At 38.9% G+C, this 66,265-nt stretch overlaps 1 protein-coding gene across 1 annotated transcript; it reads left to right on the top strand.

Moving 5' to 3' along the window:
- Positions 1-11,194: 11,194 nt before the first annotated feature.
- Positions 11,195-49,568, top strand: Dct (dopachrome tautomerase). The gene is made up of 8 exons (XM_020188110.2): positions 11,195-12,000; positions 20,175-20,474; positions 23,004-23,104; positions 24,029-24,195; positions 26,592-26,771; positions 28,460-28,595; positions 41,124-41,325; positions 45,793-49,568. The coding sequence occupies exons 1-8, from the start codon at positions 11,706-11,708 to the stop codon at positions 45,963-45,965; spliced, it is 1,554 nt and encodes a 517-aa protein (XP_020043699.1). The 5' UTR covers positions 11,195-11,705; the 3' UTR covers positions 45,966-49,568.
- The last annotated feature ends 16,697 nt before the right edge of the window (positions 49,569-66,265 follow it).

Consider the following 66,265-nt stretch of genomic DNA (forward strand, 5'->3'; position numbering starts at 1 on the left):
AGATTGGAAGTATAAACATCAACCTGTATGTTGTGAATACCTCTGAGTGAAGGAGTGACAGATGAATAATTCTCTGGTCTTTTTAACACTCTAAAAACTTTCTATAATCAATCACTCCTTCTTAACAGAGCAGATGTTAGGTTAGTACTCAGGAAGGCCGTAGGAGGGCAGACAGCAAGGGGTTAAAGGAGATCCCACATGTTTATTCTCTAAGTTTGAGTGTACAGGTAGGTGTAGAGGAGGAATGAGACAGGACTAAGAGAAGGAAGGGGAGATGGGTGAATGATACCAGTGAGGCCCAATGCCCAGGATATCTCCAAAGATAGAGGAGAAAAATGTCAAGGAACTCCTGGTGAAGTGAGTGAGCCAGACTACACCTAAAAATCGCCATGAAGGGCCCATGGTGCAGCAAGGGTAGGGAGTGGGAAATAAGTGACAAAAGAATGAAGGAAAGCTTCTGAGTACACCGATTCCTGGGACCTAGGCAGGAGGCAGGACCCCGGGAGGCCAACCTCAGAAGGCAGGTGTTAGCTCTGTGAGACCTACAGGGGCCAGGTGGGCAGTGTATGACGTGGATTTGCTGCAGAGTTGCTGGAGCTTCTGGCCTTTGAGGAAAGACTGAACTTTGAACTTTTAAGTGGACTCTACCAATTTTATATCTGTTAGAAGTTTATGGTTTTTAAGTTAACAGAGCTTATTTATTAAAGCAGTTTTTGTTGTTTGTTTGTTTTCGATGTAGCTGGGCCACTGTACCGAGTTTTAAAGCAGTTGTAAGTTTACAGAAACACCGAGCAGGAAGTAGAAAGAGTTCCCATTTACCTATTCACCAGCCTTCACCTTAGTTTCCTCCATTTTTTCCTACTTTTTTTCTGATGCTAGGGATCGAACCCAGGGTCTCACACATGCTAGACAAGTGTTAGGTCCTCAGCCCAGTTTGCTCCCTTATGAACTCCTTGTATTAACATGATCCATTTATTGCAGTTGATGAGCTAATGTTGATACATTGTTAAATACATCATGACTATTTGTGCTCATTATTTGAACAGTCTGTGGGTTTTGACAAATGTATAATGACAAATCACCAGTGCTCCACCCAATCCTCTAGCAACCACTGATTTCTTTACTGTCCCCACAGTTTTGACTTTTTCCAGAATGTCATACAGTTGAAATCAAATGTAGCCTTTTCAAACTGACTTCTTTCTTAGCAATTATGTATTTTGAACCCTGCATGTAAATTCATGGCATGATAGCTCATTTCTTTTTTCCTTAAATAATTTTCCATTATAGGGATGTGTTTATTTACCTAGTGACAAATATCTTGGTTGCTTCTAGCTCTTTTTTATCTGCCATAATTGACATGCAATAAACTGTGTGTATTTCAAGCCTACAGCTTGATGAATTTTTGCATCAAGTTATAGGAAGGAAGCTGTCACCACAAATGAAATAATAAATGTAACTACCATATTCCTCATAGCTCTTGGTAATCCCTTCCTCAGAGTCCTACCTGCACTCCTGTCCTCAACAAACACTTGTGTGTCTTCTGTCACCTCAGATTAGTTTGCATTTTCTAGAATTTTAGGTCAATAGAATCAAACAGCATGTACACTCTTTGTGTGATATCTTTTTCTCACCGAAAGCAGAAGCAGACATGTTCCAGTCAACATCCTGATCTTAGACTTCTACCCTCCAGAACTGTGAGGTAGAGCAACTCATTTTGTGGCACTTTGTTACAGCACTACCAACAAATGATTACATCATTCTTGTGATATTGGGCAACTTAGGTTCTTAGGACTCAAATTCCTTCAGCAGAAATTGAAGACATTTGGGGACCCGACTGATTTATTTTAATGTAGGTATGGTGTTTTACTATTTAACTCGTTACTCTCCATGGTTCCCCGTCTCCAAGTGCACTGTGACTTTGCTTGTGCACTGACAGCTTTCTTTGCATTTCCTAGGTTCGTTAGAGAGAACTGTTCCCTCCATTATAGCTGCACACCTCTGCTGAATTCTGACCTGGCCCTTGAATCATCAGTGCTCAAGGTGAAATCCATTTCTATGACCTTAACAAATAATGAACGTTCATAAATTCAATAGATTTCATGATTATAAAAATATGACACCATTATAAGTTTCTATATAATTGAAGGTAAATCAAAACTGTTAAGAAATTATCTTGGTTTATGATACTTTTCAGTTTGTTTTTCTTCTTCTACTAAAATGCTTTTTTAAAAATGAAAATTTTATGACAACGAAGTTTGCATTTTCTAGGTGCTGTCTGCCATAATTTGTAAGAACATACTTCCTTTCTATAGCTTATAAAATTAATTGAAAGTTCAAGTTGTTTCTTTGGGTTGAGTGTGTATGTGCATTTGGTCTATTAAAAGTAACAGAATTAATGGAGATGATATGAAATAAGAAGGAGCTATTTTCAAAGAGACTGTCAGGCAGACACCATGGGTAGATACTTTTTGACAACAATTATAACATAATGAGCTTGGTGTAAAAGCATCAGATTCACATCAAGAATTTTTTGAAGAAGATTTTATTTCTTATTTTTAATTATTGAATTCATTTCACCAGCTCTTGAAATTAATGAGTGGTCCCATATCTAGTTTATCTATAATCTCTGTGGCTTATTAAAATTTTGTTCTCATATACATTTGCTATAATTAATCATGGCAATTTCTAGTTCTCAAGTTTAACATAATAGGGAACTTGTAAGTATTATTTGATAACTCAGTAGAATCTAAGGAAGAACAGTTATTTTTATTTCTGGATAGTAATATTATATTACATTATGGGTCCATGTGCTGGGTTAGAAATACTGAATTTATTTATAGAAGGAAAAACATTAGATCCTACATCTGAGAATCTAAAAAACTCATTCTTAGATTCTAGAATATGTATATATGTATGAGTGTGTATGTGTGTGTGTGTGTGTATGAATGAATTTATAAGTCTTAGAACCAAAATTTTCTCTGTGGGGAGAAAACTTTTTCAGTATTCTAGTGGACTTTCCCCCTTCCTCCTTGTCCATTGAAATAAAGGCAGTGTGGGCTATTGATCAGCAGGTAATGGTTTTCTAAACAGTTTAATAATAACATAATGGTCAGTGGTTTACCAGTGCAGAAATTTGAGTGCACAAGGTTGTCCACTCTCCCTAGTCTTATTCAACATAGTTTTGGAATTCCTAGCCAGAGCAATAAGACAGGAAGAAGAAATAAAAGGAATTCAAATAGGAAAAGAAGAAGTCATATTATTCCTATTTGCAGATTTTATTCATAAAAGACTAAAAATTCCACAAAAAACCCCTAGACAGCATAAGCACCTTCAGCAAAGTAGTAGGATTCAAAATCAATGTAGAAACAGCAGTAGCTTTTCAGTACACCAACAATGAACAGACTGAGAAAGAACTTAAAGAATGCCATTTACAATAGCCTGAAAAAAATAAAAATTTAACAAAGGGAGTGAAAGACCTCCACAATGAAAACTATAAAAAGAAAGAAATTGAAGAAAACTTCAGAAAATAGAATGATCTCCCATGCTCATGGATTAACAGGATTAATATTGTGAAAATGTCTACACTACCAAAAGCAATCTACATGTTCAATGCAATCCCCATCAAAACTCCAGTGACATTCCTCACAGAGATGGGAAAATCAACCCTAAAGTTCATATGGAAGCACAAAAGGCCACGAATAGCCAAGGCAATACTGAGCAAAAAGAGCAACACTGGAGGTATCACAGTACCTGACTTCAAACTATATTACAGAACCATAGCAATAAAAACAAACGGTACTGGCACAAAGCAGACATGAAGACAAATGGAACAGAACAAAAAACATAGACATAAATCCGTGACAAATAACCCAAAAATATATCATGGAGAAAAGACAGCCTCTTCAACAAATGTTGGGAAAACTATATTTGCATGTAGAAGACTGAAACTAGAGCCTGTCTTCACCCTGTACAAATATCAATCCAAAGTGGATCAAAGACCTTAAAATAAGGTATAAAACTTTGAAACTGCTGCAGGAAGGAATAGAGAATACATAGGAACCTACAGGCATAAATAAGTAATAACTTCCTAAATAAAACTCTAATAGCTCAGCAATTAAGAAAAAGGATTGACAAAGGGGACTACATGGACCTAAAAAAGCTCCTGTTCAGTGAAGGAAATGGTCACCAGACTGAAGAGGCAGCCCACAGAATGGGAAAAAATATCTTTTCCAGGTATACATCTGACAAGGCATTAATAACCAGAATTTATTGTGAGCTCAAGAAACTAAACTCCCAAAGAATCAATGACCCAATGAAGAAATGGGCAAATGGATTGGACAGAAATTTTTCAAAGGAAGAAGGACCATGGTCAAAAAACACACAAAGAAGTGCTCAACATGCTTGGTCATAAAGGAAATGTAAATCAAAACCACATTAAGATTTTACCTGTCTTCCGTTAGAATGGCTACCATCAAGAACACAAAAAACAACAAATGTTGGCAAGGATGTGGGAAAAAGGAAACCTTCATACGCAGTTGGTGGGAATGTGAATTAGTCTAACCACTATGGAAAGCAGTATGGAGGCTCCTCAAAAAACTAAAAATTGAATTACCATATGACTCAGCAATTCCACTTCTGGGCATATATCTAAAGGAATGTATGTCAGGATACAATAAAGATGTTTACATATCCACGTTCACTGCACCATTATTCCCAATTAGCCAACCTATGGAAACAGCCCAGATGCCCTACAACTGATAAATGGACTAGGAAGATGTGTATATATACATACAATGGAGTTTTATTCAGCCATAAAGAAGAATGGAATTTTGTCTTTCACAGTTAAATTAATGTAACTGCAGAACATCATGTTAAGTGAAGTAAGTCAGGTTCACAAAGACAAAAGTCTCATGTTTTTTCTCATATGTGAAAGAGGTACAAATACAAATACAGGCATTATCTGCTCTCTCTCTCTCTCTCTCTCTCCCTCTGACACACACACACACACACACACACACACACAAACATGTTTCAAAAAGATGGGACTGTTAGAGGAGAGTAGGGGATGAAGGAAAGAAGAAAAGGATGATAGAGTGAATAATACTGAAATACATCACATCTGTGTAGGAAGATGGCACTGTGAACTGTACTGAAAACTGTTGAGCAACACAGGGTAGTGGGAAAAGGGTAAGAAAGAACAATAGAGTGATTGAAGTCCAATATATTTACAGGTAAAGTACCAAGGCAAAACCCCACTGAATGATGCAATGAAGGACAAGAATGTAAAGCAAGTCAGGTTAGGGGAGGGGAGTGGTGTGGGGCGTAAATGAAGAGGGTAAAGGAGGAGAGCAGAGTTGAGGTATTTTCTACACGTGTATGAATATGGAGCATTGAAGCTTGTCAAAGTCATTTTAAGAAGGGAAAAGGGAAGAGGGAGAATAATGGAGGGGATGAACCAACCGGGGTTAGGGTACATTGTATGCATACGTGGAAAGGTCCCAACAAAACCTCCTGTACAGCTATCATATACTAACAAAAACACTTTTAAAAAAATTCACTAAGAAATACATTCAAGTAAAGTGATGGCTATCTGTGATGATTGCATTATATGAATAGGGGGATTTCAGGAAGTTACTTTGTGAATAGGGACAAACTGGTTCCAAAGTTTATGTGGTGAGATAAAGAACTTACTAGCTCTATGACCTTGGATGAATGGTGATTCTCTCTCAGCCTCAGTTTCCTTATCCTTGTGCTTATTTTATAAATTTACATACAGAAAGGCACATAGGCATTGGCAGAAAACACACAGACTCAGACATGCTCCCTGCCTCCATCTCTTCACAAGTAATGTCAGCACAAGCCTAGTGACCTCTTAGCTAGGTTGCCTTTCCCTCAACAATATGTTTTTGTGATTCTTCTAGACCCTAAATAGTCCTAATTGCACACTTACAAGCCCTGGTAGACCCATCTACCCTAAATGCGTAAGTGGTGTGCACTGGATTTGATCAGAAGTAGGCAGAAAGGGAAGGGATCCTCTTCATCCCAGTGTTCTGTATTCTGGAGGGGGAGTAGCTCTATTACTTAGCTGTCATTAAATTATAGGAGAACACTTAAGAAAAGTCCCAACTGAATACAATGTACCAGGTTAAATATTTAAAAAAAACAATAAAATGAATGTTAGTGTCCATAACAAAAGAATTGAGATAAATATAAACATGAGTGGTGCAAAATCTGGAATTAAAAAGTATGCTTGATGTATGAATACAGACTTAAGGAAAGACTATCAAAAAATGCAGGCAAAAGGAAAAAGTGCATGCAATTGACATAATAGAAGCCACACAGCCCATTCCTAACCCTTAATTCCTCTGAAGAACGATTCACACCACCAGGAAAAGAAAAGCTCTCAGATGTAGAAAGCAAAACCTTATCAGGACAGATGCCCAGCATTTAGGAAACAATTTGGACGGAGGGAAAAAAATAATCTCATTTCCCCATGATGTAGCAGCAGAGAATAGATCAAAAAGCATCAGACAGAGGAGTCCAGCAGGGGGCTAAAAAACGGGGAGGATTTTCACCTTCAGAGGCTTGGGAGAAAAGAGCCGGCAACGCTGACAGGCAGAAGAAAGATGCATAAGTTTTCTCTGTATTAATCTTAGCAATGGCTCTAAGACAATTACCATCCTCTTCAATGGCTCACCAGGCTTTGAGTCATTTCTTCCTCCTTTGAGTGTGGGGAAGGCATGGGCTATCAGCCTAGCTCCAAAGTTTTACATGCCCACCCTGCATTATCCATGTACAAATTCTCCAAAGTATCTAATTCAGCTCACTGCCATCCACATGGACTGAGCAGGCAGCAAAATACGAATGAAAAAAATCTGCAGAGCATTTTTCCTTATTCAGTCTTGCTTCACTGTAAAAAGAAAGGGTAAAATGAAGTTTTCCAAAGAAGGCACTTTGATATACAGCTGCCTCTTTTTAGTGGGTTTTAGAACATTCCTTAAAAACAGTCTTGGATTTTATGTCTTTTATGGCAACAAATAGTCTCAATAAACCCTGAGATACTCATCCTGGATTCAGTTGTTCAATTCCTAGCAGATTTTCCCTTTTGTAACTAAGGTAGTCACAACTACCATTTGAGATCTTTTGGGCTTATGTTCTTAGATTTTTAATTACTGACACCCACTTCTCAGGAAACTTTCTTGAATTCTCTAAGCCTTGTCTTGCTTCCAAACAATAACAACTTGACTGGGTGTTTATTACTGTTGAATTTACACACACAAATATATCTTTCTGTCTTATTTCTCAAAAAATATTTGAGACAGCTAGAGAAATAAATAAATTCCCAAAAAAAGATAAAATGAGAATCCCAGAACCCAGGAACCAAAGGAAAGGAAATATTGAAGTAGATACTGCACAAGTATGATTGAGGCTGATGTGAGGCTGTGGATTTTGCACTGGGCTTTATCAACGGCCAAAGCAAAGAAAGAAACCATGCTGAGATTCACAAGATCTGAAAGTTAGAGACACAATGGTTGTCATGAGGAAGTGCAGCTTTCCTGAAGACTGAGCCCTAAAAGAATGTATTAGATGACATTAAATATACCTTGTGATTATCACATGATTTTTTTCCAGAGCATCCCCTAATGTAGGCTGACAGCTCATTATCCAAAGCTAATTCAGTTAAAGCCTGCCTAGGAGGGACACAACCTATTCTCAACTGCAATCAATCTCCTCTTTCAGAATGAAGAGTTCTTAACTCTATTCTGACCTGCCTATGGCTTCTGTCTTGGGTAGCAGTATTAAAACAATTCATTTCAATTAGAAATTGCTAAATTACAAGGAGTTGTTCCTTGTTAACTTAAATGAGATGACCTAAGGTAGTACAATACCTGGCAAAAGTACAAGATAAAGAAGTGTGACTTTCCATCACTTCCTTATTTTAAGGGACTGTGGTGACTTCGCCAGAGGAGATGGTAAATGTGGCCATGTAGAATAGTGAGAAGATCACCACCTACCTTAGAGCCAGGAAAACAGGTCTGTTACAGGCTTTGTCACTGAGGTCTCATAGCCTTGCTTTCCTGTGCTGTGGAATCTAGATAATAATCAATGAATAAGTAAGTGGTGTAAAGAAAATAAACTAAGACAATATGGTAGAGAGTATGTGGCTGGTTGTAGACAGGTTAAAGCAAGTAGTAAGGGAGCAAACTTCTTTCAGGAGCTGGGACCTGAGGGACAAAGGAAATTCTGGGCCAGGCAGAATGGTGCATAATACCAGTTACATTGGGAGGATTGTGACAGGAAGCCAGCCCAAGCAAAAAGTTAGCAAGATCGTGTTTCAATCAATGAGCTAGGCAGTGGTGGTACCCATTTGTAATTCCAGTTATATGGAAGGCCAAAAGTAGGAGGATCACAGTTCAGGCAAGTCCCTGACAAAAATGTAAGACCCTATCTAAAAAGTAACTTTAAAAGCAAAAAGGGCTGGAGGGCTGGCTCAAGTGGCAGAGCTCAAGTACAAGGCGCTGAATTCAAACCTCAGTACTGCAAAAAAAAAAATAATAATTCTGAGTATTTCAGGTAGAAGGAAGAGCAGTAGGAAGACAAAGGTAGAAATGAACGTGGTGTGTTTGAACAGCAGCGACTGCAGCACTGCCACTGGAGAATTAGAGGGAGCCAGACAGGCAGGGGCAACTCATGCAGGCTCTCGCAGCCAGCTCTTCTCAAACTCTCCATGATAAGGAATTTTTAAAATAATTTTCCAGTCACAGACTAATATGTGATCTCAGTAAGTAGGGACAGTTCGCAGCTCATATCCCATGATCGTCACTGTGCAAAGTTGACAACCCCAACTGCACTATTTAATGAGACTACTGATCGTGTGCTTCAATGTGTGGCCTTGTCAATTGCTGTGGAAGTTTCTAAATGCTGACTTCCAGTTTCTGTCCTTATTTTATTTTTTGGACTCGCCATCCATGGATTTGCTGACAACACTTTGAGTAACGCATGGAAAGAACCTCTAAAGCCCACTGCAAAGTATTTACCGGGAAGGGAGAAAAAGGAGAACCAAAGACTCAAGGATAGCGATGGAGAAAACCAATGGAGGACAAATGAGAGGAGGCAACAGAAGTTCTGTGTTGAACACATTAAGCCAGAGACGTCCAGACCTCTGAGGGGAGAAGTCAAGTGGGAAATTAGATATAAGTCTGGGGTTCACAATTGAGGTCAAGCCTACTGTCATGACAGCCTTCATTTAAAGCCAAGGTGAGCTCAGTTACCTAGCATGTGTTGTAATGAAAGAGAAGAGATTCTAGGACCTAGACCTGGGGACATTCTGATGTGAGAGTTTTGACGCCATCAGTCTCAACATCCAGAAAGTTTGATTGTAGCACTCATGAAATGCCAAAGCTTCACAAAATACAGACTAAAATTCCAGTATCATGATGCTGTCACATGGTGGAAGTCAAGATGCACACGACTGAATGAATGAGGTCCCAAATGCCCTCCAACTCTGAGATTTTGTGATTCTGTTATTATTTAAAATTTTGTCCCTCTGTGATGTCATGGGTTGAACAATGCCTCTCCCAAAAGATAAGTCTATATCCCCAAACCTGTGAATACGGTCATACTTGGAAAAAGAGGCTTCTTTGCATATGTAATTGAGTTAAGCATCTTAAGCTGAGTTATCCAGTGGTCCCAAATCCCATGACAAGTTTCCTTATAAGGGACAGACACAGAGGAGAAACACAGACAGTAGAGGGATGCTCTCCATGGCAGAGATTAATATGTGGTAGATTCAAACCAAGGAAGCCAAGGATTTCCGGCAGCCACTGGAAGGGGCAAGGATTAGCATTATCAGGCTTGTCGGTGGACACCAGCCCTGCCAACACCTTGATTACAGACTTCAGGCCTCCAGGATTGTGAGAAACGAAATCTCTGCTGTTTTAAGCCACCCAGTTTGTGGAAATTTGTTACAGCAGCCTTAAGAAGCATTAGCATGGCATCATAGCTGATGTTACTGCAAAACTTCTGAAGCTCTGCTTTATTCTCATTTAGTCATTCACAACTCTGGCTACACAGTAAAATCAACTAGAATTTTATAAACATTCTGACATTTAGGGTCACATCTTCAGAAATTCTGATTCTATGGGGCTGGAGGACAGGTGACATTGGGGTCCACTCAGAGGTGAGAACTGCCACGGAATTAGTCACAACAACTTAATGTCATGTGTGTGTGTGTGTGTGTGTGTATGGGGGGGTGACCCAGAGGTACATGGGGTAGGAATACCTGTATCCCTTTGTTAACCTGAAGAATTTGCTTTGAAATTTAACATTAGGCATTTGTATGTCTATGTATTTTTAGAAACGGGATGAAGCAATTTCACATCAGCCATTTGTCAGATCCATGGCACCAAGACAGTCCTGTTTCCACCATGAAGGGACAAACAGATGTTCTGACAGGTAGCCCTCATTGCCTATGGACTCTACTTGCTGCACCCAGAAGCATCAGGGGCATATTGCTTTCTTGAATGAAGCTTGATAATGCTTAACTTTATTATAGTTCCATAGTAGAGGAAAAAATTATTTTGGTGGTATTGGGGTTTTGAACTCAGGGCTGCAAGCTTGCAGTGCCTACCTTTAATATAAATCAAAAGACTCAGTTGGGGGCCCTCGCAGCAAATTGTCACATGGTGTTCCTTACAATCAAGTAATGATAACTGTCTATTTCCAATGGCCTGATAACCCACGTCAATTTTTAAGACATCTGCTGCGTATATGTACTGAATAGAAGAGGGAGTTATTAAGAGGCGAGAAAAGAATTCCTCATTGTGGAACAAGGCAGTTCCTTGTACCCCAGCCCTAAATCAAGGTTTCTTTATTTTTGAAGTTGTTTGACCTCCTGTGGTGGTCGTCCTCGCACGTCAGTGAGCAGTCATGAGAGCAGAGTAGTAAGCAGTGTGTGCTCCTCTGTAAAGGGCCTTTGACGAAGCCCTCACTGCATCTATTGACTCCCCAGGAAGTCTGAGGTCACAAGCTTGGCTGGAGCACAGGAGCCCAATGAAGAGGATGGTTTTGCTCTCCTGAAACAAAGCCAGAAACTTTATCTGCCTCATTGTGCACTTTGGGTCATGTGCTAACGATGAGGATTTCTCTAGTTATAATCCCCCTAATGATGGCTTCTCCCAGCCCTTCCAACAAACCCCATCAGGCCCCGTGGCTTGGCAAGCCAGACAGAATAAAGGCAGCACGGTGTTTGGCTTTTGAACTGAGTTCAAGGCAATTAAAGTCAAGAGCTGGGGAGGGAAGAAGGAGGCTTAGAAATACCAGCATAATAAGTAGTATGACTGGAGCACTCTGTAAATTAACTCAATTAGACAAAGCCTGATTTAACGGGGGAAGACAGCGAGAAGTGCTACCCTCATTAAATCGGCTGTTAGAGGAGCTTCTAATGAAATTAAATTTGTGGTAGCTTTTTGAATCACATAAAACAGCATGTGCCTAAGCGCGTACACACGTGCACATGTGTAGGTTCTGTGATTTTTGTGGGTATTTTTTTTTTAAGAGGAGAGGAATAGAATGTAAAAAGTAATATCCCCAAAAAGAGGCTTGAATGACTGAGTGCTAAAGAACTCAAGAGTGGAACACGAGGAGAAAGGCCAGCCAGAAAGAAGCAAGGAGTGGAAAGGACAAGAGTTCTCTCATACACAGCCATGAGCCTTATGCAGTGGGGGCTTCTGTTCAGTTGCCTGGGCTGCAGGATCCTGCCTGGGGCCCAGGCCCAGTTCCCCCGGGTCTGCATGACCTTGGGAAGCCTGGTGAACAAGGAGTGCTGCCCGCCACTGGGTGTGGAGCCAGCCAATGTCTGTGGCTTTCAAGAGGGCCGGGGGCAGTGCACAGAGGTGCAAACAGACACCAGGCCCTGGAGTGGCCCCTATGTCCTGCGAAACCAGGATGACCGTGAGCAGTGGCCAAGAAAGTTCTTCAACCGGACGTGCAGATGCACAGGTGAGGCCCCTCAGGCAGATCTGGCTATACTCTGAACTTGGTGGAGAGGGCCCAGGGCCCTGGCTGGAAAGCAGCCCCTTCTAAGGGAGAGGTGAGACTGCTGACAGAGACTGCTAACTAGGCTTTGAAAGGCAAGCCAGTTGTGTTTTTGGTAGCAAGCGTGCTCAGTAAGGCTGATGTCTTGGTTCCATTCTTCCTAACCTCTAGTATACCCAGTTATGAAAACTAAATAAGTACTCTACAGGCCAAGTGTGGTTTTATGAATGCATGCCAACTTCCAACATAGCTTTGGCTTGTTTGTTGGAAGGGGAGACTAAAGGGCTGGAAAGTCAGCTTTAAAGCAGAACAAGTCCCTTCAAGACAGATGGGGTACACTCTCCTGAAATGGGTTTGCACTTGCTGAGGATGGGTGGGGTGCGGCTTGGCCTTGGGAGGCAGGAGTGGAAGGCAGATGCTCTGCAGTCCTGGCCTCAGCATTTCTTATGACTGGGCAGACTTCAAGCAGGGTCTATCTTCCTCCATAAAACTATGACTAGGCAGGGCTTTTGCCAAAGATGAGGAGAGGGGCAAGACAGCTTCCTCAGTGAGGGAAAAGGAGGGCTGTTTTTGGGTAACTCTGGTCTGAATCCAAAGAGGGCATTTCAAAATTTTTTAGGCATCCATCTTTTTAGCTCTTACTACTTTTTTTTTTTTTGTAAATCTCTGTGCATTCCTTATCCTCGGCTCTTCTGGGACCTCTCAAATCCTCTTCAGTCGAGCTTCCCTCTGGTTTTCAGCAGCCATGCACAGCAGTGATAAATGCTCAAAGGCTGGCAGGACATTTGAAACACAAAAGCCACAAACAGCAGCTTTAACAAAGCCCCTTGGACACTGCTTTTTGGTGGCTGGCTGCATAAGACTTTTTCCTTTCTAAATTATTTCTTACTTCTGTTCTCACATGATGCTGGAGCATAGGAGAATAGAGATAGCTGAGCTGTGTTAGGGTACCTAAGGGAAGGTACAAAGGCTGGTGATGTTGATGGAAGAATGACATTACTTTGGTCTCTTTTTAAAGTTAAAAGTTGTGGTTTTATAATCATTTTGTATATTTATATATACATATATAATAAGTAGTATTTATTTATTTATTGCAGTGCTGGGGATTGAACCCAGGGCCTTGCCCATGCTAGGTAAGCACTCTTCCATTGAGCTATATGCCCAGTCTTTGCAATTATAGTTTTAATTATATGAGTCAAAGGAATTTTTAGGTCCTAATATTGTCCTGGGTATTACTTGTAACAAAAATTTTAATAGCATAGTGAATATATCTTATCCACTTTTTCTAAGCTGTTAAAGCACCTGCCTCTATAAACATTGCCTCATAGTTTCTCCTGGTTTTTCAGTCTTATGAGGGCACCAGCTTTCACAATTCCTGTGTAATTGGAAACCACACTAACACAGCAACTTCTTTGTCCCAAACCTCCAAATATGTCTACTGCAACTTTTCCCATGTCAAATGACAAAATCCCATGACTTTCAAAAGTTGGGAATCTCCATTTCACAGAATTCTGGGGCAGGAGATTTTGAACAGATGCAATTGTTAATTTCTTATCTCCTTCCCCTTTTTATTTCTTGACGTGGAGAGCACATTTTTCACATTTTTATTGGTGCATAGTAATCGTACACCATGGGGCTTTCATCGTGGTGTTTTCATACATGGTATAACATACTTTGATCGTATTCACCCCCTCACGTTTATTTTTAAAAGGTGGGATGGAAAGAACAGAGAATATCAGAATAGAAGGGATAATTGCTATTTCTCTTTGCTGAGGGAATGTTTTAAAATATTCTTTCAGCAGTGGTAGGCGATCTACTTTCAGAACAAAAGGGGGGTCCCCTGCTTCAAAGGCAATGGACCAGGAAAAGGTCTTGTCCTGAGAGTCCTGCCTGGAAGACCATCTTATGTTCCCAGGCCAGTCCACAGAAGCCAGGCTCTCTCAGAGTGCATGGTCTCCATCTCAGCCACTGTCATGGCCGTGCTCCCGTGTCGCCGTCCTCAGTGTGTGGCTTACCTCTTCATCTGCGATTTGCTCTGGCCAGACTCACTCAGGACCATTGCTTATTCCAAGTTTGTGTGCATGTGTGGTGTTGTTTTTTAGGGTTACTTAAGATTTTCTGTACCCATAAATTTCATTTAATAGCCTTTTCCTTTCTTCTAGCTTTAACAAGGTATAATTGGTATACAAAATACCACACATAGTGTGTGCAATCTTGTGCATTTGGATACGTGTATGTCCTAGAGCTCCTGTCACCACAATCAAAGGAATAAATGTATCCATCACCTTTAAAAGTTCCCTGGGTTGTTTTGGTATCTCTTGGTTGTTTTGTTTTGTAAGAACATGTAACATGAGCTCTCCCTGTTCGCACGTTTTTAAGTGCTTACTACCTTATTGCTAACTACAGGCACTGTGTAGTAGAGCAGATATCTGGGATTCACTCACCTTGTGTCACTATAACTCCTTCTTCATTGAGCAGGAGCTCCCAATGTCCCCGCCCCAGCCCCGTCCCTGATGCTCAAGAATCTGTTGTCTACTTCTGTATATTGACAGAAAGTAGTATATGACTACTTTAGATGCCTCATTTAGGAGGAATCCTTTAGTATTCATCCTTTTGTGGCTGATTTCACTTACTACAGTATCTTCTAAATCCATTCTATGTATTGCAAATGGTAGAATTTTCTTGGTTTAAGGCTGAATAATATTCTATTGTGTTTCCATACCAACTTTTGGATGACTCCACTTATGTTGAACAGATGGTCTTTGTTTTTGAGTCTTGGTGGTGCTAAACTAAGTCCTCAGAGACTGAGATAGAAAGTTTCATTGTGTATATAGTAATCTCATTCTGGGATGTGTCAAGTGTCCCAAAGCAAGACAAATGCCCGTCTATGTTTTTTCTCCACCAAAGAGGGAGTTGCTTGCCTTAGTAGGGTATCCTTTTCAAAGTAGTATTTAGATTTTAATCCTGATCTTCAGTCTCCCAAAAGCCCTCCTCTCTGGTAGCCTCCTCATTCTTTTGCAAATAAAGTCCCTGAACTCTTCTGGGTCATCCAAAATTTCATAAGGCAGAGGAGCTATGGATTAGCTTCTGGCCATCAGACTATTATAATCTTGATATTTGTAATTTCATTGGGAAAATAAGTACCTATAGATTATGTGGCTGGTAAAAGAACTGGATCCTCATAAATAAGAGGCAAATACAAACTCTGATATTAAAAACTCTTAATTCTATGTTCAAATTCGCAGTAGAGAACTTCTCTGTTCTCTAAAGGGATAAATTGAAACAAATTTATTGAACTTAATTATCAGGAAGAGCTGGATCTCAGGAGACTTTGGCAATCACCATTCAACTTCTAAGGTTTACTTGCCAGTTGGCTTTTATGAGACTATGTCAGTTGCAGCTATGTCTTTGGGCTTTTGAAAAACTTGAGCACCAATAGTTTTTGAACAGTTGGCTGAGAATGTCTTGTTTGTACAAATGACTAAGTGCCTCCATTTTCCAATCTCTGAAATGGGGATAATGATGAAACCACACTTGTAAAATCTTTTTGAGCTCTGTAGATGAAAGGACCTATGTAAGTATAAAGTATTGTTATTAAAATAATAGAACCTCTAATTAAAAGGAATAGACTATTTAGAGTTCCTTGTAAATTCACTAATCGGTGGTCGTTAAGCTTATTTAGTCTAATAGCTTTCTGAGTTTGAGCTGATGCTGTGCATGTAGGAACGTGTGGTGTTTAGATCTTCTTTCTCTGTTTATCCCAGTCCTAAGTCAGTGGAGGACTCTGACTCTTCATATTTAATTTCTGCTCAAGGATATGCTCACTGGGAGATAGATTGCTATCATCTATTTTAAATCCCTCCCTCTCCATTTCCCAGTAAGAGAACACAATCTTTTTCTAAAATGTCCCACTTCTTATATTTCTTACTACTAGCAGATTAAAGGGAAAAAATAGTTCATGTTAAATTGAAGTAAGGTACTACCAGGAAATCTGAATTAAAGGAATTAACATTTTATGTGCCAACTTTTCACCGTCTTACACTTTTCATTTGTCCTTGGCATTTTCACAAGTTCTTTTTTCTCCTTCACTTTGTAAGTGTAGGGTTAACCCATACTTTCCTATGATGACCTGTTGCTTCCCCATGTAATATCTGCAACACTGAATTGCAGGGATTGTGGCGTGAGCTCAAATGTGAAAGGTTTGTGAAGCTTTGGTATATTTTCTCTGGGGCATGTTGAAGGAAGTTTTTAATTGAGCACATTTCTGGATCACAAGTAAGCTGAAACCCAGATTAAAAAAAAAGCTTTCTTATTAGTATATATACATTTTGTGTGTGTCGGGGGTGCGGCACTGGTTACATTAAGTTTCCTTGTTCCCTACAAGTGTAAAGCATCTCTGATCTTCTGACCAGCGTTGTCATCGTGTTTTCTGTCATCCAACAGAACTTGGTCTTTTCCTGTTTTCACTTTTCTCACAGTAGGACTTGTGTGGACATTTCATGGCTCACACACTCTTCATTTCCAGTAGGCTACAACACCATGCGTCTTTTCATTTGTATCTCCTAGCACCTAATACGTTCTATGCTTCTTTCAACACCCATCCAATCAACATTTATTTAGTACTAATTACGTGAACCCTTTGTGTATAGAGAGGGGAAAGGTTGACATGACTTCTAAGCAAGATAGATATGAAAACAAATAATTGCTGTACTATTTGATAAGTGCTATCTCATAATGTTAGTAATAATAACACTTGAGATAGAACTTACTGTAGCAGACGCCATTCTGTGTGCTCCATATTAATGTGCTCATTTTTCCTAAGAACTCTGAGAAATAGAATTCTTACCCTGATATGACAGGTGCTAAAAGGTTACGCTCAAAGTCACCAGGTGTGGCAACTTGTCTGAATGCACAAAAAAAGCAAGTTGGAGTTGCTGTTTTATTTGAGGAGAATATTTCAAAAGTACAGTTTAGGGTCACAACAAAATTGAGTCAAAGGTACAGAAACTTCCCATTTGCTCCGGACAACCCTGGACACCCAGTCTCCCCCAGGATCGAGGCATGTTTAGTTTTGCCTGCCCTTTAGGTTGTGGATATTCAACCAATTATTTATTGAACAAACAAATAAGTAAGATAATTAGTTATTGATAATTTTGTTTCATAAATCATGTTAAAAAGTATAGTCTTGAAATTAATGGCATAAACTATGAGTTACTCAATTTCAATGAGACTCCAAAATTCAAAAACAATTTTTATGCCGTTAAATGTAAGAATTTATTACTACAACATTGAGGTGTGGCATTTCTTAGCATTTAAAAAATGTTTTTAGAACTCTTTTAGATTCACAGCAAAATTGAGCAGAAAGTAATCTATCCTCTGCTTCATACATTACCCCTCCCATACCCATTTTCCACTGTCGGCACCTGCCCCACCCTGGAATGTGTTCCTTTCCCATGATAGAGAGGTGATTGTAGATTTACCTCTGATATCTGACCAGACTTTAGGAAAGCAGCTATAAGTTTGACTGAATTCTCATTTAGACAATTAATATTCTTCAGAGACAGATTTTGTTCAATTGCTTCTCAAAAAATGCTCTATTCCTATAAAAACTGTCAGAGGAATTTTTTTTGTTGTTTTTTGTTTTTGTTTCATCCTCTTCTTGCTCTTCCCTCCTCCTGAAAGAAAATAAATTGCTTCCAGGTTTCATGAAGTCTGAAGCATACCAAAGTGCATGCAATGTTATAGCTTCGTTCCACCAATCAATATAAATTTCAGTGGCAGACTATTCAAAAACATGATTTTCAGTCTGGAAGTAGTAGAACTTTTCATCTTAAGTATTTTTACCATCAAATATTTTTCCTTGTAAATATTTTTGCTTATGTTCTCATATGGTACTGAAGGAGAAAATATAGGTAATGGAGTTATGTAAGAGTAGGTAGAATATTTTATGTAACAAAGGAGCATAGAACACCAATAAACAATTATTATTCAATTTAATCCTTCTTACCTATTATAATTTTAATGAACACTTCTTTAGCCATCAAGAAAAATCCACCAAGTCCACACAAAGGGAAGCCTGTACATTTTCTTTATAGAGTACAAAGTCTGATCATTTTGTTTTCATATTGTTGGAAAATTCTTATTTTCTTTAGAGATCCAGATAACCCCCTCTCTCTCCTATGGTCATGGTACTTTTACTTACCTAGTTTTGGTACTTAGTTTATCCAAATTACTTATAGGGACTGATTTTCCTGCTAATCTCTCAGGGTAGGGAAGAAAATGTCTATGTATTATCTGCTCCTGCTTTATAGCTCCTTTGTTCATTCAACCAACATTCATTTTGTACAAGGTTAAGCACTCAGCTTGAGTTCCCTGCCCTTCTGCCACAGTCTAGAGACGTTTAGCAGTTGGTGTGACATACGTGAATGAAAGAGGGACTACAAGGCACTGTGAAAGCACAGCCCAGGCTCATCTGACGCCGATATATGGAATCAAGAACGACTGTGTAGGGGCTGGCTGTGTAGAGCAGTAGCAGAGCACTTGCTTATCATGCAGGAGGCCTTGGGTTCCAATCCCAGCACTGTAAAAGACCATATAGAGGATCCATCATGAAGCCTAAAGGAGGGCCATATAGGCCAGGCACAGAAGAGGTTAGGAAGACAGAGAGAAGTGTTCGAGGCACAAGAAGAGCAAGTGAAGGGGCCCACTTCAGGGCATGAAGCGGAAGAGGCTGAACAAGTAAGTTGGTCACCCATGTTAAATGCATCACAGCACTCCCTTTAATCTTCTGGGAGCATTATTATCCTCTTTTGTTTCAATCTTTTGATCCAATAATGTCTAAACTCTTAAAGAATGAGGAACTGGTTATGTCCAAAACAATAATACACAACGCTGAGAAGTGGAGAGGGGGTAGTCAAAAAGCAGGCTAAAAGAATTTAAGCTGGAGATGCAAATCTGAGACATCTTAGAGCTCGATGACACCAGTCCTTGTCCCTGGGGCATTGATAAAGCAGGATCATGGTACTGCTGATAGCAAATGCTGCAGGATTTACACTTGCTGATATCAGGGCAGCTAATTCACCTTTATGACCTGCCAGTCGCCATTGATTTTGTCTTAACACTGTCTCCTTTGTGAAATAAACCAGTGTTTTTAATGTTAGATTCTACCTGACTTCCTGGAAGTCAGCTTGTTTATTCATTAATTTTGGTTCCACCTATTCTCTTCCTTCTAAATCAATCGATGGGTCTGTGCCAGCCCTGTGGTGTTTGCCTGGGACAGCAGAGCTCAGCAAGGACATCCGAGGCTGCTGCTCTGCCTAGGTTGGGGACGGAGAGGACATTGGAAGGGGCAGCCCTATGACACACAGAGAGCCCATGTATGCATTTGCTAAGATTGCCGTAACAAAATATGGTGGACAGGAAGGCTTAAACAACAGAAAGATATTTTGTTCTAGTTCTGGAGGTTGGAATCTGAGAAAAGCTGTCAACAAGGTTGGTTTCTTCTCAGACGTCTCCCCTTGGCTTACAGATGTCTGTCTTCTCCCTGCATTTCTACATGGTCCTTCTCCTATGTGTGTCTGTGTCTTTATCTCTTCTTCTTATAAGGACATCAGTCATACTGGTAAAGGCCTGCCTCCGTGAAGTCATTTTGCCTACTTTCCTCTTTAATGACCTGATGCAAACACAGTTATTGCTGAAGTACGGGGGATTAAGACTTGAACTTACACATTTTGAGGGGGACACAATTCAGCCTCTTTGTGTCCTGTTTCATTGCTGAAATGTTTCTAGGGAAGTTTCCAGTGCTGGGTTCCCTTGGATTTTGAGGACACTTGGAGGAAGAAACTAACCTTTTTTTCTTTTTTTGGTTTTAACAACAGAAGTTTATTTTGTCTCAGGTGTGGAGCCTGAAAGTTCAAAGTCAAAGTGTGAGCAGCAGGGATGGTTTCTCCCAAAGTCTCTCTCCTTTGCCTTCTTCTTTACCTAGTCTTCCCTTGTGTGTGTTAGAAAATTGACTTTCTTTGTCCCCTGGTAACCACCTTCCTGTTCTCTTCCATTCTACCCCAGAATTCCAGATCAGCATTTTCTTCTGAACAATATCAACCTTCTTTTTCTTCCATCCTCCCCTTTCTATAAACTAGGAAACTTTGCTGGCTACAATTGTGGAGGCTGCAAGTTTGGCTGGACCGGCCCCAGGTGCAATCAGCGGAAGCCACCAGTTGTCCGGCAGAACATCCATTCCCTGACCCCTCAGGAGCGGGAGCAGTTCTTGAGTGCCTTAGACCTCGCAAAGAAGAGCACACACCCTGACTATGTGATCACCACTCAGCACTGGCTGGGCCTACTGGGGCCCAACGGGACCCAGCCACAGATTGCCAACTGCAGCATTTATGATTTTTTTGTGTGGCTTCATTATTATTCTGTTAGAGATACATTATTAGGTGGGTTTCCCCCTTGGCTTAAGTTTTATTATAGACTTGTGATTGAGTGTGGGCATGGGGTGGGAAGTTGTTTGGCACAAGTTAATTAGCAAGGTAGCACCTCAAGGGAGGGATAGGTTTATGGTACCATAGAATTACCAAATACTGCCTGAAGTTTCTTCCTGCACATTGGCTCAAGATACTTCAAATATTCTGTCCTCTAGTTTATCTTCTTGGTTCAAAGTCTGAACTATTCTCTAGGAAGTTATTAATCCTCAAAGGCATGACTGGAGAAGAGTAGGCAATTTTCTTTTGATTCCAGACATTAAAAAAAAATAAATCTGGCCATGGAAGCCCTCTCTGACCTTTTATTTGAATTAGAGGAATTAAGTAAACATGTACCAAGGCACATGGTACTTCTTTTTGCAGAATTAGTGTCCATGTTGGAAGTATATATCTCATTAAACTCATGTATCTTTAGACGTATAGTCAGATAATCACTTACAGTACACAGGCACTGCTAGGAATCCGCAGGGTTTTTTTTAGCTACATTTTCAAGGAGAAGTATAAGCTGAGCCACAGTAATGTAAGTTCCTTCTGCTCAGCCTTTCAGGCGATGGTTATACTGGGATGCTTGAGAAGATGGTGAAATGAAAATGATGCTTGAGAAATATTGAGGACCCTTCCAGGTACTAAATATTGGTTCCTGGGCAGGACTTAGAAAGGAAGGTTGTCTGCTATGAATCTCATTAATTGAGTATGTCTAGCTTCATCTTCATTTACTCATCAGTTGGGGAGAGGCTATCACATTGATCCAAGGGAGTTTGAATTCATTCTGGATTCTTCTCATAGTGCTTTTTTTTCTTTATTCACTTATTCATATGTGATACATTGTTTGGGCCATTTCTTCCCCCTGCCCCACACCCTTTCCCTCTACCTTCCACCCCCCTTGCTTGCAGGCAGAGCCTGTTCTGCCTTTTTCTCGAATTTTGTTGAAGAGAAGACATAAGCATAATAAAAAAGGCAAAGCATTTTTGCTAGTTGAGATAAGGATAGCTATACAGAGAGATTCCTAGCATTGCTTCCATGCACAGGTGTATTACAACCTGAATTGATTCATCTCTACCTGACCTCTTTACTACTTCCTGGTCACCTTCCCATATTGACCTCTGTCGTTTTAAGGTTACCGTATTAGCTCCTCTGCAGTGCGGACATCAAACACTTTCAAGTTTTGGGTTTCCTACCTTTCCCTATTCTTCCTGTATGTGTTCTCCCCTTAGCGTGTGACCCAAGTCTAATAATATCACTGCATTTGTTTTAGATCTAAAGTCTGCATACTTCTCATAGCAGTTTTGCACACTTGGCCATACCTGCAACTGTTTCTACTTTTGGGTTCCTTTACTGGGGTCAGGGCAAATAAAGACATTGAACTCACTTGGAATAGTGAGATTCTCACTTGGTACTGCTCTCCCATGTAGCTAATCACTTATCACCCAATCCTTTGACACTCTCCCATCATTTTATGTGGACAACTTGAAACTTTGCTCAAGTTGAACACTTTTTTTAAAAAGCATAACCACTAGCAGTGACAACAGTACTGTTCTCACTATGAGTCTTTGTAAAAACCTGCCTCACAGGTAAGCATCTGTCTTTCTTTATCGATAGATAAGGAGACTCTTCTGGCTATAAACCTTTATAGGTTCCCTGTCATCACTCTCAGGAATTTTTGCTTTATGAGAGGGTAGTTTCTCAAGAGGAAAGGAAAACTATAGTTTCTGGTCATATCCAGGAATTGAATTTATATTCATGCCTGTTCAGCTCTCTGAAGTTATTATAGGTACTTTGAAAAAGAACTAAAGTTAGCTAAAGTTTCCACAGAGCCATCAAAAGCTGTTATGAAAGGGGAAAGAAGGATGGAACAGGCAGTGAGGAGGGCATTAAATTGCCCAAAGTGTTTCACTAAAATTGGCAGTTCCAGTGGCCAGGCAAATTGGTGTGAATATATTTTTCTCTCTTCTGGTCTCGACTACCATCTTGTCAGCCAGTAGTTGTAACTGATTGGTGGGTGAGGCAGAATCTGTGGAAGTTCTTTTTGGCTATATAAATGCTGCATTAGGATTAAGTGTGGTAAGGTTTCTATATTATTAATTAATATCCCTTTCAACATTTGTGCATTTGTGAGGAATAGGTTAGAAAATGTCTTTTAAAAATATGTTTCATTTAGACCTTAATAATCTATACCTTTGGGCACTCTACTTTATTTCAGTGCTTTATTTAAAAATTAAATATGTAACAGGGCTCTAAATAGGGAAAGTGATTTGAATTTCCTGGGTTTCTGCTAAAAATAGACTTTGGGGAGACGATATGATTTTATCTTAAAAATGCTAGCTGAAATTCTTTTGTTGTTATTGCCATTATTGCTTTTGAAGAGATAAATAACTATTTTTACTAAGACATCCCAGACTTATTGGCTGCAGAGACACATCCAGGTAATGTTTAGCACTTTAAATATTTTATTCTGTGATCTCTAATGTTTCCCGATTGCTTTAGGACCAGGGCGCCCCTATAAGGCCATAGATTTCTCACACCAAGGGACTGCCTTTGTTACTTGGCATCGGTACCATTTGTTGTGGCTGGAAAGAGATCTCCAGGTTGGTCAAAACTATATGTTGTGTTTTTTTTTTTTTTTTAAAAATTATACATTGTGTATATTGTGACATTTACAAAAGTTCTTACAACATACCGTAGTTGAATTCACCCCCTCCATCTTTCTCTTTATCCTCCTCCACCCATTCCTGAAATAGTTTCAACAGGTGTCATTTTTCCATTTTCATACTGAATACCTAATATTCTCACTACATTCAACCTCCTTCACCCTTTCCTTATATCCTCCCCCCTCCCACTGTACCAACCCCCAGACAGGAACATTGTGTATTTTTAATTTAAAACTACATTGTGTATATTTAAGGGGTACTGTCTGATATGATGTTTTGATATACTTATCTTGTATTCATAGTGAAGTGATAACTAGACTTGTTAAGAAAATTATCATACTCAGCATTTTGTGTAGTTACACTTCTTTTGTGTGTGTGTGTGTTAATGGTATCCAAAATCTACTCTCTTGGCAAATTACCAGTATACAGTGTGGTATTGTGAATTGTAGTGCTCATGTTGTACATTAGATCGGCAGACATACTCATCTTCCAATTTCCCTCCCTGGTTTCTAGGTATTTGATGTTTTTCTTTTTTTTAGATTCCACATGTAAGTGAGATCATGCAGTATTTTTCTTTGTGTAAATGGTTTGTTTCAGTCAGTCTAATGTTCTCTAGGTTCATCTATATTATTGCAAATGGTAGGACTTCCTTCTTTATTAAGGCGAATGATACTGCATTGTGAATATATAATGTTCACCATATGTATTGTATATTAATACCACAGTTTCTTTACTCATCTCTCTGTCTAGTACTCTTAATCTTGCTACAAATTTGGTGAAGATACATACCAGTCTTTGCTTACATGCCTTCTTGTTGCATCTGATGCTTAAGCAAAAACTGGGTCTGCCCTTTGCTTTTAGCGACTCACTGGCAATGAGTCCTTTGCTTTGCCCTATTGGAACTTTGCCACTGGGAGGAATGAGTGTGATGTGTGTACAGACCAGCTGCTTGGGGGAGCAAGACAAGATGACCCAACTCTGATTAGTCAGAGCTCAAGATTCTCCACCTGGGAGATTGTCTGCAACAGGTAATGGCATACGTCCTGCTTAAGAGAGACTGTCTTAGGTCTAAGAGATGGAGATTGTATTTCTTTATATTTGTTTCTAATGCACATGGGGTTCTGTTTACATGTTCCTTAAAATAATTTTCCAGTGGGAAGTAGAATTTTTTAAATTCTAAATGCTTAATGGAAAAAATAGATATATCAAAAGCACATTTGTGAGTTGGATATGCTCAGCCATCATTTTGAGATCAACTTTTTAAAATTGGGAGTAGTTCTTGCATTCAGTCAACATTTCTTAAGTACCAATCATACTGTAGGTTATCCAATACTACTGGAAATATAAGAATGAATAAAATACATTTGAATACCATTTTGAATTTACAAAGATTGACTTCTTGTAAATGAATTGATGCTCAAGCTATAATAGGTGAATGTGTGAGGCGAAGAAGAGAATCCAAGTCCACAAGGGGTGGAGAGGATGGTTGTGAGGCTGAAGGAGGCACAGACCTCAGCCAGGTGTAGGGGAGTGAGTAAGGTGTGTGTGGGGGGAGTGGCAGGTATGGCCTAGGTGAGGGAGCATCACATGTGAAGCTAGAAACAGCTCTGGAAACAGCCTGGTATGGTTGGCCCACAGGAGGCTTGTGAAGTGAGCATAAGGCAGGATGGGGGGTAAGGAGCAAAGATAATCTCTGAACCCCTAAAGACCACATGAGCTGATAAGTAGCCTGTAGTTCAGGAAGAATTCTGTCTCAAAGACTCCTTGACTTGTTTGTTTTTCTAGAGACAGTACAGTAATTCCTCAGCCTTGGGCTATATGTTCCAAGACCCCCAGTAGATAATACTGAACGCATATATACTATGTTTTTTCATATACACACATACGAATGGTAAAGTTTAATTTAGAATTAGGCATAGTAAGATATTTACAACAACAATAAAAGAATAATTATAACAATATACCATAATAAAAGTTACAAGAATGAGGTCTCTTTCTCTCAAAATAGCCTAATTCTTTAATGCGCCATGTAATATTATCATATCGGAGTTGACCTCAGGTAACTGCAAAAGTGGAGAACAAAACAGATAAGGGGGGACAATTTTGATACAGGAAAAGCTTCCTTAAGAGACCCCTCTGCCTTCCTCTATTCATTTCTTTTCTCCAAAATTCCCACACTTTTAGCCCCACCTCTCTATGTTGTGTTTTTAGGCTTCCCAGTCCACCCCTCAGATCCACTGTCATCACTGAGCCTGAGCAGGCCTGTGCCCAACCACAGAGACCCATCTTCTGTACCCCACACACATCCTACTGCCCTGGGTCAGGGCTCCACAATAAGTTGGACAACCTAGTAATTTTCCCATGACTTCACTTTACTCCATAAAATTCCATTTCCCATCATGCCTTGGGATATTAATAGGTGATATGTAAAAAAGAGGTGTCTGTGATCATATAAGTTTATAGAATGCTGAGTTCAAAAGTTTTTTAAATTTTGGAATCTCTCTGAGTCTTCAATAGATAAGTGTATTCTTCAAGAGGAACACAAACATATCAGGCCCTAAGAGTCCTATTTCATAGCCCATCTTCCTGGAACACACTATGGGAAATGCTGCCTTGGAGGCCTGTTCTAGCTATTGTTTAGGTCCCGGCCTCTCCTGTTGCATACGGGTGCTAAGTTTTCTCACACCTAGTACTACTCTTTAAAACTCACACAGTAACATCTTTAAAATTCTGTTTCTGTCAATGAACCAATATTCTGACAGTAGAATTCCAGGTCCTCAGTAGCACACAGAATGTTTTATGGGCCTGGGACCCTTTTAGTCCTACTTTACCACACAACTATTGATATCCTATTATCTTCAAATAGTTCCCACATCAGGGTTCCTTCTTTTTAAAAAAGTGTTAATTTATCAATATACCTTAATACGTATATACAGTGTATAGTATCAAATAGAGGTAGCTAACATTTCATCTCCTTAAATATTAAAACAAATTAATTTTGGCTAATACATTTTCTCTGTATAGTTCCATCTGTTTTTACTCTGTCCTCTGTCTTCAGTGTAATTAAAATGCTTTCCTACCTCTACATAGTCATTTCCACTAAAACTGGCTTGGCTCAGCATCATACAGGTCACCCATCTCTACATTCAGTCACTTCAGATTCAAATGCACACAATAAGAGTCACCAGGTTGCCTTATAAGCCCTGCTGTCTTTTCAATGAAATGATAATTAGTATCACATTTATTCCTATATTCATATTTTGAAATGTTTTAGTCCATAATTACTTTCAAGGGTAGTATTTTTACCACATATTTTTGACCTTTATAAAGTAATTAATAAAATTATACCCTGATCATGACCCTGATTGTTTGCTTGGTCTGAATTGATGATATAAGACATTGTTTTTAATCTTATAAATCTTAGCTTGGATGACTACAATCACCGGGTCACCCTGTGTAATGGAACCTATGAAGGCTTCCTGAGAAGAAATCAAGTGGGAAGAAATAATGAGAAATTGCCAAGCTTGAAAAACATACAAGACTGCTTGTCCCTCCAGCAGTTTGACAATCCTCCTTTCTACCAGAACTCTACCTTCAGCTTCAGGTTGGTGCTCTGAGCTCCTCTGTAATAACTCCAGAGTTTCATGCTTGTGGTTGTAATGGACTGGACAGAGAGCCAGGTATTGGGGGACATCTACAAAGCTAAATATTAAAGAGGTGCTTAATAGAGAGGTTAACTAGGGATTGAAGTTAGGAAAGTCTTTACCCACCCTGTATAACTAATAGGTTAGTATTATTAGCTTCTATGTTGTTAAATGCCATCTCTTGTATTTGTAATTTCTGTATACCAATAAGTGTTACCTTTGGAACCAGAGCACTTCATTAAGTATAATAACTTAAAATGATCATGCTTTTTACTTTCCTTTTCTTTCTTATTTTTATTTTATTTTATTGGCAGTGCTGGGGTTTGAATTCAGGGCTTTGTGCTTGCTAGGCATATGCTCTAACACTTGAACCATGCCTCCAAACCTTTTTTGCTTTAATTATTTTTTAGATAAGAGTCTCATGCTTTTTGCCTGGGGTTGGACTCAGGCAGTGATCCTCCTGATTTCTGCCTCCCAAGTAGCTGAGGTTATAAGTATGTACCATCATGCCTAGCTCTCTTTTTATGTTAACATTAATATTGGGGTCTGAAAACAAGTATTGCTTACTAATTTCAACTCAAATTATTGCACAGTAATGGCATTCCGATATTTGAAAGTTAAAGCTCAACTATTAACTCTCTCCCACCTCAAAAGACTTTAAGAATTATGAGAAATAAATACAGAAATAAGATTTTAGGAAAGGTGAATGGGGCTTCCAAAAAGGGGTGGTTAATAGGTTCATGGAGTTCTCCAAAACTGATTTCTGTCTCTTTCTCTCAACTCTATGTAAATCACATAACTTGCTTGGGGCCAGGGGGAGGGTGTGCAGAAATTGTGCTAAGTGTAAAGTAGTGTCAAAGGTAGGTAAAGGGAAGCACTAAGATTGTTTTGGAAAGGAACATGCATTCATTTTTCACTATGATAAAAATGCTGTTAAACTTGATTGCATTTCCTTTAGATTTGAGTTAGGGGTGTGGTATTGAAAACGTGGTGCTCAAACCACCATCATTATCATTAGCCAAGATTTGGTTAGAAATACAAGTTATTGGATCCCAGCCCTTACCTGCTGAATCAGAAACTCTAGGAGGAGGGGACATGAAATATACATTTTTCTTCAGTAATCCCAAGCTGTGCTTAGATTGGAGGATCACTGAGCCAGAATGTGGATGTTTAGAATTTCCTAAAAATGGGGAGAGAAAAGGGAGAAGGATAAGGGAATGTTGAATAACTTAGAGTCAAGACAAAGGTCTATTTCATTGAGAAATATGAATATGAGATTATATATTAATTTAAAAATTTTATTGATCATAGACTATGTGCAGGGTAGGATACAGAGCTCTAGCAATAAAAATGGGAAGAAAACACAGACCTTCTCCTTCAAGGGCATGAGAGACAGGTATGAAGGTAAATAATTGTCACATGATATCCCAAAGAGATACAATTTAACTAAGCATGTGCAGAAGTAGCACTGATTACAAGTCCCCTCTCCTTCTGAAAGATTATCATTAAAGGTTGGGGCTAATTCTTAGTTAATTAGCTATGACAGAACTTCTCATATCCCTATTCAATCTCAGAAGACTACCTGAACTGGAAACAATAAATAGAGACAATCTTCTCCTATTGTCAATGACATGCTGGTTTCTTCCAGGAACGCCCTGGAAGGATTTGACAAATCAGATGGGACGCTGGACTCTCAAGGGATGAACCTTCATAATTTGGTCCATGCCTTCTTGAATGGGACGAATGCTTTGCCACACTCAGCTGCCAATGATCCTGTTTTTGTGGTATGTCCAGAGACTCAAGCTAGATAATATGTTGGATTTGTTTGTTTTTCAGTAAGAGTAAGGTTTGGTGGTGTCCCATTCTCTGTGTGAATAATGTGCTGTGTACACATATAAATTCATTTTAATCCACACCATACGGTTAGATAACATTTGAAGCTCTTAATCAGAAATCTGTGCTTCCGGGATGGTTAGCTTTTAGAGGAACTTAGATAGGAATTTACAATCCAGAGGTAAGTTCACAAATTAACATAATGTCATAATTTAGGAAACTTTGCATAATAAATTAGCATAACTATAAATGATTTTTCATTGACTTAATGAATAATGTTGAAAGTATTAATTCTATACAAACTACCTTCAATGAGTTGCCTACAGGCAAGAAAGGTCTAGTAGCCAAAAAAGAGAAGGAGAAGAGGTGCTGGATAGATGAAAACTACAAATGCCTTCAATGATGGCAAATAATCCAAAAGCTCACATTTGGTGTTACTTACTTTGTTAATTGGCTTCATACTTCTAGGATATGAGACAACAAGTAGAGAGAGAGTTTCTTCTAACTATAGAGGAGCCTCATGGTTCCTTACCATTCTCAGTGTGATGAACTCCTTTGATGTGTATGAATCTGACTTCTCACTTTGAAACAAAAGGAAACCTTCAGCAATCATTGACAATGGAAGTGTGAATTTTAGAATTCCAAGCTGTACTGTTTTTTAAGATAGGTACAAAATGGCAGGTAAGACAGTGAAGGCCACATTGTTCAGATGCCTTTAGTCAACACCCTACAACCAAAGGCTTCTGGGAGTGCAGCCGTATAGTTGTCTCTCCATCCTTTTGTCTATGGTTTGGTTACCCATGGTCAACCATAGTCTGAAAGAAGAGAGAGACAGAACATAGTTAAATACATTTTCTTACTGTATGTCATTATTATTGTATTATTTTAGTGTTCATTAATTTTGTACTGTGTCTGTTTTATAAATTAAATGTAATCATAGGTAAGCATGTATAGTGAAAAACATATAGGATTTGGTCCTGTCTGTGGTTTCAGGCATCCACTGGGGGATTTGGAATGGAGGATGCCTATGTTCCACTATTATGGGTGAACTTAATGGGTTTATTATTCCTTGCAAGGAGAAAGTAGAGGATGTTGGAAAAGACTGGCAGGATTTGGGCTTATGCTAGGTGTTTTGGGGGAAAACATAAGGGAGCTTTGCTCTAGGTCAGATGCTGTGAGGAAGCAGGGCAGTTCTATGACTAAGTATCTCAATAGCTTTTATCTACAGGGGACAGACTAGACAGAGGGCATTGTGAAAGCAGCAGCGGTCATTTATACTTGGCCATAAAGGGGATGCTCTGTATTTTGTGGCTTGGACAATGCTTACATTTTGTCTATGCTCAGGCATATTATGGAATTACCTTGTTTTTGTCCTCATCCATTATGGTCACAGAGTGCCTTATCTGATTTTGATATTCTATGAAATTGTTTGTGTCTGACTGGAAGACATCAAAGCCTGGTTGACAGTACAAGGGCAGCTTTTGGATGTTGAGGGCTGCTTTTTTCTTTCTCAAGCACCTCACTAAAGTTGGATTAGGAGGTTTCTACAACATAAACATTTGTGTGGAACCCAGCAATGGTTCTGCTTTGCAGACACTTAAATCACCATAATTTACTTTAATACCATCTGTCTTAAGAGTTATGTGTTTCAGATAGATGATTTGGGAGCCATTACAAGAAGAAATTTCACCTCTTGCCCTTTTTTATTTTACCTGTATTTTGAGTTTAGGCTGTAGTCCCAAACACTGTTTTTTTCTTCCAGAATTTTCCTCATCTCAGTGTGAATCTTAGGAATGTGTCTTAGTCTGTTCAGGCTGCCATAATAAAATCCTACAGACTGGATGGCTTAAACAACAGACATTTATATCCACCAGAAGGCAAAGATTAAGGCACCATTCATCTTGTTTCTGTTGAAGTCTGCCTTCCTGGGCCTTTTTGTTGTGATGTCAAAAGGGAGAGAGAAAGAAGGAGGTGGGAAAGAGAGAGAGAGAGAGAGAGAGAGAGAGAGAGAGAGAGAGAGAGAGTTTTCCAGCTCTCCAATGTCTCTTCTTACAAGGGCACTAATCTTGTCATATCAGGGCCCTCCCTTAGGACCTCATTAAACCTCATTTAACTCCTTACAGGCTCCATCTCCAAATGTGGGCAATCAGGGCCTAGGGCTTCAATATAGGAATTTGGGGGATCAATTTAGTTCAAAGCAGCATCAGTTTATAGCAATTTGTTTTTCTGAACTCCTGGGATGCTACATGATATATGAAAGAGCACTGGATTGCATGTCAAGTTGGCTCCATTTAATCTTAACTTGTGGAATCTTGGGAATGTCATTGAACACTGTGGAGTCTCTGTTTTCCACTTTGCACCGTGGGTCACATGACCTGATCTTGGGGGAGTATTAGGGGGGAAGTGCTGTGTTTATTAAGGCAACTCTTAATACATCAGGATGATATGATGATGCTTTAGAAACTGTCCAGGACTATACTAATGTTATAAAAATAATATGGTGCTTTATAGTAGTCAGTGGGAGAGAATGAGAGAACTATGTGTTGGGTTTGACTTCCCAAACCTCAATTAAAGTTCCTTATCTTATTCTGCAGAGTAGATAGCGATGTCCTAAGGCAATTGATCAGCAAGCACAAAGTCGGAGTGATTTCAAACATGATTTATTGTTCTTTTTTTTCTGAACTTGGGGTACAAAAAGGAGATATGAACAGTGAGAGTGAAGGTAGTTTCCAATGCCTTTAACTTTTCCCGGTTACATGAAAGATGGAGTCTCCCATACCTAAGTAGCTTTCTGGGGCTTCCAGAGCAATTAAAGCATGGTAAAGATGAACTTCAGGAAATTTGGAGATAGGAGGAAGTGGTAGAGCTGGTCCTTCCTTCTAAAATTGTTTCCTCCTCAGATTTTTGTGGTCACAATAAATGACAGGGTTATGGACGATTGCACCCCAGCAGCAACCAGGTGGGGCTCCTGATGAGACCTCTGCAGCCACCTTTGTCATCTCTAGGACTCCTGCCTTGTGTGAGGGTTCTCACTTGATATTTCAGAGCACTTTTTCTGGCTACTACCTCATTCATCAGCTTGTAACATGCATTTCTGGCATCTGCTTTCTCTGCTATTTATCTATACGGTGTGTCTCTAAGTATTAAAACATTTTCAGCTAGATATTTTGTGCACACAATGCATGTTTATAAGGCGAATGTCATTTCTCTTCCAGTATTTCAAAATGTTGAGTAGAATCATGAGATCCTCTGACAAATTGAGGATGATAGCCCAAACCTTTCTCTTTTCCTAAGGAAATAGTGGTGAGCTAGTAGTTTGATTTCTTCTATTCCAAGGCTAGTTCCTTCTTTGGACAAAGCCCACAAAGTGCACAGGGATTGGCAAAATTTTTCTGTAAGTGGCCAGACAGTAAATATTCTTGACTTTCCAGACCAGTTGCAACTACTAAACTCTGCCACTGTAGCGTGAAAGCAGCCATAGAAATGCATAGGCAAATGAGTGTGGTGTCCCAATAAAACTTTATTAAGGGAACAGACGGTGGGCCCATGTGATATGTTTCTGTGCTTGACTTATTTAACTTAATGTCCTCACGCTTTAGTATGCCAACCCTGACCCTTAGAGGGATATAGGGATCGCTCTCTTCCTCTCTCTCTCCCTGTCTCTCTTTCTGATTATGTTTTTTTTTCTTGAAACAAAGTCCTAGACTGGCCTTGCATTCATCCTCCACCCTCAGCCTCACACAAAATTTCTTTAGTCACATTCTTTCTGCCCTAGGAGAGAACCCACATTTCAACTTTATGGATAGGCAAGCCCATGACTTATATGCAGCTCAAAGATATTACATGCTTAATTATGTTCACCTTCAGTACATTAATATCCTTGATAGCTAAATTTTTGTTTAGTAATAATGTTATCTTATGTGTATAAGTAAACAAAAAGCCACAGACTTTGTTTGCAGGTGCAGAAGGAATAATGTTTTCATTGATTCCAGAACACACACTTACTTTAGGCTATTTTATGTTGAAGCCAATTCAGCTTTAAATGACTTTTTTGCAAACTGAGATTTAGGTTAAAGCATTTTACTTAACAGTGTTACAGCTTCTGGAATTTCAAATTCATGAGAAAATTCATCCAAATATGTTGCATACAACATTTATTAAAACGATTTTTTAGGAGATTTCTTTAAGCAAGAAAAGTACCAAATTGTGTCTGACCACAAAATGAATAAAAGAACACAGAACACTAAAATGAAGGAAAAGCTTTGAACCAATCTCTGAAATTCTAATAATTCTTAAGACAATTGAAGCAAATGCACAAATTTATCATAGAAAATAAGATTAGGCCAAAGGAATGCTAAGTAGTGCTACCTTAAACATTAAATTTAGATATAATCCAGAAAAGAAAGAAAATAGGAAACCAGTAGACTGTGAAGTTAGTTAACTGCCAAGAAAGAAGCTATGTTAGAGATGATGACCAATATTCTTCACAATCCTTGACAATGCTCATCTTAAAAATATATCGACTGACATCATACAGTAGTTATCTTTCTATGTTTGGCTAATTCCTGTTAACATAATACCGTTCAAATTCATGTATGTTATTGCAAATGATAAGAAATTATCCTTTTTAAAAAATAACCAGGTAGTATTCTATTGCATATATGCACCACATTTTAAAAATCCATTCTTCTGGTGGACTCAGGCTGATTCCATGTCTTGGTTATTGTGAATAATGCTATAATAAACAAGAGAAGGCAGATGTTTCTTTGACATGCTTATTTCATTTCCTTTGAATATATACCCAGAAGTGAGATTGCTGGATCATGTGATAGTTTTATTTTTAATCTTTTGAAGAATATCCATACTGTGTTCCGTAATGGCTCTGGTAATTTTAAAGCAACACTGTGTAAGCGTTCCTCTTTCAACACTTGCCATGTTCTGCTTTTGGTAATAGCCTTTCTGACTGGACTGAGGTGATAACTCATTGTGGTTTTTATGTTACCTTTTTAAATTCTAAGCTCTCTCAATTCCTCCATTGCTGGGAGGTCCATAAACAGCACCTGTGTTTGTTCTCCACCTCACAAGTGAAGTTCTACATGAACTGAAACACAAAAGCAGTCTTATTTTTGTATTTCACCACAGTCAACCAGTTGGATACAATAGATCTATTAAGGAATATAAAACAAGAGAAAATAAATTTCTGAAAACAAACATGTAATGGAGTGAAACTCAGAAGGCCACTTCTGATGATACAGTTCTATGTTACAATAAAGTTAGTAAAATCAAAATGTCAGTAACAAGTGTAAAATACTCAGTTAATATAAGTTTAGTCGAGATTTTTGAAAGGAAGTGTAGAACATTTGAAGTACTTAAAAATGGATCTGTTTCTGTAAATAACAAATTTCATAATTAAGCTGATATTTTAGAAATTAGGAGAAAACATTTTTTATGTCAAAGTTTTATTTTTAATGGGTTGATGGTTTTTATATAGTTTATAATTACAGACAAGTCAGTGAGGAAGTTTTAAAAGTCTATAATTTCATTTCCAACCTCTTGAACAGTGCCTGGTCCTTAGTAGCTATTCGATGGATTTTTGTGTGGGGCTTAGGTGTGGGTATAGGTAGATTGTATACCTAGCATGTGTGAAATCTTGGAGATTCCTCAGATACTCTCCCCATTTTTTTGTTGTTGTTGTTGTTAGGATAATGTTATATTATTAAGCATTAATTCTGTGAAAGTTCTGGTGTCAAGTGTTACATAAACATGTTTTAATTTCACAAAGCTCTGGATGGTCAGTTACTCTCCTTGTTTTAAATATGAGAAAAATAAAGTTCAGAGATGCTAAGAAATGTATTCACCAACCAGTAAGTGACCAAGAAGACAGTATTAGGAAAGTTTCTACTCACAAATTCCCCTGTGTTTGTTCTTCCAACAATGAGTTTGCCTTTTGTCCGTTTAAACAATTCTTAACTTGATCTCTTTACAATTGCTTTGATTATAGCTGTGGCAATTTAGTCCTGTTAGACCATGCAAATCAGAATTAGCACTAATTGTTAAAGGGTGGGTCTAAATAATTTTTCATGGCTTTTGAAAAGGTGGGGTACTACATTTTCTTATTTAATATGCAGTTTAGTGTAACAAACATAGAATAACTACCTCCTAAGTAGTATAACATCTTGGTGAATTTCAGAAGATCTGAAGTATCAGAGAGGATAGTGTCAGAGTGGCAGGATGTCTGTGTGCTCAGTTTGGGGGATGTTTTTATTTTTTTAACTTGGATGGCACTAAATGTCACCCAAAGGGGGTCTTTTCAACTCTAGGCTTTATAAAGATAAACACATACTCTAAGAACCAAACCCATAGGAAGGGATGAATTATTTCCATGTTGGTCAAATAAAGAGTGAATACAGTGGCAAACCACAATTTATGTATGGATTTAAGATGGTTTAACATTGATTTGAGATCCAGTCTTCTAGAGCTTTGATGATCCCATAGCCAAAACCAGCCTGGGATAGTTCTGTGTAGAATCTCTTCCAGATATTAGATCTAGAGTCCTCAGATCTCTCTTTTCAATCTGTCTTGTCTGCTTATGAGGCATGTTGAACGGCCACTTCTTTTATAGTTGACATACTTACTAATATCAGAACTCTGTTATAGTTCTCTGTTTGTACCTGTTCAAAGTTTAATCCTTAGAGTACAGGCTTTCTTTCTTAAGGGTTTAATTGCTAAATTTCCTGATATTTTTTCTTAATATATATTGTATATAATATCATTTTATATCTTATTATATGTTATATAAAATTATGTTGTAGTCACTTTATTCATATGTACATTTGTACATGCATATTATATTTTGTATATATATTGCTACTATATAAATCTAAGCCAAAGGGTGTGTTCCTGATGAAATGCCAGAAAAATACTTTCTATTTAGTCTGCTCAAGGTCTAATGACGGGGTGGATAGGGAAGAATGGAGAGAGAAAATTACAGCAAAATGGGAAACAGACACCATCCTTGCTGAGCACTACTTAGAAGACATTTTTATTGCTCAAATGCCCCTTGTTACCTATGATTATGACTTAGTGCATTCAGGATGCTGTAACAAGAAATACCATAGACTGGGTGGCTTAAACAACAAATACCTATCTCTCAATTCTGGAGACTGAGAAGTCCTTGGTCAAAGTACCTGTAGATTGTGTGTGTGGTAAAGGCCCTCTTTCTGGTTCACAGATAACTGATTTTCCCTGTGTCTTCCCTCACATAACTGAAAACAAGGAGCTCTTTGGACTCTCTAGCTGTCTCTCTCTCTCTCTTCCTGTTTCTCTCTCTCTCTCCCTCTCTCTCTCTCAGCAGTTCTGGGTTTTGAATTCAGGCCTCACCCTTACTAGGCAAGCATTCTGTCACTTGAGCCATGTTCTGGGGTTTCTTATAAAGACACCAATCCCATATATAAGGTCTCCACCCTCATGACTTGTCACCTTCCAAAGGTCCCACTTCTTAGCATCATCTCATTGGGGGTTAGGATTTCAACATATGAATTTGGGGAGTACAAACACATTCTACCTATAAGCGATTATTTCTTATCTCTCGCTGAAATATGCTTCCTGGAGCAGAGCTTAACCAGCTAAGAACTCTGGGTATTGTTTCTCTATTTCATGCCTATTACATACGGCTTAGGGAAACGTGACACCAACATCCTGTTTATACATTGCTTCAAATCCTTGGAAGAACAAAGCAAAAATAAATAACAAATGTTTCCATAAGATAATAAGCTTGATAAAGTATGGTTTTTTTTGTAGTAAAAATGGTAGTAAAGTTTAGTAGGAAAGGAATTTAGTATAACAGGATAAAAATGGAGAGAAATGGGAAGAAAAGGAAAAACATTTCCTGTTCCCCATGTAGGAAATGGGAGTAAAAATTCAAAATGGTGGCCCCCATCTCTTAGTCTTTAAGTATTTTTTGTTGTTATTGTTTGGCTTTCAGAGAAGTGGATTTTTTTTTAAATGTTTATATTTTATTTATATTATTGTTGTACGGGGCTACATTGTGACATTCACACAAATATATCATAGATGAATACACTCCCTCTATCATGCTCCTTTATCCCTCCTCCCCTCCTCCCCATTCCTGGAATAGTGTCAGCATGACTTATTTTTCCATTTTCAATTATTTTTAAAAGAAATTACCATTAGGAATTCTTTCATTTAGAAAGAATAGCCCAGATTTTTTTTATTTATGTCTCTACCCTAAGTTTTAAATTAGAGTTTCCATATGTGCCTGTGTCTATGTCTGTCACATGACTTTAAACAATCACATCTAATTCTCCCCTTAGTTCTGGTCCTCAGAGGACCAGAGCAGAAGCAGATAACCACAATAAGATCCTCACTGGTCATGAATGATGCCTTCTGGATGGCAACATGTGAACTCAGGTTGTAAAGGCCACAGTGTGCTGGTCTTTGGCAATACACACACATTTTTGCAGCCAGATTCAGATTTTTATAGCTTCTTTACTCCAGGTGCAGAAATTCTTCTCATTTCCAAAGTATGGCAGAAATCTGAATTTACAGCCATCTAAGTTATAGCCTTCGGTAGTAACCTTATCCTCCAATGGTCTTGAAAAAGGGAAGCAAGCATTCTGGTATTTTACTTTCTTTATGCCTGTAAGTACAATATGTGTTGATTGACTGCTTTCTTCTGCAAGGGTTACATTAAAATTTTTTTACCTCAAAAGCCCATGTAATTATATTTTCTTCAGTACTGTCTCTAAGTTGAAATTTAGTATTTTTCTTTTTTTTGTTTGTTTTCTGCCTTTCTGTACCTATCCTTATTTTGCTGAAACAAGGTAATAGGTCTATATACAAAATTTTGGAACATTATTTTTTAAGCACTCAATTTCTAATATCAAAATGTAGCTATATATTTTGTATGTATATATGTATGTATGTATAGGGGATAAAAGGCAATAGTGATATATTTTTACTTACCTTTTGCTTTTATATCTTGCCCTGAAATGACATTTGGCCTTTATAGAGACATTAACCAAGCTCATTTTCAACTTGTGTCTAGCAAAGACACAATTAGTGTCTCAAGAGCAATTCAAGGTATCTTGTTGAGGACCAATGTCTACAATTTTAGCAAAAATGCCTATTTTGTGGGTTGCACTAGTTCTCTTTCTAGCCTATGGGTATATTATTGCTTACAGCATACTCTTTATTGTATTTTTTGCCTGCTCAACATATACCAGGCTCTTTTAAAAATTACATTCTATAAATTGGGTACCTGTTCTTACTAGAGTATTTATTATATAGATGTTTTATAGGCCTCCTGAGACCTATTGACTCTCTTCATTATTTTCCCATATTCTTTTAGATTATGGATTGCTTTAGAGTCTTGTCTGATTTTAAATTATCAACCCTTTGTACTGGGTGAATTCTACTACTTTTCCAAAAGTTATTTGCCTTTTGCAGCACTGAAACTATACCTTCCTTATATCTTGAGAGTCTCTTGTCTGTTTTTTCTAGTCATAGTTAATTCTCTGATTTGCACTCAGTATCTAAAAGTTCATTATTGGCTTAGGACTCATAGATCAAACTCTGATTTCTCCCCATTGTTAAGACTTGAGAATATGCTTTAAAACTAATTTCTCTTATTCTGATTGGGTTATATTAATAATTGAACTACAACATGGTTGTATAGGGCAAGCAGGACGTGTTTTCAGAATTCTGTCTTTAGAATGCAATTCTTGCTCCACCATGTATAAAACATGTGATCTTGGACACTTAATACTTTTATGCCTTGATTCTTCATCTATAATAGAGGACAATACTCTTATGGTATGAATTGTAACTCCCCTACTAATTCAAATGTCGAAATCATAATCCCTCAGCATATGACTTTATTTGGAAGTAGGGCAGTTGTAGATATAATTAATTAAGATGAGGTCAGTCACCCTGGAGAAGGGTAGATTCCTAATCCAATGAGTGGGACTAAATCCCTTTTCTATTGCTATAACAGAATACCATAGTCTGGCAAAATTATAAACACTGGAAATCTATTTGGCTCATGGTTCTTAAGACTGGGAAGTCCAAGAGCATGGTGCCAGCATCTACAGAGGGCTTTTGTGCTGCATCATAGCAAGGCAGCAATGGGGGAAAAGGCAAGACAGATAAAGAAAAATCAGGCAAAATTATGTTTCTTTTTTTTAAATCAGGGAACTATTCCTGAAATAACCCACTCCCACAATAATGGCATAAATCCATTTATGAGGTCAAGACCCTTACGACCCATCCACTTCCTAAAGATCCCCCCTCCTAGTATTATTACAATGACAATTAAATTTCAACATGAGTTTTGGGGATGACATTCAAACCACAACAAGTGGTATCCTTATAAAAGGGGAAATTTGGACCCAGGCAGTTGCACACAGAGAAAACACTATGTGAACATGAAGACAGATCTCTAAGCCAAAGAATGCCAAAGATTGATTTGACGTTCTGTAAACCAGCAGAAGTAGGTGAGAGGCAGGAACAGGTTCCCTCTCACTGCACTTAGATGGACCAGCTCTGCAGACATCTTGGTCTTGGACTTGTAACTTCCAGAGCTGGAGAGAATAAGTGTCTATTGTTTAAGCCACCCAGTGGGTGGTGCTTTGTTACAGCTCTTGAGCTACCAAATCACATTGTCGTGAGGGTTCAATAGGTCATAATAGGTAAAGAGTTTAGAATAGTGTTTCACATAAAATGAGCACCAATAATATTAATCTATTAATGTTAATTATGTGCTAGGTGCTTTCCTAAATGCTTGTTTTTTTTATTAGCTTTATGTACAGAGAATATCATTTCAGAGGTATAGTAGTCCCTACATACTTGTAAAATATGAATTCATTCTTCTTCCTTAACTTCTTGTCCCAAGTTAAAATAAAAATAGTACTGGCCATATAGTCACAGCAATAGTAACCACTTACTAAACATTCCTTAAAGGAAAGGGACTGTGTTAGGTGATTTATAAATATTACCGTCTCCATCTTCCCACTGACGTGCTGGTGTCCGCTGTTGATGTTTGTAGTCCTTTCTCTGGTCATCAGGTCATGATCTGTGTTCTTCTCATCTCAAATCTCATCCCTCCTCCCAACACCTCTGCCCTCACCTTGGGATAAGGAAACTGCTTTCCCTATACCTGCTGGGGTAAGCGGGAGCCTGTCAGACTCTATTCAGATCTTTTCCCTTTGTTGTGGTTATCGATTCCTGCTTAAGAGATCATCCCAGCACTTAGTGACTTGAGCCATCAGTGATCGTTTCATTTCATTTCTCATGGTTTCTCACTGCCTTTCTTACAATTTTTGGGCAGTTCTGGCTCAGGGTCTCTCAGTACAATTGCACTTCAGTGGTGGTGGGTATTGGAGTAGATGTGGTCTGGGCAGTTATTGTGCTCTTTTCTTGACGTCTCAGTGTTTCTCTGTGTGGTCTCTCTGCCTGGATTGGTTTGGGCTTCTGATTAACATGGCTGCCTTGAGACAGTAGGACTTCTTATATGGTGATATGAAGTAACAAAGCCTGGGACATAGCAGGAAAGAAAAGCAGGCGTCCTTGAACTCGTAAACTTGCAGTCTAGGCTAGAAAGAGTTATCTCTAGGCAGAACTCTGTTGCAGAATCAGGGCCATGCATGAGGAGCTTGTTTGTGCTGGTGATAATTTAAAATGTGTATTTGAAGAGGACTTTAACAGCTTCTTTGAGAAAATAAAAATGAACACTCTGTGCATTATGACATTTTTACATTTTCTATTGCTGGCATAACACCAAGAATTCAAGTGAGAGGGTTACAAAATGAGTAGGAAAACGGGTGTTCCTGATGAGACAAACCTGAAAACCCATTTTGGAGATTTCCTTTTCTGACATTAATAAATGCACACATGCTGAAGGCCTCAAATATTCCCAAACCAATCTGAAATCCACAACATGAGCTTTAACATGGTCAGTTGGCAAAGAGGTTTTCAATTCTGTTTGGAGAGAGATATATAAATCTTTGGTCACTTCATCAAAAATGCCAGTGCATATGTCATCAAGATTAGATTGGGAGCAGGAGGATCATGGGTCAAATCCATCTTGGGCAAAAGTTAGCATGACACTATCTTAAAAACAAGCTAGGCATGGTGGCACATGCCTGTGGTCCTAGCTACTCTGGAGGTGGGAAGATCATTGTATAAGGCTGGCCTGAGCAAAGCATGAGATTCTGAAAAACAAACTAAAAGCAAAGGGCTAGTGGCATGGCCCAAGTGGTACAGTGCTTGCCTAGAAACTTTGAGGTTTTGAGTTCAACTGAGTTCAAACCCCAGTTCTGGAGGAAAAAAAAAAGATTAATTTAGATATATAGCAGCAAACCGTGTGAAGAACTCCATTCCATTATAAAGAAAGTGCCAGTCAGAATGGTTAATTGAAACAGAACAATCAGTATCAAATTCCACGTTCAACTGTCTTGCAGGTCCTTCATTCCTTTACTGATGCCATCTTTGATGAGTGGATGAAAAGAAATAATCCTCCTGCAGATTCCTGGCCTCAGGAGCTGGCACCCATCGGTCACAATAGAATGTACAACATGGTTCCTTTCTTCCCTCCGGTGACTAACGAGGAACTCTTCTTAACCGCAGACCAACTTGGCTACAGTTATGCCATTGATCTGCCAGGTAACCAACACAGCTTCTAAATGGGTGACTCACTGGTCTCATTCAAGCTTTAGAAGTAAGCTTCTAAAGGATCTTACTTCTTTTCTTTTTTATGTAAACCAAGACCTTTAATTGAAGCATTCAGGTCTAGTTAAGTTTATTGGCTATTTTTTAGAATATATATATTTAATAAAATGAGCCATTAAACTACCAATTAAACATCAGAAAGGGACCGGTTGGCAGACTCTTGTCTTAGAAAACTGCAAGTTTTTAAGACACTTTATCCCACAGAGGACTATGGTGAGATACTCCTTTCCTGATTTGACAATTGTATCTGAATTAACAGTGTTCATGGGAAACTGCTCTATGGGTATTGAAATGTATAACTGATAAAGTAGAAATGAATGAGTCCCATATGGAAGAAACTAGCAGGCCTTAGAGATCCTTATCTGAAGGCAGGGCTGGAATTATGGTGAGATAAATATAGGATGTCCCTCTAGCACAAAACTCAAAGGGAGCCCCAAAATCTCAGTAATTGTGGTAAGTAATGATATAAGGCAATATTTTAAAAGATGAAATGGATGTTAAAAACTTCACAAAGAAGTTTTACATCATCACACTTTTGAATACAGACAGATTGTTGTTGTTTTACACCCTTACATTACTTTGTAACTGAATCAGTCATCTTCAATCAGCCTACATGGTACCACCCTTGCATGGGTAGGTTTACGAGGGTTGACAATGGCCCGCCAACAGACTGGGCTCCTTGGGGCTTTGTGTGTATGTTTTTAAATTAACGTTTTCTAAGTCATGTTTTAAAGTTGCCCATCTTTTATTAACTCTTCCCACTTTATTTAAAATAGGGGAGGATATTTTGATCAGTGTATGTAAGGGGGCACATGTTTTTCTTTTTTGTTCAAGCCCCAATATAGCTTCCCATGCCATTTGAAAAATCTTAGGGCAGTTTGAGAAAGAAAAGGTAAAACAAAAAAATATCAAGGAGCTGAATAATACACAGTCAGTCTGCTGGTGGGTTTTCCTCTTTGAGTCTGTGACATCGTCCCTAATCTCATTCTACAAAGTAAGCAGCATGATTTGTGACTTCCTTCCCTCTTTCCATAACCTCAGAGTCTTCACGCACTGGTCTCCGACCCCTGTTTTTCCTTCTAGCTGTGTTTCTGTTACTTCTAGTTTTTCTTTCTGCTTTGAAGTTTCCTTTCTTTGGGTTAGCTGAGGATATCTTTCTTAAACTTCTTTCTCTTTGCTCTGGGATTAAACATCATAATATTAAAGAATTTGGAATGTCATCCTGACCTGCTTTCCTGTCTTTGGTTACAATCAAATAATGGTGTAGCTAATATGCCCATAGTAAGTTAATTCATAAGGAGTTAACTCATTAGACGGTACAAATTCATGGTTACCATTGGTTTGATCATGAAGTTTACAATCTTACCTGGGGAGATGTAACTGTAAACACTAAGGAAGGGGAAATTTTTTTCTCTCTAGCTCTTAGGTTCATTGACTGGTGCCCAGTAAAGTAGATTGACAAAAGAAAGATGAAGAGGAGAAAAGGTATACAAATTTAATTTGACATTATATTTTATGTGACATGGGAGCCTTTCTAGAAGATAATGAAGTCCCAAAGAAGCAGATAGGCCTGGGAGTTTATATGACACTTTAAAAAAGAACAAGAAATTGAGGAGACGTGATAAAACAAAGAAAAAAGAGTTTGGGCTTTCTAGAAATGGAGCTATATAGAGAAAAGTAATGGAGACAAAAAAGGATATTTTAGCAAGGCTTGCCCTGGTCCAGCTCAGTGCTGGCTTCATATTCTTCGTAGCCATAAACTTTTCCCAGGGGAGGGGATTTACAGTGGTTCTTATCTCTCAGTAGTTTCTGCTTTCAGTCAGGTAAGGGAGTTCTGGGAGGCTTCTTTTGGCATTTGCTGGACCTCAGATCACTTTAGCTCAAAATAGTTCTTCTGCTCACAGACATATTTTGGAGAGGCTTATTCTGATCCCCTTCAAACTGAAGGTGGGAGAGAAATGGAGGGCTTGGGAATGTTTCTTGAAGGAGATGGGTCTTGAACTAGACTTGAAGAGACTGGTATGTGTCAGATAGGTAAAAAGTATTTTAGACTGAAGATGAAAGAGACAGAACAGGGATGGAGCAAGGAAGAGTACATGTGGTCTGGTTGAGGGCTAGGAAAGGAAAGTGTGTTTGGGCTCAGAAGATGACTTTTTCAAAATGTGACATGTCGGCAGGCTGAATGTTTTGAACTAAGGGAGAACCATGGTCTCTCTGACCCTCTTCTGCCCCTCCCTGCCATCTCTCACCCCTCTTTCCCTGGCAAAGAGCAGGAAGGGGCTTTCATTAAAGGTTCCTCTTTCTCACTGAAGGCCACACACATCCTCCAGGAGATTAACTCACAGGAACAGACTGGAGCTGACACCACTTTTAGAGCCCACATGAACTTTGCCCAAGACTATTATCTGTTCTTTGATCCTGCTAATCTTCTCTAAAAATCATTTGTTCTTTTCCTAAAATTGACTACACCCCTGAGTTTTCTCTTTCCTATATGGAAGGTATTTAAGCTTCAACCAGATGGTCCTTCTTTGTGTTTCATACTTTGTGTGACTCCCAGGCACTTTTATGTTAATAAATTGGTATGCTTTTTCTCCTGTTAATCTGCCTATTGTCAGTTGGTTTGTTTTATAGACTCAAATTATTGAACCTTCGGAGATTGGAAAGAATATCCCTTTGCTTCTACACCTGGTTTTAGTGAAAGGCCCCGGCAGGGGATTACTATGAATTTATGTCTGATCTGTAAGAGGTCTTATCACCTAGGCTCTTAAAAGCTAGGCAGATACCCCAGTAAGATGCTACCTCACACCCATTGAGGTGGATACTGTCAAAAAAGAAGAAAATAACAAATGTCAGGGGAGTAGAGAAATTGGAGGACTTGTGCATTGTGGGTAGGACTAGGAGACAGCACAACCTCCATGGAATTTCTCAAAACAATTAAATAATTTTAATATCACATCGAAGAAATGGCAGAACAAAACTCCGAGCTTTAAGCCGATGAGACTGGCAATAGGCACTGCTGGATCTTATCAGGAGGCAACAGATTCAAATCCTCTCAGAGGAATCCAGTCAGGATGGGCCATGGCCCTCAGTGGGATTGAAGGAAAGAACAGGAAAGATAATCCTGTATTTAGATGAATGTAGGGTATTGAGCCAGAAACTGATTCAAAGGGATGGAACAACTGGTCAAGGAAATGATAGTTTTTAAAGAAATGTCAACTAGGCATAAATATATTAAAATGAAATTCAATAGAGAAAGATAGACTGTCAATAATATCGAAATATATGACATCTGTGAAGGTGGAAGAGACAATGATATGTATTGCAAACTGTTGAATAATGGGGGGTGGGAGGGATGGAGTAAGGGAGAGTAATGAAAGGGGTTGAATGGACCAAAGTAAGTATACTCAAAGTGGTTGAGAAACCACCTTGAACATTGACTTAGGAATTAATAATTAATTATTATTATTATATTAATATTATAATAATATTAATTTATTAATATTATTATTATCATTAATAATAAAATAATAATGAAAGACAGGACTGTAAATAGATACAGTGTGGGGAGGGGTACTTGTGGAAGTGGGGAGGATGACTGGAGGAGATAAAAATGAGGGAAGATGGTTGATGGACTTCATATATTTATACGGAATAGAACAATGAAACCTCTTGCAATTGCTTTAAGTGGGGTGAGAAGGGGGTCAAAAAGGAGAGATGGTGGGGGCAATCAAACCAATATACAATATAAGCTTATTTGGAATTTTTACAATGACTCCTCCCTATACAACAAAAATATCCTAATAAAAAATTGAAAAAAATGAAATTCATTAGTTTTGAGAGAGAGTACTATAAAATACATGGAAGTAGAGGATTGGACTTTATCCCGTGGGAGATTCAGATTGTATTCAGAACTATTTAAGTGGGTACAATTACTGAATGTCTGCTGTTAGAAGAGCCAATCTGATCTTTCTCCCACATTTATCACCAACAAAAAAGGGAGAGACATTAGCAGAATTTCCTACCAAGGATCGAATATTTAGCAATTCTCCAGTTATCATTTTAGCATGCAGTTTTGCAAATGAGTTTCTAACTTACAAAAGTAATTATATACTTCCTTGGAGGATTTATTCTGTACATAAGCATTTATTGTATAAATTTTTTTAAAAATGCATTAAACTGTATTTAAATAATGGGATGTCATTTCAACCTCCTCAAAAAATCTATTGTGGAAATGATAAACTGTGAGGGAAAGAGAAGATAAAATCATATTCTAGCAATGGTAGTTTTGCTTTATTAACAAAATGCATGTGAAAGGCAAATAAGTTTAGTTTTTTCTTTTCTGAGTGTGTTTACCTGATGAAAATCCTGATTGTAGCACCTTCTCTTTTGTTTTAATTTCAGTTGAAGAAACTCCAGGTTGGACCACAACACTTTCAATAGTTATGGGAACACTGGTGGCTTTGGTTGGTCTTTTTGTGCTGCTGGTTTTCTTTCAATACAGAAGGCTTCGCAAAGGATATACACCCCTAATGGAGACACATTTAAACAACAAAAGATACTCAGATGATGCCTAGTGTACTCATGTCTTGCCCTGGAGAAAAGGCCAGCTAAGCCATGGTTCTGACCTGGAGAATAGTCAAACTACTTCTCACAGTTCTTCCTGTAGTTAAATATCTTTGGCATAGCTTTGCCGGCTTGTGATGATGATCTCAAATTCAGAAGATGCTTAGCTGTAGTTTCTGGTTTGCTTGTTTGCTTAACAAACTCAACCTAAAGTGTTTGGGGCTATCTCTATCCTCAAAGTAAGATAAAGCTGATAATTTTTGGTATCTAAGAATAACTTACCATAGTGATGAAGTCTTTTCCCCATTCTGAAAGCACAAGAATAATCAACTGACTGTATCCATTTAAATTTGCAGGTCAGTGTAGATCGAGACTACGTGTTTTAATCTTTCTAAGCCCAAATATTTTTGTTCATAATGGGGAAGTGGGGTGTGTGTTTTAGTCAGCTGGTCATCACTATACTAAAATACCTGAGGCAGGCTAACTTTTTAAAGAAGAGAGGTTTATTTTGGCTTCCTGTAGGTGCAAGGTAAGGAGCTGCATCTGATGATGGCTGTCTCGTTGATAAAGTCCCAAGGTGGTACAAAGCATCAGGTGGCAAGAGTTAGGGAGAGCATATGTGTATATGTGTCTGTCTGGTCTCTCTCTACCTCTTCTTATAAAACCTCCAGTATCCAGTCATGGGGGCTTTATCCTAATGAGCTTATCTAACCCTATCACTTTCCAAGGGCTCCACCTCTATACATCATAGTTAAATTATGTTTCTTTCCTCTTAATACCTCATGATAAGGATTAAATATCAACACATTAATCTTTGAGGGCCACTGAAACCATATCCAAACCATAGCAGAGTGTCAGGCACTAGGTGACTTTTAGCTATGAACTCAGCTTCCTCATTTTCTTTGGGCCTCTTTTTCTTCTTTTCTCTGACTTTTCCTCTCTAGCCTTAAAGGTAAAAATAGGCCTTATTTTCCATATAGGATGAAGAATGAATAAACGATCAATCCAGAGCTCTTTTATGAGTTAGAATTTATAGAATTTATTAAAAATTTGAAGTTCTTTACAGTAGACTATTAGAAGACTTAATAGCTGGATAAAAATTGATCTTACAGTGATAAACACATAAAGGAATAAAATTATAGAGTTTCCTAATAAATTAACATTGTTCTAAACCTATTCTCAAGGATGTAATCACTCTTTCCAAGGAAAGTTGACTGGAGAAGGCTGGTTAGACTACAATCCTGAACATGAGATGATTTGATCACGAAATAGGATAGATAGATGAGATGGCAGGGAAATCAAAAATATTAAAGACCAGATTCAGGAGTTAGAACCAGGAAATGAAGCCTAAAATAGCAAGCTTTCTCTCACCACCTCCCTTCCCTTTTAGATGTTAAGTTATAATCTCCTTGAATAGGGAGTCGTAAAGGGCAGGTCTGCCTTCTCCAGATGTTAAGAAGCTGCAAACTCTTTAAATAGGTAGAGACAGAAGATGTGTGGGAAATGGAAGTCTCCATGTTTGGGTAATAGACCTACTCTAAACCCATTGTCTCAAAGCTTGGAAATTTAGCAAAATGATTAGGGGTTTCTCTGTAATATGACTGCATGCCTAGATAAGAATTCAGGATGGAGTCCCCAGATAAATACTGACAAGAACCACCATTTTGAGTCTTCTTTGCTTCCATCTCCTGCAGGTGAAGCAGGAGTTGTTTTTGCTTCCTTTTCCTATTTTTCATACTTTACCTTGTTTTACTAATATAAATCCTTGCTCAATCACCTTGTGAGACTCCTTTTTTGTGAGACCCCTCAAAATGCTTCCATGGTGGATCTCAAGTGCCTGCGAGTTGTGTGGAATTTGGGAAGTATCCTCTCATGCTTTTCCTTCTTCCTATAACAATTAGAGTCTCATTACTCTGAGGCCTCATTTGGTTGATCCTGAACCAATTCCTGTACTTGGTAGCTTCATATGAAAAACTATTCCCTATAACGCATTTGGCTTACTTTAAGAGTTGGCTTTAAACTCATTAATGTTGCGCTGTACAGATAGTTACTTATGCATGGTAATCAACTAATCTTGTCATTTGAAAGCAAACCATATCTTCAAAATACGACAACTTGGAATTAAATAGTTATGTTCTGGTAAGTATCAGATCATGAGAAATAAGAATGAGATGACCTTTACTATAATGTTTAGACTTATCATGATGGTCCCCTCTTCTGAAAAGTTAAAAGTTATTGAGATTTAAAGGCAAATTTCACCTGCCTGTATCCAACATCTGTGCATCAGGAGTGAGGTTGAACTTCTAGAGGGGAGCTCCTGTGTCTATTTGCTTCTGTCCCTCCTTGCTGGAATGGATGTGGGAAAAGAATGGTGTTCAGAGGACTCTGGAGCTGCCTTCTCTCTATGGGGGTCCAGGAGGGTGAACAATTTTCCAAGAGCCAATATTATTTCTTGGAATGGCCTGCTAAACCCAGAAAAATGGACAATGCTCAGTTGGAACTGAATTCAAGTTCAAGTCTCATAAATTACAGGTGTGCCTGAGAGTAAGTTCAGCAACAAAAGCCAAGATAATCCAGTTTCCTCCATGCAGTGAAGCCCACCTGGGCATTTTAGCCATAGATCTCAATTCCCGCCATTAATAGTATTTTGGAAAAGGCAGGCATGTATCATTCACATGATCCTCTCTGAAGGTTTATGCTCTGATCTCAGGAGACAAGTTTTTACATCCTGTTCGTAAAAGAAAACAGGTATATATTAAAATGAAGATATAATTGTGCATAGCAGCTATGCTCCTGAGAAGTTATATATGAATCAATTATATGTTAAACCAGCAGAGGAAATAACTTTTTTATAGGTAAACTATTATGAATAATTCTATAAAGCAAATAACCACCTTTAGCTTATCTTTCAGTATTTCAGAATTTTCATACATGATATTCTCATAAGATTTGGTTAAAGCAAGATCTGAGGTAGATGTGATAGTAATTATTTATACTTAGCTATTTTTATCTATAGTCTGTGTAACTTTTTATAAATATTATGTTTTATAATGCCTTCCTAACAGAAATAGTTTTCTAATTTCATAGTTCATATAAGCAGAATAAAATTCTCTAGCATTTTGTAACCTTATAATAAATCAATTAAGGGTGCCTTTTTAACAACTCCAAGGTGGGATAAAGTTACAGAATAAAAAGTTGATATTTATTTACATTAAATGGTATGCAAATAAACTCAAGAAAATGTCACTGAGTATTGCAGGGCTATACTTCCCAATGATAGGGAAAAAATTCAACCCTAAAGAAAATGAACAGACCACTTTATATGCTTATATCCTCAGTATTAGAAAAACTATGTATATGAATTATGTCCTCAATAGAAATGCTTTTTAAAAATAAACTGACATTATTCAGAAGTAAAGTAAAATCTAGCAAGTTCTTTCGTTTGTGAGTTCAAGTCTCTTTTAAATTCAAAATTCAACACTAATTTGTATCTTGCTTGGCATTTAACATTGTTAATTGTAATCCTTCTAATGAATAATTTTCATCTTACATTAACAGGCAATAGAAAACTTATTAAAAAGTAAAGTAATAAATATTTCACTGATTATTGTTCATCTTTGGGGGATCATTGTTTTTTAATTTGTGTACATTATTTTCCACTTTTTGGGCACTCAGCTTACATATACTGGGATACATATATATTTAAAATATACAATAACTACTTCACTTCTGAAAATTAGTTCATAGACATTCTACTTCTTCATAGGGTTTCTAAGCACTTGCTGCTTCCTGGATCTCCACTGTACAGGCAGAAAGGGAAAGCAAAGCCTTTCTCCAAGTGAAGAGTTTCTTTTGATATCCTCATGGTATAATGACTGATCTTAGGGTGGGGTGGCCTCTTTAAGTTACTGACAGGGAGGAGGGATACATAGGAGCTAACATGCTGATCCTCTAGGTAAGCCTTCAAGGTCAAGGATCCTTAAGGATCTCCCAAACCCTTTATGGTCAGCTAACCTGTTGGAGACTTCCAGAACGAAGTTAGAGCCAATGAAGTGCAGTGTGCAGTGTTCGCTTTCACATCTAGACTTGAAGCTAGAGGTCAGGTGATACATCCACTACTTCACCTTAGGTACTCAGAAAATATTGGTGGTTAATTGATATGAATGCATAAAAGATAAAAACAAAAAGCAAAAAAAAAATATTAAAAAAACCAAAAAAGTAAAGGCATAAAAAAATCTGGGTTCCCCCCAGTGGAAGGCACCTGCATTCTTCAATGGAATAGTAAAACCCGAGGTTGAAATCTTCTTATTTCTACAGTGCCTGAGTACTCTATAAATATTTTTGAATGAATGAAGGAATGAAGGAATGAATAAACCAATCTCAAAGTAGAACTTCCATTCAGGGCCTCTAATGTGTTTTGCATGTACTGGGTAAAGCACACTAGGGAATCTTATATCCCTTTCATGAAATTAACAACAACCCATCCTTCAGATTTTGAATTGTACCTGTTGGGTGAATTTTACTCCATGCAACCTAACACACTTCAGCCATATTTTCTTTTTGTATTAATCTTCCCACCAATGGCAAGCCTTAATTCCTGCATTGATAGGGGCTAGGATAAAAAATCTAGACTTCCACCTCTCTTTTACTTAAGTCCTCACACATGTCATTTTAGGGTCCTCCATGGTTTGATAGCCTAGCCTTGTTCAGTGGAGGGAGGTTTGAAGGCAAATTATTTACTCTTGCAAACCAGTGCCTCTCTCATGCTGATGGACCCAGGCAGCATCGCTTTGGAAAACTCTTCAAAGATGACTTAGGACAGTTGTGCCTGGGTATTTGTGGGGAATTAGTTCCAGGACCCTCTCCCCTCAGCCTCTCCTCAGCTCTTAGGATAGCCAAATCCAAGCATGATCAAATACCTTACATAAAATGAGCGTTTGCATATAAACTACTCACATTCTCCTGTAGATTTTCAATTTTCTCTAGGTTATTGATAATACCTAACCCAATGTAAATGCTGTATAAATAGTATATTAATACAGACAGAAAAGAAGGTCGTGCATGTTTGGTACAGGTGCAATTTTTTCCTTGAATATTTTCTCTCCTTAGTTGAATCAGATATGGAATGCTGACTGTATTTTGACTTTCGAGTCGTTCAACGTGAAAATAACCCCTGTGAATGTAATTATGCTTTGTCAGGCAGTTAAATGAAATCTTGAAAACAATACACAAGAAAACTGTCAGCTCTAGAACATATTAAAGTTTTCTAAAACAAAAATATAAGGTTCCTTCCCAAGGCCTGGCTGCTCCCAAGATCAAATCTACTGGGTAGAAAGCATTAATCCTCTAGTGTTATTTGCCACTTTAATTCAGGTCAGACTTCTTGGATATAATATAACTGAATTTGGTCTTTCTTTCCTTTAGACATTGTCTACTGTGGTGGTTTATAAACATACACTGAAACTATCACGACACCTCCCAAGTGTAATTCTTCTGCGTTGTAAATAATGCTATGCAGAGAAGCTTGAGCTAGGCCTTCACTATTAAAGTAATAGAGATTTCATGTCAAAGTTCCTCACCCTGATTATCATGCCCTTTGGATGTCACTGAGTGTTTTCTGAATTTGCAATTAGCACAATGATCATCTTGATTATTAGCAGATGGAATTAGGCTTACATTAAAGCAAAACCTGCCCTCTTGTGTTTGATTAGAAAATTGCACAAGGTAGTTCCTTAGCTCTTTTCCTCTACTATGGTTGCCTGTCTAGCTAGAGAGGGGAAAATGCTGGAAGATTTGCCGTATATTCAGAAATCAGAATAGATAAACCTTTTAAGAAGGAAAAAGTTTCACCTCATTATTTTTCATCTCTGTAGAAATGTTAAATGCTGGACAAAAAGCCATAAAAGTTGGGGGGAAACATTTTAGGCTGCTGGACAAAAACTCTTTTATTCTTGGCAAACACACAGAGTAAAATTTAGTTAACTATTATTTACATGATCCCACTCCAGCTAGAGATTGGGTTTTCTATTAAAAACTTTTTATCAAGAAGAAATATTTGGAACAGTTTTTAGAACAAATATTGAATCAGTGAATTGAACCCAGATATAACTATCTGAATTAGGTTTGGATGTGCATTGTCAGAAAATTCCCTCCAGTATGGAAAATTCATTTTTCGAATCAGAACTATTGGAATGATGGTGAGAAAAGCAAGTATTTACTTGGTGCCCATGGTAACTTTAGGTTATGTGCCTGGAAAGGAGACTCATGTGATAAAAAAAAACACAGTGTCCATCTAGTTTTTGTAAAGCTTTTCCTTTTAGGACAATCTATACAGCTAAGAAGAAAGGGGAGGCCTAGGAGCAGGTCATATATTTGCTTATTTTCTCTCAGGCATTTTGTGGAAATTTTAAGTGAAGAATTGGGGAGTCAAATTCAAAACACTTTGAATGCTGCCAGAAGGTGCAGACTTCTCTTGGGGAGAAAGATGAACTGACTCCCTAGTCACACAAGTGGAATTGCGTGATACAAGTTGTTGAAGACGTTATGTTAAAGCAACAAATTAATTACTGACATGTCTAAAATCTGATTTCTAATATTTGTATTTGCTTTGTAGTGAGCTTTGATTTGATTACTGTTAGTCTTTTCTGCTTTTTTTTTTTAATTTGTTTTTTGATACAAGGTCTGGCTTTGTAGCCCAGGTTGTCCTTGAACCTTTGAGCCTCTTGCCTCAGCCTCCCAAGTCTTAGGATTATAGGTGTGTACTACGATCCCTAGTTCTTCTTAAAAATATCTTTGTACTTCACAAGTCTTGCATTTCACATTAAGAAGGCATTCTCAGTGAAAACATACACATATTGGTATTAAGTCATGGGACTTATTTATACAAGCAAATGGCCAACCTTGAAAACAGAAATGCAAACAATTATAATCCATGTCCTTAGTGATCTGTGCAGTTAGTTACCCCTTTCGGGCCTTCATGTGTGGCAAGCACACAACTGCCAGGCTTTTTGCAACCTCAAAGACTTGTATTTGAGTCACTGCACATTTTCTTTCTCTTTCAGGCATTTTACAGTTCTGAGATGTGCAACATTTTATAGACTCAAGGTCATTTTCTTTCTGTGCATTTCTCTCCTCAGTGATGTCTTCTCATCAAGATACAGTCTTCTTTGTGTGTTTAGCATTTTTACTTGATGTGTTCCGCACTCTTGGATCCCACACTAACTGCCATGTGCACTGTCAGACACATGAGAGAGGACCTAGTGCATTTCTGGTGTGGCTCAGTCTGCCGGGCTTGACAGCATTATCAGGCCCAGGCAACAATCAAAGGGCTCTTACAACCCGGTAACATGCAAATTTGTTCCTTTTCTTCATAGCTGTCACAGCCCACATTTTCCAGCTTAGCTGCACAAAAGCAGGCATGATAAAAATCATTCCGAAGTTACCACTGGGCGTAATGAATGCAAATTCATTGTTTTTCAACAACAGCCACTCAGAGTTTCCAATTACCATGAACTCACCTTGCAGCTAGATGGCTGCCTTGGATTTGGTTTTCCCTTGCTGGAGCTGAGGCAATTGAGTGGCTGTTATCAAAGAGCAATCTGCTCACCTTTGTTGTAAGCTGTCAGAAAGTAAAGCCTCAGTGCTCTCCAGGGTTGCTGAGGCTTCTGGGTATGTAGCTAACCATACCAGTCACAGGAGGAAACAAGACTCCTGGAGGTGCTGCAGCCTCTTCCTGGAGTTTATATCTGTCAGCCTGCCTCTCACCCCATGCCCACCACCTTGTTCCCTTCCTCTGAGCACTGAAAATGTCACTAGAAAATACCAGTTAAGGAGCCTATTATATTTTTCCCACTTAAACCACCAACAAGTGATTTGACCTAGTTATCTCCTTGTATGAAATCTCTGGAAATCCAAGATGAGGGTTCACTGTTTCCTGAGCCCAGTCACAAGTTAGTGTCAACACAGTCTGAACATAACTCTCGTTGCTGACATTTGACTGGTTGCTTTCATGCCTGTTGGTCCTGCAGTGCTTCAGTGGCTGGGAAGCTCTTAGTGGCTGTCTTTGAGAGCTAGGGGGTGCAGTGGGGTGGCGAGACCAACTAGCTTCATCTGCCAGGGAAGTAACAAGTATTAGCAGAGATTTTTCTTCTTTTTCTTTTACTTTTTAATTACTTTACTTTTGTGGAAGATTAACGTTAACACAACATTTGACATTTGAGCCATTTAAAGGGTACAATTTTGTGGCATTAAGTATGTTTATGATGTTGTGCAACTTTACCACCTCCTATTTCCAGAACTTTTTCATCATCCCAAATACACTAATTACCCATGCCTTCTCCCCCAGCTGCAAGCGACCTCTAATAAGGTTTTAAGAAGTTGCTCCCACTGAGGCCAATAGGAAAAGGGGCCCAGGAACTAGAGAAAAGGTGAGATCAAAAAGAATTAACCTAGAAGGTAACACCCACGCACAGGAAATTAATGTGAGTCAATGCCCTGTATAGCTATCCTTATCTCAACCAGCAAAAACCCTTGTTCCTTCCTATTATTGCTTATACTCTCTCTACAACAAAATTAGAGATAAGGGCAAAATAGTTTCTGCCGGGTATCGAGGGGGTTGGGGGGGAGGGAGGGGGTGGAGTGGGTTGTAAGGGAGGGGGTGGGGGCAGGGGGGAGAAATGACCCAAGCCTTGTATGCACATATGAATAATAAAACAGTAAAAAAAAAAATACAAAAGAAATTGCTCCCATTTCTATCTTGAGACCCTTGGCTCTGAGATTGGTTGGGAAGCTATTTTTTCCTCTCTCTCCTTTCTTTTCTTTCTCCCTTTCATTTTTTCTTTCTTTCTGTCTCATTCCTTCTTTTCTTTCTTTTTATAGGTGGGTCTCTATATGTAGCCCAAGCTGGTCTTGAACTCTCAATCCTCATGTCTCAGCCTCCCACTGCTGGGATTACAGATGTGTATTACCACACCTCGCTAAGAGAATCTTTTTGTCTTAAACCAATTTCTCTATTCAATATTCTTGGCCAGTGTTCTAGTTATGAATGTGAAGCAGAAAGTCAAACAATTGAAAGGGACCTTTGCTGAGGATTCTGGGAGAGAAAACCAAAAGACCTGGACTCACCTCTGAGTCATATGTGAAGAATCCTAACTAATAAATTTTGTTTTCAGGGAATTTAAAAAGAAGTAGAAGAAACCGAGGCACTGGCTTGTTTGTTTATTTCTTTATTTCCAGATAATATAAACACTACCTCTGACTAAGTAAAAAGAAAAATTGTCTTGTTTTTTAAGGAGAAGATGAGAAATAGAGCAACGTATCAACATATGGTGAAGGAATCCTCTGAGCAACAAGGCACCATAGCATGTTGCAGTTCACCCTGTGGCCTCTGGAGGCAGACAGAGTATAAGCAATTAAATTCTAGCTCAATTGCTTACTTACCATGTAATTTTTTTAAGCTTTTATTTTTAACTGCTCTGGGCTTTGATTTCATTGCCTGCAAAAAGATATTAATAGTGTTCCTCTTGTTACACACACATACACACACACACATATGCACACACACCTATGTTGTTATTAGAACAAACGTAACTGCTTCAGAACATTGTCTGTGGTGGTGTAAACAACAGAAATTTATTTTCTCACTCTTAGAAGGCTGGAGATCCAAGATCCAGGTGCCTTCCAGGTTGGTTTGTCCTGGGGCCTTTGTCCTTGGTGTGCAGATGGTCACCTCATCCTGGCTTTCTTTGTGTCCATGATTCCTCTTACAAGGACACCATCAGGTTGGATCAACATCTACCCCAATGGTCTCATTTCTACTTAATCATTTCTTTTAAAGGCCTTGTCTCCAAATGGTTACATTCTGGAGTACTTCAACATAATAAATTTTGGGGGACATAATTCACCCCATAGTGGCCTGGAACACAGAAGTTGCTCAGTAAATGTTAGCATTATTTATCAAATCTTTTGGAGTGCTTGTCATTTGAAGCCAATGCTACAGGTTAAATTTCATCAATCAAGGCAGGAAATATAGTTTCAAACTCAAAAGCTGATCCTGCAGAGCCTGTACAGGCATCTGAAAAGCCAAGCAGGGATCCTCTGTAGAATCGTTGCTCTTTTTTCTAAATTCGTGATGAACGATCCTATGTGATTTCTTAGTGCTCAGGTGGGTCACTAAGGTCCAGATGGTTTCAGGTGATGTTAAGACCTCTGAATGGGCCACTGAATGAAGGACAGAAGGGAGAGACAGAGAGGATACTCAAAGGAGAACCAACCATCCTGCTAAGTCTCAAAGGGCATCATTGCCTTTCACTTGGTGTAGAAAAATCTGGAATGCAAATGGTGTGTGAAAAGTTAAATGTGAGTGAACTTTAAGCAACTGACATGGTGCTTCTGCTTCATTACCAATTTCGTTTTTTTCTACTAGTGTCATCAGAGAAAATATTCCCAGTTTCCAGCTCTTTCTCAGAAATGAGGAACTTTGGTGGTTGGACATACCTTGAATAAAAAGAGGCTGCCTTTCTTGGTTTCTGTCTCTGAGTTTTACTTTGGGGTGGGAGAGAAATAGGGTGGGTTGGGTCACAGAGAGAAAGGGCTGAGTAGCTCCCACTTTATAGGAAATGAAGATTCTCCTTGTTGCTCAGCCATGTGCCCAAATAAGGCTTTCATTTATAATTTTAACCTTTTGGAGGTCACTTATTTGTCTTTGCTGTTTGGTTGTCGTCTCTCATACATTTAACTGTTGCAGTAGAACATATTCTTTTAGAAGTTACACATTGACATTCTTAAGCTGTCTTACAAATTGCACATTGGATTTGCATATATCATTGAACCAATGAAAATTGTGAGCTACACTTCACTAGGTGCCACCTGCCTGCCAGACAACGGCTCAGTTTCCACAAAATTGTTAGATTCTTTTTCCCTCCTGCAGTATTTTGTGTACATATTTTAATATTTAATTTCCTGTGTATCACTTGAGATGGTTAATCTTTATTACCAACTTGATTGGATTGAAAGTAAATTAATAAAGCACATTTCTAAGTTGTGTCCGTGAGGGTGTTTCCAGATGTAATTGGCAGGTAGGAAAGCAAACTAAAGGGAGAAGCCCAGCCCTGAATGTGGGCAGCAGTATCTAGTAGACTGAGGTCCAGATGGAATAAAACAGAAGAAGGAGCCAGCAAGAGGAGCAAGGTTTTCTGTCTTAGCTTTCTGTTGCTATGACAAAAGACCTGAGGTAAACAACTCATGGTCACTTGGTTCTTTTGTTTCGGAGTCTGTGGTAAGGCAAGCATCATGGCAGAGAAGGTGTGGTAGATCAAAGCTGTCCATGGTAGCTTGGAAGGAAGGAGAGAGAGAGAGAGAGAGAGAGAGAGAGAGAGAGAGAGAGAAGAGAAAGGACTAGGGACAAGATACAGCCCCTAAGGGCACAACCCAAGGTCCCACTCCCTTCAACTAGGTTCCACCTCCTAAGTTTCCATCACCACCCATCAATGGAATAAGCCATTGATGAGGCTAGAACCCTTATTATCTGATCACTTTCCAAAAGTGCCATCTGAGCATTGCTGCACTGGGGACCAAACTTTCAATGCATAAGCTTTTGGAGGATATTTAAGGCCCAAACCATAACATACCTCAATATTTCAGAGAAGTGGATAAAAAATGAAGCAAATGAAAATAAACAAGAAGGATTAATACTAATGATAACCTTCACAAACTTAATATATTTGGAACAAAGATGGAAATCAAGTGGTGAATTTAGTTTCAATGAAACTTTGAAGGAAAACAATAGAAAGCACAACACAAATTCCTGAAAGTGGATCATCTAAAGTTATGTCAAGACACAAAGTTGGCTCATTTCCAGTGACTGGAATAGTGTCTAGAAAAGTGGAAGTCATTTAGTCAATATTGGTTGAATAACTGAATGAATATGTATTATCAAGCTTGATTATTTGAAGTAGTGACCTTTAAGGAATTAAAGATGCAAACTGGTACTCAGGAAGAACTTCAGAGCTTGAACTACTATGGTAATTTGGGAATTATTGGCAAGAATTGATCACAAACCTTTAGAGTAAAGGCAAGAAGATCTATAACAATGTGGCCTAGAGGTCAGAAAGATGGGAAAAATCAAACCACAAGGAGTCAGTAAAGAAAAAGAGGGTGTGAGAGCTAAAACTGTGGGCTCAGAGACAGGAGACCGGGGAGAGCTAATCCCACATTTTTTGTTTGCTGGCAGTGTGGTCTTGGGTAACCAGGTTGACCTATTTGAGCTTATTTTTCCCATCTGTTAAATTAGGGGGGTTGGGATTAAATGATCTTCAAGACCCCACCAAGCTTCAGAGGAGAAACAGGGTGGTATAAAAGGAAGGATAGTGGACTAAAAAACAAAGTCTGGTTCTGAATTCCTTTTCTAATGTTTGTTAGTTCTAGACCTTGGGAAAATTATATATGCTCTCTGAACCTCAAGTTTCTTTTATTGCAAAATCGCAAGGGTTGAGTTAGGTGATGCATATGAAGATACTAAAAATGGTGGAGGCCACTATTGCTCATTTGTTGACTCTGAACTAATGCTCCAGAATCTGAAGTCCATGCTTGTGATTATAAAAAGGACTGGAGGACCATCTTATTTCCATGGTATTTTTGCCTTACTTATGTTTAAAAGCTTTGGTTGACCAAGGTAAATAAAAGGTAAAACAGAGGACTATTAAAAATACCAAAATGGACAAAAATGAAGCAGAAAGAACAGAGGAATCAATGACATCTTGTTCCTGACATAGTTTGGCTACAATTGCACACCAGCTAAATGAAACCTAGGAATACACTGCCTTTTAAAATCAGCAGTAGAGCCTGGTACTGGTGTCTCATGCCTGGCTACTTGGGAAGCTGAGACTGAAGTTCGAGGCCATCCAGAACAAATAGTTTGAGAGACCCCATCCCCAAAATAACCAGAGCAAAATGGACTGGAGGTATGGCTCAAGCAGTAGAGCACCTACTTTGCAAACATGAAGCTCTGAGTTCAAACACTGGTCCCATGAAAAAATTAAAAAATTAAAAAAATTAGCAGCAGAGCCTGCAAGAAAGCACATGTGATGTTAATCTTGATTCTCAACCTGACTGAATTGAGAAGTTAGTACAGTACATCTCTGGGTGTGTCTTCAAGGGAGTTTCCAAGAGCGCATTAGATCATGAGGGTGTGACCCAATCAATGGTTAAAGCTATTGATGGATTCGAAATTGCATAAATCATTGGGAGGTGGCAGAACTGTGGAAAGTGGGTGTAGCTGGAGAAAAGAGAGCACCAGTTGAATGTCTTTAATGGTTTACCTTACCCAGGCCTCTGCTTCCTGACTGGCATGAGGTGAGCGGCCTCCTCCACCACCTGCTCCTGCCACCATGATGTTCTCGTTCCCCACAAGTCCATAGCCACAGCAAAAGCAAATCATGGACTGAAACCTCTGAAGCCATGAGCCAAAATAAACCTTTCCTCCTTTAAGTTTTTTCTCTTATGTGTCTGTCACAGTGACAAAGAGTCTGACTAACACAGCATTCATGGTCATTTATAGGGAGATTTTTGTGTTTACTGGTCATAACAGTCACTACATTGTTAGCGAGGGAACACAGGTCACCTTGGGCAGTGTTGTCATCCGTGGTTTGATAATTTATTATGAACCAAAACCCGCAAAAATGGAGCAAAGCTTTTTATTTGTTGTTTGTTTTTGGATTTAGAGAGTGAGAAGTGGAGAATGTTCAAAATGAAATAACTATAAGTTAGCTGTGGCTTCAAGGAATATAGAGGAAACAATGAAATCAAAGGTAAACTCTAGTTCTCTTTAGCTTTCACAAACCCTTTACATTACCTGTGAACAAAGCCCACAATATAAATTGCTTCTGTTTTTTACAAACAAACCAGATCTTTCTGTATTCATTTTAAATCATGAAAATTTCATTTGTCTTCATGTGAAACAGGAACTATTTAAGAAACAGACTTCACACAAGTCGAATGCTTTGTTTATAGAAGTGAGTTGTTGGCTCTATTTTGTCACTGAAAGATTTAGCACAGCCTGTCCCTTCCCCTCCACCTCTATTGAAAATGCTGAAATCATCATGATTGTTTCAAGCCTTAAGGAAGGATGTCACAGTGGGTACTTACTATGCTTTGTGTGTATGTGTGTGTGTGTGTGTTTGTGTGTGTGTGTGTGTGGTACTGGATTTTGAATTCAGGACCTTGCACTTGCTAGACAAGTACCTACCATGTGATCCATGTCCCCTTTTTGCTTTACTTTGAAAAATTTGGTCTTGTGTTCATTTCCTGAGTGGCCTGGACCTCCATCCTCTTTTTTGTACTTTCTAAATACCTGGGATGACAGACATGAGCCACCAAGTTCAACTTTTATGGTTGAGATGGGGGTCTCCTGCACTTTTGCCTGGATTGGATTCAAACCGTGATCTTTCCAATCTCTGCCTCCCAAGTAGCTAGAATTACAGGTATGAGTTACCGTGCCCAGCTATAGACTCTTGATTTGGGACTTTATTATCTTTGCAAGGAAAAGAAAGCTAAATTTGAAGACAAGATAAAATTGAGAGGAAAATTAAATGATCCAAAAGTCAACTTCATCTTTATAAAGTTCTGTACACATGTGCTAGTTACATATGTGGCATTGCAGATGAGTGAAAATGTGGAGGCTTAAAACAAAACATGTTTCTTATCATTTGGGTTCTGTGGGTCTGGAGCCCAGGTACCACTGAGTTGGGTCTGCTGCTCAGGGTTGCACCAGGCTGCAATCAAGGTCTTAAATCAGGGTTACAGGGGGGTCTTGTCTGAGACCCGATTGGGGAAGGATCTGCTTCCCAGCTCACGTGATTATTGGCAGCACCAGTGCCTCCTGACCTGCCCAACTGAGGGTCTCAGATTGTTGCTGGCTGTCATCTGAATGTGGCCCCTCAGTTCCTTGCTCCCTGGGCTGACCAATAAGACTGCTTGTTTCCTTCAAGCTTGCCTGGGGGAGAAACTTTCACCAACGCCATTGGCCCCTTATATAACATGATTTCACATACATGATTACATACTGCTCTTTCCCTGTGCAGCTTTCTATTGGTGGGAAGTAAGTCACAGGTGACATGAACTTGAGTGGAGTGGGTACTCTCCACATGAAAGTCTGTCCTCCATAGTCCACACCTGTGAGCCACAATCCGTTTGAAATAAAAGATGCACAAATAGTTTTGGAATGAAAACCAAGTCTCCAAAGCCAGCCATCAATTAATAAACATTTCTGGCCCCTGGCTGTCTTCTCTTCCATTCATCCACCCTTCAGAGCCTTCTGCTGACATTTCTCAGCTGCTTCCCCTTCATTGTCTGTGTTCACAGTTTCTGGCAATTGCTTCCTCTCATTTTCTGAAGTTTAAAAGCTCATTCTCACCTGCAGGGTTCAAATAACAGTCCCTCCCATGAAATCCTCATTCTCCCTCACTCTCAAAGCCACTCAGGAGGCTACTTCTAACACTGGCTCTTTTCTCTCTTCCTTCTCTTGTTCTGTTTTCTACCACGCCCCACTTCAAGCTTCCTGCTTTGAACATTTCCCCACTTTATACACTGGAGAGTCCTCTTTTCTTCAAATCATTTCCTGTAGGCACCATTGATTTTGAAAAACCTGCTGATGTTCATCTTTTTCCAGAGGTGTATGCTTTTATGCTTTTTTTTTTTTAGTGCTAAGCTGATCTATGTGGCATCTCACTTGAGTCCAGATCTCAGGTTTAATTATTATTATTATTTTTTGGCAGTGCTGGGGATGGAACCCAGGACTTCATGCATGTTAGATTAGTGTCTAACACTGAGCAACTCCCCAACTCTCAGTGCATTTTTAACTGACTTTCTGCAATGTGCTCAGTTAGCTCTGAGTTAAGGCCTGGAGCTTCCTTTTTGGTGACTGGCACCAACCCAGATTAAATGGCCACATTCACTATTTCAAGGGTTCCATATTCTTCAGGAAATGTACCCTTATTTTCAAGACTTTCTTGTCCATTAGGGAGTATATTCCATACATAACTGTAGAAGCCACACGAGTTCCAGGTGCATGGCAAAGCCTGACTGGATGCCAGGGCTGGCATCATGGGTGTGTGACCTGTACAGTCAGTCTGTAATTGGAATGTGGGTAATGGTCCCCAAAGTCCCATGTGTTAAAGGCTTGGTCCTAGAGTCCATGATTGGGAGGTGGTAGAGCCTTTAGGAGGGGAGTCCTAATGGGAGGCCCTTATGTTGAAGGAGATGGTAGGACTCCATTCTCCCAGTCTCTCTTGGCTTTCTGGTTCAAGAAGTAAGTACTCCCTCCAGCAGTGCCCAAGTCATTGCTATCCTCCACCCTCATCAGAGGCCAAATCAAGGGGGCTGCCTGATTTTGGTTATGAACCTCCAAACTGTTAGCTATATAAACCCTTTTTCTTTACAAGTTAAGTGCCACAAGTATTTTGTTCATGTTACATGAACCTGACTAATATAAGTCCCAAAGGGTGTCATGCTCAGAGGGCCCCTGTACTTATTTTAATGCTCTATTGTCGACATCTTGAAGTTCTTATTAATGTTGTCTTTGAACTTGGGCTTTGTATATAATGTCTGATGGGACAATGTATGTATGTTATCAAAGGATATCTAAAGAATACAAATGTCTGTTGTTCCTTGTCACCTTTTTCACTCATAGTATTTGCAGTGCACAATGTGCACAAAATTATGGAGGACCTATAATGTGTGTGAGCTCAGTGAGACTTGAGGTGAGCACTGGTAAGTGTGTTATGCTCATGGCTGAGTAAGTGGGGTGCTGATGCACTGACAGGCATCCTTCTGTTTGAATGAGAGCTTTCCTCCAATGCAGAAGGACAGCAGTGGTGATATAAGTAGGACAAATTGCTAGGCAAGCTTACTATATCTCTTCTTACTCCTGTTGCTTCCCCATTAGTCAACCACTTACCCTGAAAATGATGACATAGGAGGAAAGGGAAAAAATAGAGCAACCCATAGTTCCTTTTCTTTTCAATACATCCTTACTCACTTGTAAGTTGAAAGTCGAGAGTGTCTGTAGCGCATGTATCAAGAACTGAAATAAAATACCGTTGAGTTTGTTTTGTGTAGTGATTTTACTGTTTTGCCAAAATAAAGAATGCATGTGCATGTACGTGCTGTGAAATGCTGATTGTATAATTTCGATGGTCTGCTCATATTTTCATTTGAAGGTGGTTATGCATAATATCAAGAAGAACAATAAACCTTATGCTGTTATTTATTTATTTACTTACACAGAACAGCATTAAATAGCAAATTAAAAAACACCTCACCATGATAAGGTTGAGAGAGAGACCATGGAAGAGAGGTAAATGTTTGTAGTTTCCTAACAGAATGTTCTCTTGCATAAAGTGCCCAAACTTTCTCTTTCCATGGGTCTGGCAAATGATGTAGCTGTGTCTGTTGGGGGTACTGACGAAAACTGAGTAGGAGTGGAATTCCCTCTACTTAAAAAAGGCATATGTGGGTGTGTGGCTCAAATGATAGAAAGCCTGCCTGGCAAGCATGAGGCCCTCAGTTCAAGCCCTGATACCACCAAAAAGGCATATGTGACATGGGGTGTCCAGGTCAATAAAAGTCTAGATGGAGGCTCCCAGATACTCCTTGTGACAGCTCATTTCACTTCCTCTTATCTGTAATAACAAAGTTACAAGCAATCTAAGAGCCTGATTTTCTCAGTCCTCAGGGTTTTGGGCTAGGCCAAAGCTGTTCAAATTCCCTCCCCCAAGTCTGGGCTCTAGTAGTGTTAGCTATATAAGTGGAGGTGAAGGTTAGGAAACACCACCTAGAGAGGTTCAGTTGTGGTTGAGATCAAAAGACTTTTTCAAATGTTTATAATCTAAGGGCCTGGAGAAGAGACTAGAAAAGACATCTCCTTTAAAATGGGTGTGATTTAAGGATGGGGGTACAGCCCAGTGGTAGAGCACTTGCCTAGTATGTGTGGGGCCCTGAATCAATCTTCAACCTCATAAAACAAACAAATAAACAAACAAACAAGCAAGATATGATTTAGCTTCCAGATAATTACTGATATTATCAGTTTGGGTTAGAGCCTTCTTAGGGAAGAATATGAAGCAAACAGGTAGAATAGATTCCCATTACTCATGTAATGGGAATAACAGTCAACTCATGTTTTGTGCAGTCACAGTGAAGACTAAATTAGCAAATACTGAATCATTGTCCTTAGGAAAAACAAAGGGCTAGATTCCTGCAAGTCTCTGGTCCCAATATTTTCATCAATTGATGGACATACAAGTTTGTTTTGTGTAAGTTTCTGTTTACAGTTATTTTATTTAATATATATATAAATTTATATATGTACCAAAAGTTTTATATATAACACATATATTTGACTTATTAACATTGAACTCCAACCAAAAACACTATAACGTGCCTGAATATAGCTGTTCTAACAACTGTGTTGACTCCTGAAGGCACTCACAGACTCCTTGAGTTGAGGGACACTGGATAGCTCTTTAGCATTGGACTTGGGGCCATTTCAAACAGCAAAATCACCAACAAAAAGCACAGAAATTTGAGAAACAAGGTACAAAATGACTACAGAAAGGACTTGTTTAGTGTGGGAACTGAACTGGGAAGGCCGAGCATCACCCTGTGGAGGTCATTGCTCTGTGCAAACATGTCTGTCCATGACAGAAAGCCATATGGGTATTGATTTTCAGATTCCAAATAAGTTTCAGTGAACAAATGTGTCTGCAAATTTGGAATTCGTGAATGAGGAAGACTGACTGTACTGAAGAAACTATACAAAAATTTCAGGTATGTATTTAATTCTAGTCAAATGAAAGTGAAAAAGTGAACAGCATGAACTGAACGGATGGCATGGCACACACCTATCTCATGCAATTCTTATCCACTGTCCTCTTGGATTTAGTGACTGTGACCTGTGAATCAAACTCATAAAAGAGAGGTTAACAGGAGCAAAAGGACAGACTGCATCTATACATGCAGTAGGCCTACATTTGGTGGAACCAGTGATGAGATTAGAGCTTATATATTATAGTAAAAAAGGTGATAAAGTGTGAAGAAGTGACTGTAAAAGAACTGGGAGTGAGATCTTAGGTCAGGTAGGTTTCAGGACAGGGATAGGAAATACGAGGTAGAGAGGATGGTGCAGTAAGGCCGTGATTCTGATAGGAATGTTCTCTATTTCTTTCTCAGAAGGGAAAGGGGAACAGCTTTACGAATGGAACTTTATGCCATCTTTGTAATGGGAAGTTTGTGTCCTAATTTAGGCAGAAGGGCGGAAGCCAGAGAATTCTCTCTTATGTCTGTTGTTTCTCAGGTGTTCAACTCAAAATAATCCTTATGATGAAGTGGCTTATTTGGGGGTGGCCCTGTCTGATCTCCTCCAGCTGTAATTGACAGTTGTAAAGAGCAGAGCAGACAAAAGTTATTGTTATCAATTCTATTATTAAAAAAGTTATTTGATAGAATTAAGCAACTAAGCCATGAGGACATTTTTTACATAATTGAGAAGTGTGCAGCACAGGTAAAAGATTGTCCCAGTACTCATTCCTATTGCTGATCTCAGATTTGAATAAACGTCACAGGGAAAACTGGGGTCACAGAATGAATAGACAGCATGTTTTAGCTGAGGTGCATATGTGCCAGGATCCCAGGATTTGCTAGAAAGGATTTTGTAGGGACTCTAAATGCTAACAGAGGACTGGGAAATAAGGTAAGGGGTTAGACACTCCCTTTTATGGTTCTAATGGTAAAAACTGGTTTGAAGGAAGGGTTTTCTGCCCTCAGACCTGTTTTCTTTACTGACTCTGTGCGAATGAATACCTTGGAGTTGCACAGGAATTCCTGTAGGTAGAATCGACTCATGCTTCTTGGTCACCCTCCCTTGTCACCTTGTTCCTTGAACACATGCGTTACCTGTGTGGTCCAGAAGAACAGATCTGTGGGCTGTGCTCAGAAACCCCTGGGCTCCAAGATCACAGATGAAACAGGAGGCCTTTTGCCCTAGCACTAGCCTAGCATGTACCACTTCTTCCTCCTGTGTGGTCCAGAAGAACAGATATGTGGGCTGTGCCCAGAAACCCCTGGGCTCCAAGATCACAGATGAAACAGGAGGCCTTTTGCCCTAGCACTAGCCTAGCATGTACCACTTCTTCCTCCCCATTGAAGGCAGAAGGGGAGTTTGCTGTTTTTTCCACAGCCTCCACCCTCCCTTGAGTTTGGGCTTTTCTGCATTTGGATTGTCCTATTTTGAAATAAGAAAAGACTTTGCCGTAGTAGC

This window comes from Castor canadensis, chromosome 10 (genome assembly GCF_047511655.1).
Source record: "Castor canadensis chromosome 10, mCasCan1.hap1v2, whole genome shotgun sequence".
Taxonomy (NCBI): domain Eukaryota; kingdom Metazoa; phylum Chordata; class Mammalia; order Rodentia; family Castoridae; genus Castor; species Castor canadensis.

What these genes read in the sequence shown, in the direction of transcription:
- Dct (XM_020188110.2), top strand. Translation starts at nt 11,706, where the DNA reads ATGAGCCTTATGCAGTGGGGGCTTCTGTTCAGTTGCCTGGGCTGCAGG. An exon ending in TGGGAGATTGTCTGCAACAG is followed by an intron (nt 24,196 to 26,591) that starts GTAATGGCATAC and finishes TATAAATCTTAG; the next exon opens with CTTGGATGACTACAATCACC. An exon ending in AACTCTACCTTCAGCTTCAG is followed by an intron (nt 26,772 to 28,459) that starts GTTGGTGCTCTG and finishes GGTTTCTTCCAG; the next exon opens with GAACGCCCTGGAAGGATTTG.